The 70050-nt window shown below is 41.1% G+C and overlaps 7 protein-coding genes and 1 non-coding gene across 13 annotated transcripts; 4 read left to right on the top strand and 4 right to left on the bottom strand.

Annotated features, from left to right (window-relative positions):
• Positions 1-20196: 20196 nt before the first annotated feature.
• comtd1 (catechol-O-methyltransferase domain containing 1) lies at positions 20197-22328 on the top strand. Its single transcript, XM_071529381.1, has 7 exons — positions 20197-20251; positions 20343-20461; positions 20865-20970; positions 21144-21262; positions 21754-21808; positions 21898-22031; positions 22176-22328. The coding sequence occupies exons 1-7, from the start codon at positions 20197-20199 to the stop codon at positions 22326-22328; spliced, it is 741 nt and encodes a 246-aa protein (XP_071385482.1).
• Positions 22329-25249: 2921 nt separating this feature from the next.
• LOC139652336 (neurofilament light polypeptide) lies at positions 25250-28183 on the top strand. The gene is made up of 3 exons (XM_071529371.1): positions 25250-26101; positions 26235-26359; positions 26521-28183. The coding sequence occupies exons 1-3, from the start codon at positions 25250-25252 to the stop codon at positions 28181-28183; spliced, it is 2640 nt and encodes an 879-aa protein (XP_071385472.1).
• A 956-nt stretch (positions 28184-29139) lies between these two features.
• On the bottom strand, positions 29140-34749 carry vdac2 (voltage-dependent anion channel 2). Its single transcript, XM_071529369.1, has 9 exons — positions 34618-34749; positions 33016-33087; positions 32808-32857; positions 32409-32561; positions 32223-32275; positions 31025-31252; positions 30743-30893; positions 30573-30630; positions 29140-30151 (listed from the first exon to the last, which is right to left on the bottom strand). Exons 2-9 carry the CDS (start codon positions 33080-33082, stop codon positions 30060-30062), a joined length of 852 nt encoding a protein of 283 aa, XP_071385470.1. The 5' UTR covers positions 33083-33087; positions 34618-34749; the 3' UTR covers positions 29140-30059.
• A 1509-nt stretch (positions 34750-36258) lies between these two features.
• On the bottom strand, positions 36259-40667 carry LOC139652341 (polymeric immunoglobulin receptor-like). Its single transcript, XM_071529380.1, has 10 exons — positions 40572-40667; positions 39918-40241; positions 39245-39571; positions 38885-38918; positions 38523-38620; positions 38383-38417; positions 37703-37759; positions 37043-37114; positions 36878-36946; positions 36259-36710 (listed from the first exon to the last, which is right to left on the bottom strand). Exons 1-10 carry the CDS (start codon positions 40618-40620, stop codon positions 36654-36656), a joined length of 1122 nt encoding a protein of 373 aa, XP_071385481.1. The 5' UTR covers positions 40621-40667; the 3' UTR covers positions 36259-36653.
• Positions 40668-43092: 2425 nt separating this feature from the next.
• Positions 43093-50773, bottom strand: LOC139652332 (polymeric immunoglobulin receptor-like). Its single transcript, XM_071529367.1, has 7 exons — positions 50728-50773; positions 50082-50405; positions 49525-49923; positions 49141-49221; positions 46363-46397; positions 45124-45192; positions 43093-43125 (listed from the first exon to the last, which is right to left on the bottom strand). Exons 1-7 carry the CDS (start codon positions 50771-50773, stop codon positions 43093-43095), a joined length of 987 nt encoding a protein of 328 aa, XP_071385468.1.
• Positions 50774-52271: 1498 nt separating this feature from the next.
• On the top strand, positions 52272-58228 carry LOC139652339 (DNA polymerase eta-like). Of its 6 annotated transcripts, XM_071529376.1 has the most exons (12): positions 52272-52491; positions 53088-53222; positions 53842-54068; positions 54548-54726; positions 54841-54944; positions 55075-55194; positions 55627-55750; positions 56010-56075; positions 56262-56434; positions 56540-56771; positions 56889-57020; positions 57120-58228. In XM_071529376.1, exons 1-12 carry the CDS (start codon positions 52355-52357, stop codon positions 57642-57644), a joined length of 2154 nt encoding a protein of 717 aa, XP_071385477.1. In that variant the 5' UTR covers positions 52272-52354; the 3' UTR covers positions 57645-58228. The 6 variants fall into 6 exon arrangements, with proteins under 6 accessions (XP_071385477.1, XP_071385475.1, XP_071385476.1 ...); XM_071529374.1 differs by having other exon boundaries at positions 56540-57117; positions 57232-58228; XM_071529375.1 differs by having other exon boundaries at positions 56540-57172; positions 57311-58228.
• A 1207-nt stretch (positions 58229-59435) lies between these two features.
• Positions 59436-69484, bottom strand: LOC139652333 (GTP-binding protein 2). Its single transcript, XM_071529368.1, has 10 exons — positions 69325-69484; positions 68957-69065; positions 68631-68828; positions 68096-68270; positions 63750-63969; positions 63407-63542; positions 63238-63296; positions 62969-63140; positions 61907-62071; positions 59436-61678 (listed from the first exon to the last, which is right to left on the bottom strand). The coding sequence occupies exons 1-10, from the start codon at positions 69456-69458 to the stop codon at positions 61496-61498; spliced, it is 1551 nt and encodes a 516-aa protein (XP_071385469.1). The 5' UTR covers positions 69459-69484; the 3' UTR covers positions 59436-61495.
• On the top strand, positions 66934-67016 carry trnal-cag (transfer RNA leucine (anticodon CAG)). Its single transcript has one exon. It is a non-coding gene; the product is annotated as a tRNA-Leu (tRNA).
• Positions 69485-70050: the final 566 nt, after the last annotated feature.

Raw genomic sequence — 70050 nt, 5'->3', positions numbered from 1 at the left:
GATGTTTCTTGGTAAGGCAAGAGGATGACGCTGAAGAATTTGCTCGGGGCTGCCTTCTGAGCATCACACAGAACGCAACAGAGGTGCCCCGACTCCCTGACTCAGATCCAATGGAAAATTATGAGGTAACACTTTACAATAAAGTACACAAAAACGTGCGTAGTTACCAAGGAACGAGTAAGGAACAAATGAGGAACAAACTGCTAGTTAACGAATAGTTAACAGGAAGTTCCTGAATGAGTCTGAATCAAGCACTATATAGTAGATAATGACAAGTTACATAAGAACAGACTATTAGATACCATGTTAATGAACCAGTATCTAATAATTAGTTCCTGGATATCTGTGAATGCACATAATGACCACTTACTTAATGTATCGTTCCTGATTAGCTCTGAATAAGGTACTAAATGGCATGTAAACAATAACAAATCATTACTTCCTTATCACCCCCATATTAGTTACTATTTTTGTGTCCCCTCAAGTAAAGTAAAGCATCATACTAAGTTGTTACTAGGGAATGCATTATTTCTTCATGATTATCTTACCATTAGTTACCATTTCTGTGTCCTCTCAAGTAAAATAGAGCATCATACCGAGTTGTTACTAGGAATGCATCATTAGCTACTTCATGATTATCTTACCATTAGTTACCATTTTTGTGTCCCCTCAAGTAAAGTAGTGCATCACCCTACCTAACTAACAAATAACTACTGGAGTTGTTCATGGGTATGCATCATTACTTCATGATTATCTTACCATTAGTTACCATTTTTTGTGTCCTCAAGTAAATTTGAGCATCATCTTATTAACAGAATAAAGCACCAACTGGTCCTCACCAAAATAATGCAGTTTAATGCTGTAAATTGTGAGCTAGCTAAATTTTGAACTATTTGGTTACTAAGTCATTACTTTATAATACCAATTGTCAAGTCTAATTGAGAACAGACAAGTACATGACTAATACACAGTATATAGATGAACATTTTTATGCAATGTAATATCAAATGTAATAGAAATCGTACCTACACAAATTTTAAAAAACAAAATAACACCCATTTTACATACAACAGAAATAAAAAAAAAATACTAACAAAGTGTATTGAGTCTTAGCCTTTTTAAACACACAACATGTACACATGTTCCATCATTCAAATGTAAAAACAGCCATAAACTTGCAAAATACTGAACAGTTCCGGAGTTAAAATGTCTGCAGTAGATACACAGATGTCAAAATCTTGACCTACTTAAAACGACAGCAGCAACTGGTCAAAGACCAACACCTAGTTGTGACATGAGTGACAACTTATTTCAGTTGTAAGTAGCCTCCGCCAGGTTTCCACTGCTTTGGTCCTTTCTGAAAAACTTCTCGCCTCAGCCACTTGCCATAAGTCGGTTTATACAGATGGTACACATAAAAATGTCCGCTGCTCTGACCATCCAGGAATGCTGATTTTAATGGGAATGACCGCTCTATCCATTCAAGTTCTGTGGGCTCATCTCATCGTAGCTTTGCATCCAGCTGGTCTACTTCCTCCATGTCCTTTCCCTCATGGTCCTCAACAATCTGCTCCACAATGATCCTCATCTGCACTCAGCTGCTCTTGTCGGTCTCCATCCACCTCTGCAATACAAAGACATGTATACACACAGTACATACAGTGTAAATTGATGTGTCACAGTATTCACTTTGAAACACTTACTGAATTACTTTAGCTTAGGCTCTAGACTGGATAGAATATTCCTTTATATATGCCTTCCATATTCCTAGCAAACACTGATTGTCATACTGTGTATGTGGTCATCCCTAAAATGGATTAATAAACGCCTCAGACGTCAGTCAGAGTAGTGAATGCATCACATCCATGAATACATGAGTTGGGCTTTTAACAGTTGACTAAAACAGTAGTGAAATAATTTCCGACTCAGAAATATGAAAAAACACACACAGAGTAGTTGACATTCTACTCATAGGTTTTCTATTGCAGACACAATTAGGTTTTATTGATAGTATGTTTTATAGATTGCAGTGGCATACAGAGACAGTGTCACTAAGGTTTCTGCCAAATTCTGTTACCCAAGGCTTGCTTTCAGGGAAGCTTTGGTACTTTTGACACTTGATATTTGGATTTTACAGCATACCCTGCATCTGTGTGTGTGTGTGTGTGTGTGTGTGTGTCTATGTTATGTGCCTGTTCGTTGTGCTCTGCTGTACTAAAGATACTGTGGATCTCCACAGCAGCTATTTCTGGCACCATGTGACACTGACGATGTTGACAGCAATCGCCTTCCCACATCACAGCCACTGCAAAGGTCAGGGGAAATGAGAGGGATGTGTAAGAAAGGCCTGTCCTCCTGCTTTAGCCTCCTGGCCTCAGGCACTCCAGCTGATGAGGCCCAAACATCAGAGCAGGGTCATTATTTCAAATAGAGAACCACTTAACTTCTTTACTCCCTGTCTCTAAGGACACGGTTATGGGAAGGTAGACGAAGGAGAAGGGAGGGCACAATGTTGGGTTTTGTCCCCAAAGTATGCAGCATAAAGACTTTTTTCTTCCTCCCTTGTCTCTCAGTGAATGTAATTCCAGCACACCCTGGGTGAATTAATTAATTACAAAGCTGGCTCGGTATCAAAGGTAAATATGATTTAATTATGTTCCCTGCGTCTTTGTTAAGAAGCCAACTGTCAGGCAGTGGTAAGTGGGGCTGTGGCCCTCAGTGGCGCCTGAGGCGTGTGTGTGTGTGTGTGTGTGTGTGTGTGTGTGTGTGTGTGTATTTACATACGAAAGAGAGAAAGGAAGAAAGAGAAAATAGAGAGGGAGCAAGTACATTTGTGTATACCTTTTACTGTATGTGCTTGTGCATGTATGCATTTATGTAAGCATGCTTGTGCCAGTGTATTTGCTAGTTTGTGTGTATTACATGTGCCTATTTGACTAGTGCTCAGCTGAGTGAGAGAGACAAATATTAAAGGATAATACCAGTTTTTTAAGTCTGGACTCCAGCCATCCTGGTTCAATTCCTAACTCATGCAAATAAGTTTTCAACAGTGAAAGAAGTTAAAATGTTTGGCTAACCTTACCCTAACTTTATCCAAAGTTGTTCTATTTGCGTAACCGTAACCAAAGTTTTAGATACATAACTGTTAGCCGTTTCGCATAACCGTTAAACCTTTTCATGTGATGAACAGGTGAAAATGACATGTCAAATTTGTGCTACTGTCACCAACTGTAATCCAATTATTGGTGGAGGAACACATAATTAGTGCCCACAACATGGAGTCTGCATTTCAGAGTCTGTGCCCATTTCACAAACTGTTACGAGACTGTATTGTTTTTTTAAGTTTGTGTGAATCGTCTAGGTCGTCCCACTCCTTTACATTATTTCTGGTTTGTCTGCACACAGTCAGTGTAGTTGAATATATCAGGGCTCATTTTCCTGCCTTTAGAAGAAGATATTTAGCGCCAATCATTTTTGTAAAGTATGAAAAACATCTCCCACAGACTTGAAAATTGCCCATGCTAGATAATCCATCACAATAAACATGAAGCCTTAATTTGCCTTCATAAAAGTTGCTCTGTTTTATCATTATGAGTTGAGTGTTTTCATATCGGTGAGCGCATTACATTACATTCTGCTTATTGTCAATCACCAGACACCCACAGGAAGAAATGGAAGTCTCCGCCAGGAAAATAATCCCTCCAAAGCAGGTCGCCTTACAAACTTTATTGTCACATCCATGTCTTCATATCTGGCACGCCTTTGTAAGATGGGACAGCAGTTAATTTATGTTCTACAACCAACAAAAAAATACACATGGCATGCAGGGAAATGTAAACTAGACATAGACAGTAATAAATGGGCTATAACAGATGACACTGGTGTTCTCCTTTAACAGGTACACAGAGATAGAAGATTAGTAAAGTTTGCTGAACTGTGCCATTGACTGGAACCATGACAGCTCCAGGGTCCCAGAGAACAAGAACAAAGTCCCTAAAGTTAAATAAATACAGTCTGAACAAAACTCAGAAACACATATGCTTACACTGTGCACACACAAAGCCTCTGAATAGACTTACATACACCTGGACTGAAACGCAGACTTATATCACACCTACACATTTTTTCTTTAGTACTGTGGAACCCAAGAATTCAACAGCTGAACTCTCCTCTCCTTGATCAATCAGTCCACGGTAGGTGACACATATTGAAGACCCATCAGATGCATTTAATGGCCTTGTTTATGGGAGATGAAGAGCTTATCAACTGGCAATCACCTCCACAACCACAGGGTCAACACTTGTAGAGAATAAGGCCACACACAGGCAGAAAGGCAAGGGGAGGGTGTATTTTCTCTTCACACTAACTGTTCTTCTATTTGAATAGAGGTTAAGGCTTTCATGAGGTGAGGATAAATATTGTCACTCTTTATGGTTAAGATTTATCAGTTGATCTTGATATTTATCTAACATTGATGTTTCCATGGCACTAGGGATCACTATATCCAGACTAGGACTAATAATGGGAGACATGTTCTTAATGAAAATACATGTTAAAAAAACGTTCTGTCCACACAGCTGAATAATTGCTAAAGAAGCAGAGCCTGCGCTCAAGATAAATAGAGCTGTTACTGGGGCTTTGTCACCAGACAAAAAAAGCTGTTTATAGCGCAGAGGCCTGGGATAAACCATTTTCTGGCCAAACAAGGTAAATGAAGCATAATTGGAAGCCCATTACCAAATTGAAAAACGGGTGCTTTTTGTTTTAACTGTGTTAGAATCGAACTGAGGGCGCTTCTCTTACTCTGTAAACCTGCATCAAACTGCAAGGCTCAATAATTATAATGTTCAGGATCCTTCTGAGGGGCGAAGAAAATCAATAGACTAAGGACAAAGAACCTATAGCCATCACTTAATTCTCTTATCACTGTGATTTAGGGGAAGAGGAGGATGTTAAATAACTGTAAATCTTTATCTATGACTTTGAGGGTGCTTTATGGCAGTTCTTACAGCGTCTCCCAGACAGAATGTCCATACCTTCCGCAGACCACACAATTTATAGCTTTATTACCCTTTGTCTTAAAGAGCAGGGAGACATAGCAGGGAGGAAGGAGATAACAGCCAGCCCCGCGCAGGGGAGGTTTGAAAAAAAGAATCGGATGCCATCATCGGCAGAGACGTATCTCTGTGACAGGTTTATGGTTCAGAAGCTGGGCTTCTATTTTGGGGGTGGAGGAGGAGAGAGTGTGGGTGTTCCCACCCCTCAACCCCAACTCCCCCCCCTCCCCTCCCTTCCTTCCCACCTGTGCTACCCACACATATCCCCACCCTCCAGCGCGTGAAAACCCTGCCCCTTGTGGATTGAGGGAAATTCAATTTCTGACTTATCCCTGACGATCAGATTTACTTTGCTGTTCGCATGCCGCCCCCCTCATCCCCCCCCCTCACCCAACACCCCTTTGTAGAGGTCACAGGGAGGACTGAGAAGGGGGGAGGGCTAAAGCGAGGGAGGGCAGACAGAAAGAGGGAGGCGGAGTGCTTTTTCACCACAGAGTCATGAGTTCCTCTGGACTGGGCAGATGCTTCCTCATATTTTCTGGCTGCGCTGACAAGCGGCTTATTGTTTCCCTTGATAAGGGTACAGTGTTCCCGGTAATGGGAATTAGAGGGAGGCGTAAGTCACCGAGACACAGGGTGAGACTGAATCAATAGATAATGGGAGATTTCTCATGGATGCTAAAGGCATGGTTATTATCTGGGCCGTTAAAAAGAGCAAGGGCCCTTATTTGTCTTCAAGCAACACTCATGGGTAGTGTGAAGACCAGAAACCCTCAGTGAGAAGGGTTCCATAATGTTGCCAGATAAATGACCCTGAGACCACGTTCTAATCTGTGTCAAATCAAGACAACTGACTGTCTGTTGCTTAATGCATGACACCACGTTGGATTGTTGTGACTGTGTGACTTGAATGGAAAGAGCTCTCGTGTTTTAGACTATCGTTCATGAAGCATCTTGATTTGGATTCTGTTTCCCAGTGACCCCAAGTCCTAGATGGGCCTTAATAGCAGACCTTGCTCAAATGGTATTCGCAAATACTTTGTACACAGGAAAGTATTTGATAGTCAGTTTGGTTTGACAACTGAATGTCAACTTACCTGACAGTGTCTGAATTGTCCTGATAGACTAAACCCATTTGGTACACCAAGAGGTTAAAAGAAAATGTAAAGTTATTTGCAAACACTGTTTGACCCAGTTATGTATAACAGTACAGTATTTACTGTCTCCCCAAACAATGCTGGGATCAAAGAGGCGTTAGTTTGCATTCTACAGGTTGATAATTTATTGCCAACAGCTGCTCAGACAAATAGTGGCCAGTGGCCAAAACCTGACGCTGAACAGCAGTAGACAGGAAGTCAGCTAAACAATGGTGTTCTCACGTGATAAACACCACAGGTCGGATGGCTAGATGACTTCAAAACCAACAGCAAAAGAGTAAATTCCTTCCCCTTCTCAAAATGCAGGTATACTGTGCAATCTGTATTATGCAATTTCTGATTTAATATACTACTTTATCCCCCCAAATCCCCCAAAGTCTCTTCACCATCTGGTTGGGGTGCGGGATCATCCAGCTATCGCGGCGCCCCTGAAGCAGGGGTTAAGTATCTTGCTCAAGGATACTTCAGCAGGAACGGCCACATGGGGGATCGAACCACGAGGCCATGATGTCACCTTCCATGTGCCTAATGTTCCAAGTAACACAAAACCCACGTTATGCCGGTGATGCAGACCAGCGGAAAAAGAAAAGCATGAAAGAAGAAAAAGCACATCCCTTCTATCAGAAAGTGATTCATGGCTGTATGTTCAGAGTCTTGTCCTATAGCCCATGCAATGTGGTCAGTGAGCGGAGCAGCAGCATGGAGTCCGGGTGTCCTCTCCCTGACAGCTCCCCCTAGGGCCCTGGAATACATTAGCCACTCTGGTCCAGAGGGGTGCTGGGAATAATTACTCACTGCTGCCATGTGACACCCTCAATAAATTAAACTCCCCCTTTAAGTTTTAAAGGCAAATGCATATTGTGGCCATCACTTAGAGTCTGCCCTGTCCGTGTGCTTGGATAATTTGTTGTAACAATGTGTTAGCACAACTTAGTAAGTAGACCCAGCAGCTGACTACAGATGAGTGAGCAATGCGCCAATAAAGTGGGAGGGAAAAGAGAAACTCTGGAGATAAATTAGAGTATTAAAGGCTGTGTATGTGTCTTCACAATTAATAAATTCCACTCCATCAAGCAGTAATCTAATTATGAATTATGCATTAATCTGCCATGAATCATTTGTGGACTTTATTAGCTAAATTGGGGGAAAGAATCCAGGCACATCATTGAGATTTAAATGAATATTTTTTCTTTGTGAAAAGCACTGAAAGAGTTACTGACCTAACACAAACTGATTGTGAGAACCCTGTAGCTAATGGCTTTAAAAGAAAATGTAATTATGATTTAATAATTGACAAATTAAGCCTAGGGAGCTTAAATTTTTTTTGGCAATGGCCATGAGCCATAAAATCAGTTTTTCAAACAGCTGCATGTCTAAAAGAGGTAATTACATTCTCAGTAAACACATATAAAACTTAAGCAAACACGCCCAGCAGACGGCTGCGGATTAGGGGTGAGATGGAGATGTCATTCCATCCTCACAACGGCACAGCTGGAAGATAAATCAAGAAAAATACAGCTGGCAATAGGTCCTTTCAATAAAAAGTCTCAAAATAAATGTTCACTGTGCAGAAGTTACTAGTTGTCCAGCATTCAGAACCCAAAGACAAACTGTCCACATACACTGCAAAAAAATGCCAATCTCAAATGTAATTTCATGTCATAATGAGTTTAGATAAATGGGTTATGAATAGAGATAATTTTACTTGTTTAAAATATAATTCCACTTGTTTAAGGATGTTTCTTGAAACAAATAGCAATAACTTGAAATAAGTCAATCACTCTACTTGTTTCAAGATAATGTGGACATGTAATGATATATTGGCATTGGCTAACATCCAAGCCAGGTTTCGAGGGTAGAAAGACACTGTTACCTCAAGAAGTATTTTCCCCCTCTGTCCAAGAGACGCTTGACAATTACAGTCTTATTAGGCTTCATGGAGCCAATGTTCTGTCATTACATTAAGAGACCACTGGCTTCAAGTTGAGTGAAACTTTATATTTCCCTTCTGTCTGAGCTCTTTTCAACACACACTAATGACCTCAATGAACAACAGAGAGGGGGGGGGGGGAGAGAGAGAGAGAGAGAGAGAGAGAGCAGGGCAGGAGAAACCAAACGTAATGTGTAAAATGTGTAAAATGTGTAATGTGATTAGTTGAGTCCCCAACCAAGGCCCTCAGTGAAAGGCAAAGGTAAAGATCATAAGACACATTATGAGACACCCGGTCACGATGTGAAAGAACATCTGAGTTCTCAGCTGCCGCCATTCATTTTCATAATGACAGTGAATGCAGTTGAAAGCAGTGGGATTTCTCAATGGCATTAAGCTCTCTTCTTTCAACTTTGATTAGATGACTTGCAGAAGATGAAGCGAAATCATTTAGAGAAGGAGAAGTGTGTCATGAGATAATGGCTCTACAGGTTGAACATGTTGAAGACACTGGCTCTGACTGAAGCTGATGAAACACAGCAACAACCTGAGAAATCCAGGTGTGTGTGTGTGTGTGTGTGTGTGTGTGTGTGTGTGTATACGGATGTGCATGTGCGTGTATGTGTGTGCGCACGCGTCTATGTGCACAGTTGTGTGTGTTTGCTCATGTGCAAGCAAGGATGCGGTACGTGACTTGTGTGAATGTGATATCCGATTTGTGTGCATGCTTATTTGTGTGTGTGTGTGTGCATGTGCATCTGCAAGGATTTGTGTCTGTCGGTGTGTGTGCACACATGCGCGTGTGTGCCTGCCAAAGATCTCAGTTTCTTTGTGTTTCATGTCTGGCATCTCTGTCTTAGTGACAGCGTTTCACATTGAGGTGGCATGCCTTGTCTTGGGAGACAAAACTAACAGGGCTAAATGTCTCCAATAAAGACCTTGTCCTAGCATGTTTAGTCATATGAATGTCAAAAACTGATTGCTGTTGGATAAGTAACTGTCAGATGTTGACATGATAACGCCACCATTACAAAATAATGCTTACAGTGCAAATTGTCACCCTTTGAACTCATAAGAATGCCATAAGAATGACATGAGTTGTGCTTAACTTAGATACAAAAGCAAAATCCAAGCAGCACTAAAAAGCAATATGAACTAATGTGAGGGACCAAGTAGATCATCTGGAGATTCAAGTTATAGCTCTGAAAGTACTGATTCCTTAAAAAATGTCTTTTAAAACTTTATGAATGTTCTCTGTGCCCTGACCAAAACAAAACATGATGACAGGTGCCAGTTTACGACATCCTTCTGTTTATCTCTGAGTCTCCTCAATTTCCCCTGACAATGAGAGACACAGAGAGAGAGAGAGAGAGAGAGAGGGAAAGAGAGAGAGAGAGAGAGAGAGAGAGAGAGAGAGAGAGAGAGAGAGAGAGAGAGCGCAGGGGACCAGGAGTGTGTTTAGGAGGAAGATGGCTGTCAGTAGCTGTCAATCGTCAGCTTTTTGATGCCATCGTCTTGGCACAGGCCTGTCTGTCTCACAGTGTGACTGCTATCAAAGACTCACTCACAGCAGAGACAGGCGCCAGGGTGGAAACACGAGGAGATCCACACATTCTCTCATTTACACCTGGCATATAAAGTTTGTGAAATCTGGGTCTGTGAATTTTGATGGATCCTATCATTCTCACCTGGCCTTGAAGCAATAAACATGTTGAAATGATCTGACAGTACTGAGTGCGCGCTGCACATCATCGACGAATGTTTGGAAGGAAGCCTGGCTCAGATTGCATTCTATAACATTCTTTTCCTTTTATTTTTTTCATTTTAGCACATTAGGTTACACTGCATTATGTTGCATTAATTTTATCAGTAAAGGTACCATGTGTAGGAAATGTACTGTTGTGAAATTAACTGTGATGAGGCATTTTGATGCCATGGGAAAACAACATGACCGTTACCACTACAAACAATAGTTCTAATGATCTGCTTTGTTTGCTTTCCTTTGGTCAAATTTAGCAGTTCTCAGACTTGACTACAAGTAAAAAATCCTTGTGCAATAAATGGTTGACTGGTAAGTCATGCATCAAAAGCAGATGGGAGGGAAAATATGTCGATAGAAAGCGGTTCACAGTTGCTATGTAATATATTTCCAATGGTCGATATCACGATTGATTGGGCAATGATCTATTTGAGGAAAATTCTACACTGGTTGCCTTTATTTTATTATTATTGCCTGTTACAGAACATTTTGAAGACCGAATGTCGCTGTACACTGCCTTTGTGATAACATCCATCTGTCCCCCTGTCCTTGTTTGGGTGTCTGCCACATTAGTCTGCCTTTCATCCTGTCCAAGACAGATCACTCAGATAGTGTTGGCCTGCAGTTCCCACACCACACCTCTGTATTGGTCCAGGACAGCATCAGGATGACTGTGTCCAGATGACCAGATCACCACTGGGACCTGAAGGGGAGGGAGGGATTTGTACTGCCAAAGTTGTGTTTCCATTATCCCATGGTCCTAGATCCTGCCATGGGCTGCTCACTCTGTCCGTTTGGCAGGTTAGCATACAGACACATCAGCGAACGCAGATGGGATCCCTACTCAAGCACACAACTCAATCTCTGTCTGTCTCCGCCTGTAGAAGATGTGTAGCTGCCTTCGGGAAGTCCTGTCAGCGCTTACCATTTGGCCTTGAACCTGTGCTAAACTATTGAGTTCATCATGCATAAAACATTAAAGATGTACATCCAAAAGGCTGTGGCTGTCTGTTTATTGGCACTCACAGCTCCATAAACCATTCTCATCCCTTCCGGGATGAGACACACATGCTCTACAGTACTGTTGATGTCGTTTAACACAGAATATAAACCATAAAACACAATAATAAACATAAGCGGAGCAAATAAATCGGATTCATAATAACCCTGAGGTGGGATTTATGTAAGCAAAGATAGAGTCTTTGTAGTAATTGATGGTACAAGCTCTATCAAGGCACCAGCGAGACACTAATATAGTCTTATAAACACACCAGCAGCACTCTGAAGTAGCTACATCTCTCCTCTTTGGCTGGCCTAAGTGCTTAAGTAATGTATTGCTTTCATAAGTGTGCAACTTCGTAGCACTTTCTTCGGTGGAAATATGTCTCCATCCTCTGGGCAGTGTGATTAAGAATAAAATACAAAGAGCATTACCATGGAATAAATTCAGATAACGACATAAAGCAGGAAAGAGTTAGCTGTGCCGAGCTGAGCGGGCGGAAAGGCCCCAGTGACGACGGCAGGGAGCTCTGGAGGTATCCATCACCAGCACACACTGTCCCCCTGGCACCCGGGCTAATGTATCACCTCTGGATTACAGTAATATCTGTCTGATGGATGTTTTCTGAGTGGCGCGGGCCACGTGTGCCCGAGACAGGAGCCTCAATCGCTGGGTGTAGCTGTGAGGAGATGGGGCCTCTGCTCCTGGAGGTCCATTATACGTCTATTCTCTTCCCCTTGAGCTCCAGCCCTAAATTCTATACCTCCTCCTAGTCTATTCAGCCGTCCTTCTTCCTCTCCTCTCTGTGTGTGTGTGTGTGTGTGTGTGTGTGTGTGTGTGTGCGTACATGCATGCATGCCTGCTTGCATGTGTTAGTCACAGGTCTCCACTGAGAGGCCGACTGCCATCCTGGGGCGATGCCTGGGTTCCTCCAGTCAACTTTACTGCCTTCATTTGGCCTGATGAATGGCTAGCTGCCTTATCAGTCCCTCTGCCTGCAATCTCAAGTGGTTCCCTAGAGCCTCACACTGCCTGCAGCTTCGCTCGCTCTCTCTTGCGCACGCACACACCACACTCTCTGTCTTTCTCTCTCTATCTCTCTCTCTATCTCTCTCTCTCTCTCTCTCTCTCTCATACACAGACATACATACCACACACTCACAAACACATACAAAACAAAACAGAGACATACAATTACATACAGATAATCCTATTCTGTATGTACAGTTCACACACGACATGCACATGAACAAAAACAATGCACCAATTGTAGCAGCCAAAAACTCTGCAGAGCCCAAACACACACACTTTACACAAGGCACACAAACATACGCACACGTCAGCTAGCAAATCCATCATCTTTATTTCTTCCCCAATGTGCTCATATTTTTCTTGTGGCTGCACCGTGCTCACAAAAATATTTATTTTTGCTGATATATTTTTTTTCTGAGAGAAACACAAAAGAAATCACACCTCTCTTTCTCCCTGGCTCATGCCAAAATAATCAATGCTTTCCAGAGAGGGACTTGTGGCGCGACATGCGTGGAGGGAAGGCAGAAGGATGCAGACATAGCTCCAGGGCTCTGGTTGTAGATAATAAGTGAGGAGCAGTCCTTGGGTATGTTTTACAGCTATCAAGACTCATCATATTTGACATGCATTCTGGTGTTTACACAGTCTCCTCCGTAAAATCCTCTCCAGCTATAGAAGGGAACAGGGTGCAGGGAGCACACACAACGCAGCACGTACACATTCTGCACACAGAAGTGCTTAGAAAAGAGAAGCCAGTTGTTGTCTTTGCTTTCTCTCTCTCTTTTCTCCATGTCCCATCTCTTATCCACGGCACAATTGGCGGCGTTAGCACCTGTCAGCTGACTGACTTCTTGTTCCCGGTGGCTTATGAAAAAATCATGGCTGCTGGGCTTCAGAGGCTGCTTTCCCATCAATATGAATTCACCATGGTCTTCATGCAACATTAGGCCAGGCCCTGTTTTCATACAGCAAGCCACACGCTCCTTCGTCTCTAATACACAAGAGGAAATGAAAAGAGTAAATAGTCCTTTTAGAATGTTACATTCGATCATGGGTGGAACCAAGTCTCTTATGAGAGGGACCAATATGCTTGGCTCTCAAAAGCACATTGCTTTCCATCCCCAGGTATTACGGCACCGTGCTCTGTGTTCCTTATTAGTGTGTCCTCTTCTACTGTAAATGAAACAATGCAATATTCAGCACAACCGTGCCAGGGTTGCCCTCCATTGTTTTAATCCAAATGCGTCCAGAGACATAGTTTGGTTCACATAATTTCTTTTTGTCTTAGCACCACAGCAGTGCGGCAGTATGGCAGGTTCATGTGCGAGGATTAGGCTTGTAGGGAACTGAATAGCTCAAATGAACTGGAGCAACTCAAACAACTGGATGGACAATTGCAACTCACTGTTTATTTATATTTTTTGAATTATCATATGCACATTTTTCATTATATTTTTTGAATTGTCATATTCAAATTTTTATTCATTTGAAGAATAAAAAAAAATCAACTTAATTATTAGTTGAAGAATAAATAGGGAAAATACTGTTGTCTGTCCCTTTAATCCCTCTAAATACATGCAACAGTCAAACAATGGAATACGGTCAAAGTTGCTCTGCTGAAACATTGGTTTCAACCAGCTAATGATATAATGACTTTGTAAAACAAAGCGTTTTGCCTTCATTTTACATCTGCTTGGCTGGACCTGCTGCAGACCCTCTCCTTTTCTCTCCCTCTCTATCTCTCTTAGCCTTTAAAACACGCTGAAAGTCAATTATCTACACCACTTCTCCCTGACATCATCGCACTAATACAAGCTGCTCTTGACCTTATGTTTGTGTGTCTTGAGCGGATGGGAGTGCGGTGCCTCTCCCTGATTGGATTAACTTCAGATGTGGTGTGTGTCCGGGTCTATTACACTGGCTGTACTGTGATATCTAACCCCCGAGCCCGTCCCCTCCCCTCCAGCCACCCCTCGATGTGCCACTGTCCCACCCCTCTCCTCCTTTACACCTCCCCGAAGGCCTGCTATCCCTACACGCCATCCCCCGACACCCTACATACAAACTAGCACACACGCAGCATTGTCACGGACACTCACACACACACATATCCCTCTGCTCAAACCTCCCAACAGTCATATCCCATGAGTCTCCTCCGCAGTGATGGGACGCCTGAAGAAACCCTCCATCTTTCTGTCCACACCCTCCGTCTCTCTCTGTTCCATCTGTCCGAGTCCAGAGGGGTCATCTCAGATGGAGAGCTTATAATCAACTCAATTAAGTGAGTCCAATTGCCATGGCAAATTGGTCTGGGTTATAACATTATCATTAGCTCTTCAAGTGTGGTCATAATGGGACACAGCAGTCAGATGAGAGAGAGAGCGGGAGAGGGCGGGAGGATGGAGTGGAAGACTGAGTTCCTCTATGCGGAGCTGAGCAAACTCTTGGCGAATAAGGATATGAGGGTCTTTTACTCCAAATCTTGCCGCACACAAGATAGAGATTTGTGTCTTCGTCATTCATATACGCATATAAGCCATATGGGATACAATATACTCTAAGTAGAGGAGAAAGGCAGTTCAAATATTGGTATTCAGTAGAGCTACAAAGAGAGAGCATCCCTCCTCTGTGGGGAGATACCAGACTTGACTGACAACCACTGTGAGGTGTTGGGAGCGACTCCAGAGCGTACATGCCAGCCAGGGCATTGCCAGTCAGAGAATAAGGCAGCTGGGAGACTCGCTGGCTTAAAAAACCAATGGTTCACCCACTAATTGTTCCTGAGGATGTGACATTTGTCTTTTTTTTGCAGCTTGCTCAAGGTGTCAACGCCTTTCGTATACCCAAGGTTTTTCGCTGTGGCTCACGTGCCCCGGAGCTCCCCGTTTGATCTTTTTGAGGACTGTCAACTTATTGCGTGACTCCATGGAAATTGAATTCTGTATTTATTTACATGCTAGGTTAATAGAATAGATGCCTAGGTGATTTGAAAGTCAAACAACCACACCTGCCACTCAAGCCTGTTTTTTTTGCCAAAGCAGATCCTCTGTTTTGTTCTGTGGGGGTTGAATATACAAAGAGAGGATGATAATGAATTGAATTGGCTTATCCTCAACATTCCCCTCCAAAATACACCATTCTTTAATACAGCTGGCAATAAATCCAGATTTCCATGATTGAAAAGCAGAGTTTTTGGAAATATTTTGTTATATCCTAATCTACATTCTGCAACTGTCTGAGTGGCCTAGATATACTGAGGTTCTTTGTGTGTGTGTGTGTGTGTGTGTGTGTGCGCGCGCGCGCATGTGAGCATTGAGAAACACTTGAGTTTGGTCTTGCACAGCTGCACAGTGGCCCAGTTTAAGTAAATCAACGTCAATGCATCTCCAATTGTGTGTGTGTGTGTGTGTGTGTGTGTGTGTGTGTGTATGTGTGTGTGTGTGTTGGTGCGTGCGCACGCGTGAAAGCGTATTCGAGAAGCTTTAAACAGACTTGTCATGTTGGGAGACGTTGCTGTCAAACGGAGGACAAATCTGAGGGTGTCAATTGAATGCCAAGAAATGTCTGTCAATCGTCTTGACATTGGTCTCTCCATTGTGATTAGCATCACTTAACATTCATGCATGCAGACCTATCTGACTGCTGAGCTGGTGCCAAAGCTGACTGCTGTTAATACAATGCATCACAAGCAGCCTCCCTACGATAAACACAAGGGTGATGTAACAGCCATGTGGCATTACAGGCGTGTCAATATGTGAAGCCCTATGTACTTTGTGATGGTGTCACAGGTCAATTCAACAAGGGCATAGCGATATTACTTCCCAGACTGGGGAGAGAAGGCCCGGCTCTCTTGGTGCCATGATGCCGATGCTTGCCTGGGGAAGACTGTGGATTAGCTAAACAACACTGCCACTTGCTGGTCACAGACAGGTACTGAACAACAGGGGAAAACACAGCTGAAATGCATCTATTTGACCTGGCAGGGATAAAGGCTAACTTATTTGCCTGGGACATTGACCTGATTAATTGATTTCAGGATGTTTGTACTTGTCTTTATAATGAATGTTTGAATACAAGATGCAGACCATCAAGGACAGAAGTTTAGATGGGCTAGACTTTAAAGCTGCTACCACACACACGCCTACATTTCTTCTCTGCACCATTTGCAAAATATAAAAGCCTCTTTCAGATGTACTGTGTGCGTTCCCTCCCACTACACTAAATGCATCAAAACAGGAACCTCTTGAATTATTTTGTTTCATATTAGCAGTTGTACGTGTCAGTTTTGTTTTCTTGTTTCTCTACCACATAGTTTTTTTTTTTTACCTCAGAGAGAGTATGTGAATGTGTATCATTGTGGCGCTCTGACAGTCACGGCCGGGAGGAGGAAGAGTGGTGTGCTCGCTGCAGATGGCAGCACACATTTTTTCATTCCTTAAACAGACACAAAAAGCAGCTGAGGGACCAGGGCCTGTCTGTAGAATGTGCCGGGGAAGAGTAGGTACTTGGCACAAGTAGCAGAAACAATTAGCGTCACATAAGCAGAGGCCCGAAGCAGCGGGAGAGAGAGAGAGAGAGAGAGAGAGAGGGAGAGAGAGAGAGAGGATAGTGGAAAAACACGGCATCTCATTTTCACTGAGAGGACCTAAGCCGAGCTGTGCGCACACTCTGAGGCATCCCCTTCCTTTCCTCGTCACAACTCAAAAAATTTTTTCAGAGACAGTTCATGTCACGGCTCATTTAATTGATGCGTTCTTGTAGGCAGTGTGTTTTTGTTTGTATCTGTGCATTCTTAATTAGGGAATTGACAGAGGAAGCTGCGTGTCCTTGGAGAGACCTCCCGTCCCACTCGCATCCCCAAAATTCCTTTTTGAACATTCCTGGCTAACGTCTTCCCTGCTCCGTTTTTGCAGAAGCAGTTATGAGATGAGATGATCTAAACAAGTGTGGCTCATGAAACACTTTTTTTTTTAGAACCAGTCATGCTATGCAAAACATTGCTGACTGAACTTTACCTGCTTCACATTGCAAATACAAATACGCTTAAGAAAAAAAATAAAAAGTTTTTTTTTTTTCAACTGTGAACAATACCAAGCCAAGAAATTAACACCATATGAGAGAAGGAATTTGAAATAGAATATTTCCTTTAAATTGCATGTAGATATTAACTGATCTGCTGGATCCATCAAGGGCTGGGAGAAAGCCCATGACAACACGAGGGCCCGCTAACAGTAGATTGATGGAGGAGGGGGATGAAGTGAAGGTTGAGATTGGTGAGAGGGAGAAGAGGCTGGAGGCCTTGGAGCGTCTCAGCGGCCAGCTGGAGGAAGCAGCGTGATCATCGTCAGGGAGAAACAAACATCTCCCTCAGACTCAGATCCATCCAAGAGAAGATGCATTTCAGGATGGAATCTCAGGTGGAGATTCACAGGCAGCTGCCAACAAGCTGAAGGAACTTTACAAACTCATCCAGTTCAACCAGCGAAGAATAATTATTCCAGAGCACAATCTGAGAGTATCCTCTGCCTTGGGGAAGTAGATTATTAATCATAATTAATCATAAATGCTCATTGGTTAGGTATATATTATGTATTCATTTTATAACAACAAATACTGCAATATACTGCATTAAAGGATCAATCACCAACAAACAGAAGTATTAAAGCAAGTATCTTGGTCATATATATGCTCCCACTAGCTCAGTAATTCATAGATTTCTTGTCATTGTTATGCTGATTATCCACAGCTCCACAGTATTTGTCTGTAAAAAAACAAGTGGCCTTGATACAGATTGTGTAGCATAGATGGTTGGCTCAAAACTTAATGATGATAAATCTGATGTTATTATATATTTAACTGGCCGGTTTTAAAATTCACATTAATCTTGGTAACCTGGCAATGAATGTCAACCAGGCAGCCATAAATGGAAATGACCATGAGTCATTTTGGTCTGAACATGAGTCAGCGAGTTGTTCAATCCTATTCCTACCATTTGGAAAATATCTAATATTGAGTAATATTTTTATCCTTTTTTCACTTGGACAAAGTTCATGGTTTCTTCAAATTTCATGCTTTTATTTAATGCTGTATTGACTATGATAACTCTGTGTATTTGCCCCAATCACAAAGTTCATTTTAATCTTCAAGAACTTGATAATATAGCAGGAGAGATTATATAACTCTCATTATAACTTAGAAAAAATACCCAGTTTTTGATTGCTTTTAAAGCAATTTCTGTAAGTTCTGCTGTGATAATGCTTCTAAAATGTTTTATGGGATTACAATAGGTCTTTTTTGTAAAGGCTGACCTTCATTTGTGTATTTTGATTATGCCTGCATTTAATTTTTAATGTCAGTTCTCACAATATTGCTAATGTTGACTTCCTGATATTGCCTTACCTGCCTTGTCTTTACATATTGAAGATGACAGTGGAAGTAAATTTCTAATTTTATTGTGACATCCTCTATGGTTTTATTTATGCTTAATATGTTTTCAAAGTAATCAAATGCATAGAATAATAACAATCACCTCATGTTCTCCACTTCTAACCAGTAGTTTACTGTTAGGTCTATGTCAGAATAACTGAGGATGGTCTAATTATAATAGCTGGTGTCTCATCACAACAATTCTGCCTTGCTCTGCCACTAGGAGACAGTATTGTATACACAATGGCGTGCCAATATACTGACACTACACTACCAAGTACATAGCTCAAACTACCTCAGTGATAGACTGTAAAGTGCAGGATGACACAACATTTACTGCATCTAAGGTTAGGTTTAGGTTGGCTAACGTTTCATGTCGTGTTCTGTGTGCCGAAGGTCTCTGTCTTTTTCTCTGAAACTGTGTTTAACATTTGGCAAACTATCTAGCAAAGCTAAAGTGAGATGTTTTTAACAGATTGAAGATGATAGCCTACTGTTAGCAGTGTCCGCACAACATGTAGGATGCCAAAGCAAAAGGATAGTGTTAGAGAATATAAAAGAACTATGATATTCAAAATGAATTAATAATGTTTTCATGTAACTGGCTTATTTGTCATTTTGTTCAGTATAGCCTATGATTTGTTAGTTTTAAAAAAAATAAATGAAGCCTTTGCAGACACCTCCCCTGTGTTTATAGCATCTCTTTAAATGAATTGGGTTCTTTAATGTAGCATTGAGAATCAAGCATCACAGTATACAAACCAAATACTGTATATAAAAATATATATGTAAAATTGCAGGAAATGGTGTATTAAAAAAAATAAAAAATGTTGGGGGACGTCCCCCAGACCCCTGCACTGTTCAGATTTTGCCCCCCCACATTTACACAAAGTTAGGTGCCCATGTAGGCCAATTGTCAGCCAGCCATGTGAAGCCAGCTTCCAGAAATTTGGGATTAATTTTTGAGAGTAGTGCACTCCTTCAGTTGAGAACCATTTCCAAAATTAAGCTATTTTTATCATTTAGTAATCTGGAGAAAGTCATTCATGCTTTTATCTCCTCAATTCAGACTACTGTAACTCCTCTGACATCAAACACAAGGCCCTCTCACATCTCCAGCTTTTTGAAAGTGCAGCTGCTAGGATTTTAACTGGCACAAACAGCTGAAATCACATCACTCTTATCACTGGCTTCTCTTCACTGGTTACCTGTTTCAATTGATTTTAAGATTTTACTCATCACACTGAAAGCTGCAGCTGGATACAACTTGCCAATAGTAAGCCTTGTGATGGAATGTACATGATGAGGAAAGAACCGTCTTCTGAAATATAGAAATGTTTCAGAGCATGTATTATGTAATATGTTGAGTAATATGGGGAGGCCAGACCAACAAGTACAGATAAAACAGTTCAAATAAAGTGGGTTTGTTTGCAAAACAGATGATTGGATAGCTGATTGCTGACAGGCTGTGTACTGAATTTTAAGATTTAGGGGCTTAATTTGACCTGGCTATTTGATGACTAGTTGTGAAGATGCAGTCATCTATTGTCTTTTGTAATATTTGTCATGGTTTTGAAATATTCAGCAGCAACAAATGTCCTCTAACTTATTTTTCCAAATGAATAAACTTTCCAAAAATGTCCCTTCTTTTGCAGTATAATAGAACAATCAATAAGTTGCTCCTCCTTCTCAAAGGTTAGGCAAAACAAACACAGAATGATACAATCGGACATTCCTGCCTTCCTGCACAAATAGGACTGGCACAGTTACATTCAAGTTGTCACTGTACACACTGTTCAACCTTTGCTTTAACGAAGCCCAGAGAAGCTAACAGTATGGCTGCAGATATCAAAATGCTTTTCTGCATTGGACTCGCTTTTGTGCTGACAGGTAAGAGATTTTTTGTGTGTAATCTGGTAGGTTTAAGGGATTTCTGGTGATGGTGGTAACGGTAGTTGCTCTTCTGCTCCTCGTGGGACAGATATGGGCAAGTCTGCCTTGATTGGGAAGAGCCATAGCAAAGGTAAAGATGATCCTGTGCTGCAGTATGTAGTTAACAACTCACTGAGGGAGCATCCAGTCCTCACCAAACTCAAACTGGTAAGAGAACCGGAGAACCACCGCTGGCTAAACGAGAGCTGTTTCTAGATGAGGAACAGACAAAAACTCACACATTTACCTTACACACACAGCTCTGCTGAGGAAGGACAAATAGCCTACTCACCAAACTTTTAGAAGATGGTAGATGGTGAATGTTGTCACTGCTCTGCGAGGCCTTGGTTTACAGTGTGCATACTCAGGATCTGAGCAGTACACCTTTTGACCACTAGAGGATAGCACAGTGCCAGAGAACACTACACAGCTACATGCTGCTAATGTTGTGCTATGTTGTATAACCCTGCAGTTACACAATAAAATTAAGAGTATATTGGTATTCAGGCCTAGTATTCTCTCTAAATGCATCAGTGTGATAACATATTGTTTGATGACTTTTCCATTTCAGAAAACTCTTGAGGATCCATGGAGTATCATGCTTGTTGCCAGTGAGCAAGCCCAGCTTATGGCAAATCTTATTAAACTGATCAACGGCACTAAAGCGATTGAAATAGGTGAGATGTGATGTGAACCCCACATAACACACTGAAAAAAATGGGAGGAATGCACATACTGAATCCACTATCACAATATAGAGGACATTCCTATCTTTCGTATAATGAAATAGTATTGAAAGACAGCAAAACATGATTCAAAAGTGATTCAATTAACTCTTTTTACTGTGCAGGAATGTACACAGGGTATAACGCACTGAGCATGGCCTTGGCCATGCCAGAGGACGGACGAGTGGTAGCTTGTGAAATAGAAGACACTTATGTGAACATTGCCAAGCCATTTTTTGAAGAGGTGAGCCCACATTAGGTTCTGTAATTTGTTATACACCCTGACCCACATTCACACTGATAAAACTGTATTATTCACAATGTTTTTATTTGCTTATCCTAGTTTTAATCTCTCATCCATAATGTTACAGTTTACATTAGACTGCTGTACAATGCCCAGTTCTTGGCTCTTATACAACTTTTGAACTTGGTCTTTTGCAAGTTCAGAATGATTGATTGTTGCTGCTGTCAGAGCAAAAACCGTGCCGTATACAGCATACAGTATATCTACCATCTGTCACTAGGTCTTCTCAAAATGCTGTGGGCCGGAGAGTAAAAAGGTGTCTGCTCAGGAAAGTGTGTCAAGTAAAGATGCAAAGCCAAGCAGCAGAATCAATCCTCCTTTTGGCCTTACCTAATGTTCTCTTTAAAAGTCAATAAAAAGAGTAAAACCTCTAGGAACCATACAAATTCCCTGCATAACTCTCAATCCATATAATGTAACCTTTTCTATAGGCTGGAGTTGAAAATAAGATAGATGTCCGACTTCAAACAGCCACGAAAACACTGGGTAAGTGCTTTAACGAATCTGAATCCTGATTTCTAATGAAAATGGATTCATCACTTATGTAATTTTATTTTTTCTCCCCTTCTCATCAGATGAACTCATAGAGGCTGGAGAAGCTGGGACCTATGACTTTGTGTTCATTGATGCTGATAAATTTAATTATGACAGATACTATGAGAAGTCTCTTGAGCTCATAAGAAAAGGGGGAATCATTGCTATTGACAATGTAAGTATCATCTACACAAACCAGTGGAGCACTTTGGAAACTATTGTTGAAAACGATGTGGCATTAGATGGCATCTGGCATGTCTTAACTGTGTGTGTAATGAAAAAAGAGATGCTTGAAATCTGTCAATGTCTCTATTTCCAGGTGCTGTGGAGCGGTCGGGTTGTGGATCCTGCTCCTGAGGACCTGACCTCCAGGAGTTTGGACACACTCAATAAGAAGCTGCACAAGGACCAGAGGATTGATCTGAGTATGCTCACTGTGGGTGATGGGCTGACCCTGGCCATTAAGCGCTAAAATCACTCAAAGGACTTAGATATATTGTTCTTCATGTTGCGTTAATTTTAACAACAAATGTAAGCACGTAATATACATCCTTACATACACCTTTTTGCTGATGTCATTTAAAACAAGTCATGCCTGAGAGAGATAGATTTATAATACATTAAATGTATACAATGTGTGTGTGTATTTGAGTAATAACATGAAAATAAAACTGTCCCAAACACCAAGAGGTTCAATGTCATATTAATAATGTTATTTAATTGTATTATGCATAAGGTGTTTTGGTGTTCAGCTACAAAGCTCAAACAGTTTATGGTTTTATTTCAGCAGCTGATATGAAACCTTACAACTTCATTAACAGATAGACAATCAGCTCCTTATCACCATGTTTGCGGTCTTTACAGTGGGGACAGCACTCATAAAAGTGATAATTGAAACCATTCTTCAATTTCAATCTTCAAAATGTCACTATTTCAAATGAAATAAACGCCACTCACTATAGCTCAGAATGGCATAAACAAAACAAATAGGTTGCTTTTCTTTGTAATAGAACATGAAACATCTAATTTTGTTCATAAGTATTTAATCTATTCTCTTTGTGGCTACACTCTGCTGTGACCAAAACAGGTCACATATCAAACTAACAAAATCATTTCATTAGAATAAAGCCTAAAATGACTAAAGACTAAAGTGGAAGCAAAAACTTAGCTATTTATTATGAGGTAAGAAAGGAAATAAACAAAACAATCTTTTGTGTGTATGAATTATTTTACAACCAAGTGCTTAAATTGTTGTGATTATTGGTTTTGAAAATACAACTAATATTAAAATTAATATCTATCAGACCACGGTTGGAAATGATAAAATATTCCACTATAAATAAACTATCATAAGAAAGTCAAACTCAATTTTTTGCTCATTCATTCATACTTTTAAATTCAGTTCAGGCACCTAATGTATTTTTGCTTCAATTAGCCTTCGCTCATCCAAGTTAGTCTGTTACTAAGGTGAAATAAGGCTATTTTTTTACTTTGTTGCACCTTGATATCTAACTGAATACAAATTACATTTAAAAAATTTCAGTGACACTGAAGTTGAGAGTTGAAAACGAACTGCAGAAACTTGAGTGTAATTTTACAAGGAGCTTAAACCTGGAGGATATTAACTTACACTTCCTTGAGATGAAACTCTGAAACACTGAATGCAATCTAAATGGAAGGAGATGAGAGGAATCTGGGAAGGCAATAATGGAGCCCAGGAGACAAGGCATAGAGTCAAAATGACGGCAATGAAAAGCTGTGTCTGGCCATCTATAGGAATTTAGCCTGGCTGCTTCATCATAAACGAGATGAGATGACACAAGATCAATGGTGTACATAAAGAAAATAGACCAGATCCAGCAACCCCCCCCCCCCCCCCAGCCTCTATCACAGTTCTGCCAGGAGAGATACAGTGTAAAGTCTGAACCTTCCTCAAATTCTCAAAAAAACACGACATGAAATAGACTGAACCAATGATTTACTTGACATTTGGAACCAAAACAGAATACCTGATGCAGACTTAATTGATGTACTGATCTTGCCATGTCTTGCCCTAAGGTCAAATGAGTATTTCTGTGAAGCAGTTCAAAGGGAGCCTGAGGACAAGGAATGGATTCTGGGTTACGCCTTCTCTCTGATCTTACTAGAAGGGCTGATGACCAGATAAGAGGCTCATATACCCGGGTTCACCTGCCTTAGAGATGAAGAAAACTGCACAGCCCGGAGGGTGTCATTATGCACATCTACTTGAGCCTGAAGTGCTACAAGAACCAGAGAAATGTAGAGACATGGGGGCACATGAGGAAAGCACTTTGTTCCCCTACAACCTCAGTGTTGTGTTTATTGTTGTTGATATGATTCACCTGAACAACTGGCAGCAGGACAACTGATAATATGCATTTACACACAATATTAATGGTTTTCAAAGACCATGCAATGAAATTAAAATAAAAGAATATAATAAAAGCACTGGACAGTAACAACTAGGTCATAAAAGGTTTAATAACAATCACATTTCATATAAAATGCTACATATGTTACAACCTAAAGCAAAATAGGTTATTATTTGCTTTTATGTGCTAAAATATACATGTGCACATTATATTAATGAGACATGACTATGATGGCTAACCAAGAGAGGAGAGAGAACCGAACAGACAGAGATAAACATAACCTGTACTAGGTGTGAAGGCTGCATTGTTGGAAGCTATCCAGGCCAGTTGCTTGATTTCAAGCTTTTTCAACTGTATCCAGGCGCCAAGCTGATTCCAGCATTCCCCTCTAGTCCAAGGTGCAATGTTGTATTCTGTCCTGGCTATAGCGAATAAGAATTAAAGATTGGTATGAGTTTATGCCATATACACATAAATAAAATTAAAACCTTCCTTTGATCAAATATGCGCTTTGCTTCTTCTGGTAAAAGCAATAAACCCGGATTACTGTGAAACACCCTGAGTGGGGATTACGATTAAGGCATTCATCTTAATATAAGGCCATTTACAATAATAATTTAACAAAATACACTTCTCCTAAGATGCATAGAGCATTATTCTTGGCGCCTGTGTAGGCATTGGCATCTATAGAGGAAATTCACACCTACGTCACTGCTGTCTGCGACAAAATGTAGGTAGTGAAAGGTCTCGTTAAACCAACAGCTGATGCTGTACATTTTCAGCACCGTGGACAGCTCCATTCTGCATATCGAGCGGATAGCGACGGGTATAAGAGGCTGCATGGAGCATCCTCTACTTTGCACTGGCGGTTCACAGCAACAGAGTGAGTCAAAGCATGGCTAACAGACCAGATTTTCCGCATAGAGCCACTCAGGCTGGGTATTCCCAGTACAAACTACAGCGTTCGGGAGCAGACACCAATTTCGCGAGTTGGAGGGAAATGGGCGACCTGACGGGATCCAAGGGCATGAATTTGAGCAACCCGTTTTCTGGAAAGTTGGTGAAAATGAACGAGAAAGAATTGCTCCATGGCTTGAACGATCGTTTCGCTGGATTCATAGAGAAGGTGCGTCATTTGGAGCACCAGAATCATTTGCTGGAGAGGGAAATCGAGGGAATCAGGGAGAGAGGACGATCCTCATCCTCTTTGGAGCAGGAGTATGGACCAGAGCTCAGGGAAATGAGACAGTTGGTTCAGGACATCACACAGCAGAAGCATCAGATCGAAATAGACCATCAGAATCTGGAGGAAGAGTTGTCCAACTTAAGAAAACAATATGAGAAAGAGGCGCGTAGCAGATCAGTTGCCGAGAGCGACATAATGGTGCTCAAGAAAGAAATCAACGAGGCTTATCAGTCTAAACTACAACTGGACAAGAAAGCACAGTCTCTGGTAGATGAAATCCACTTCCTGAAGAAAAACCATGAGGCCGAAGTGTCAGAGGTGATTGCCCAGATCCAGGATGCTCAGGTCACTGACAAAGCGCACGAATTTGCCAAACCTGACCTCACTGCGGCACTTCGGGACATTCGGGCACAGCTGGAAGGTCATGCCGTGTCCGACCTCCAGCAGGCAGGAGAAAGTTTCCGATCTCAGTTCGCTAAATTAACCAAGGAAGCTGAGACCAAGAGAGAAGCGTTGCAAGCGACCCAGCAAGAGATTCAGGAGTACAGAAGGCGCCTGCAGGCCAAGAGCATCGAACTGGACTGCGCTAAAGGCACAAGGGAAGCGCTGGAGAAACAACTTCATGACGTCGAGGATCGCCACAATCAAGACATTATTCAATACCAGGTAGGACATTTCTTATAGTAGCCCAATTTAGCCTTACAGTAAAGCCATGTTGTGCCTTAGGTCTTTGTCCAGGGAAAACAGAGTTGTAAAGTTCACATGGGAATAACTTAATGTTTCACCTCTCTTGCTCCAGGACACTATCAAGCAACTGGAAAATGAGCTCATAAATGCCAAATTTGACATGTCTGGCTATCTGCGGGAGTACCAGGATCTGCTAAACGTGAAGATGGCTTTGGATGTGGAGATACTTTCTTACAGGTAGGGCATGCCAAGTTCATTTAAGTTATTACAATGCTATGTTTAAAGTAAAATGGTTTGATAATGGTTAAGCCCTGTATATGATTAAAAAAAATCCAGATGCATGAATGAGCACTGTACATTGGTCACTGCAGATAAAACCAGTTTCTTCTACCTTGCAGGAAACTCCTGGAAGGCGAAGAGACTCGGCTATCCACCATGTCTGACAGCCACATCTCTATGCCTTACATCTACCGTCAGTCTCCTGTTTACACCCTGCCTTGCCTCAGCCGGCAGGGCGGCCCCAACAGGAGAGCAGAGCCCCAGTACAAGTTTGTAGAGGAGATCATAACCGAGACCACCAGGGAAATTGAGATGTCAGAATTTGAGGAGACAGGGTCTGAGGAGACGGTGGGGGGAGAAGGTGAGCAGGGGTGTATTAAAAGCGAGGGAGGGGGCAGTGAGGAAGAGGAGGGTGCAGATAATAAAGACGGTCCAGAGGGAGAAGGTGAGCAGATCTCTGATAGTCAGCAGGATCACATAGAATCAGATGAAAATGCAGTGCATGGAGATGATGACGATGAGGATGGAGAGAGACCTAGCGAGGTAGAAGATGCCGAAAAAGGTGACGAAATTAAAGAGGAATCAGAGGAGGCAGAAGCAGGTGACAATAAAGTGGACACTGACACAGGTAAAAATACACAAAGTGAAGTCCAAGAAATTGAGGTCATTGGTGAGGAAGAAAATGAGCAACAACACCAAGTAGATAAGAACATGAAAGACGAGGGAGAAGATGCAGTGAGAATGGTAACAAGTCAGAAAGATGCCTCTTCAAAACCAGAGGATTCAAAGCCAGAGGTCCCTGTGGAGGACGAACTGCCGAAAGAATCTGAGGATGATAAAAAAGACAACACTTTGAAGGAGAGCAAGGGGGCTAATCCAAAAGATAATCTTGCCTCAGCACAAGCAAAGAAGCCTAATGATGAGACTTCTGACCAAGAGTCTAAAGATTCAGATAAAACTCAAGAGCTAAGCAGTGTAGTTAAAGTAAAAGATGAGGCTCTCGCTTTGGCTTCCGAAACAGTTGAGGGAACCACTGATTTGACTGCAGAGCCAAAAGGCAGTCTGCCCAAGGAGACGGAGAATCCATCAGAAACTAAGGGTCAAGAAACTTCAAGCATAGCACCCAAGAGTGAGGAAAAGGAAGATAGTTCAGAGCCAAAGGTAATCAATAAATCAGAAACTGTAAAAGATGCCAATGAGGATAAAGCGCCAAAAGGCAGTCAAAATGCTACACATTATGACAATAAAGAGCAGGATAAAGAGTTGTCCCTTAAAACCAATCTGAAAGACCTTCCTAAAGTGGAGGATCAAAAGCCGAACAGCGCAGATAAAACCCAAACAGTAGAATCTCCATCGCCAAAGGAAAAGATAACTGTTACTGCAGAATGCAAAGACTTACAACAGGGGGCACCAGAAAGCAGCCAAATCCAGAAAGTGGAGACATCTGAGGGGCCAGGGAAAATAAATGATCCTGAAGGTGGATCTGAGAAGGCGGAGGATGTGAAAAGCAAGGATTCTGGAGAAGCTACTGACAGCCAAACAAAGGGAATGTCTGAGGAGGCAGAGGTAGCAAAAATTAAGACATCACCACAAAAAGTTCAGGACACTTCCACCTTGAGTTTGAAAGAGAAGGCAGGTGATGGGCAAATCTCAGAGGTAGTACAGCTGAAAATAGAGAATGGCGTCTCTAATGGAGCTGGGGAGGTTAAAGATGAAAAACCTAAGCCGATAAATGTAGAAGCACAAGTTGAGTCAGGCAAAGAGAAGAAAGCTGAGACTTAAACTGACCAAGGGACGGGTGACAGCATGGGTATCACAATGTTTTGCAATAGCTTGGCCTTCAAAATTTAAATCAGCTTGTTATGTATTAAAATCAAAAGTTTGATGCGCCAGTCAACTACTGTAATATTGAATGTAAAAGATGAAAAGCAGCATTTTGCATTATCTATTTTTCTCTGCTTCACTATGTAAGACTACTGAATGTGCTGGCAAATGAATGCATTTAAAAAGAACCCATGATTCTGTGTATTTTCTTATCCATCTCACTGGGGGCTACTGTTGGGAATACAAACTTTAATTTTCTTCAGTGGACATCATGATTTGTACTAACACTACTGGAACGACTGCTTACACATACACATACTATTGCTGATTGTTTCGCTACATTACCCAACATGAGTCTACATTCAATTCTCTTGTAATCAGCCAAGAGTGCCTTTGCTTTGACATTCATAAAACCACCTTATAAGCAAATCTAGCACCCTAGTGACGCTGTATCCAAATAACCTCCATCTATCAAATATGAGACCAATTGAAAGCCTGATGACTCAGTTCGACCTTCAGCCAAACCCTCTATCACACCTGCATATCTTAGCAAGGTGCTCCTTTTTAACCCAGGAAAAATGTTAAAAGGATGCTTAGAAGGGGGGGGGGGGGACGACTATTGGTGTGAACTGTAAACACTTAAGTATGTTGAGTGCAGACAATCATATATACAAATACATATTTTAGATTTTGCATTGTTCTTTAGGCATATGCAAGATACTGATTTTGCAACCCAAACTCATTAACTAGAGCAGATGCTCTATTTGCACACTTGAGGCCAAGGTTAACAGAGCAGTGACAGAACATCATTCTTACACTACAAATGATCTCTGAGCAATCCATGTTACATGTAAAGCTATCAGTTATCAAGTAGTCATTACTGGAATAGCACTTAATCACATACTAAAAACACATTTGTGGAGTTCAAAGACTTTATTGAAAAGTTATACATACACATAAGGACCTCCAAGACTTCATGTGTGCATTGTCTCTGCCACCCAGTACAAGGTAACATTACCAAGCCAGTGCACATGTGCGACGTTAAATTACACCTCATCCAGACTATGATCCAGTTTGGCATTACTGTGAACAATAATCATGCCCCCCAGTTGTCTGTTAAGTAGAAAAACAAAAAAAGCCTGTTTGGTCGGCCAAGTATACAGGTTTCTCCCAAACTTAGACCCAATTTTAAGCCACCCAAAAACTGCCCAGTTTAAGGGAGGGTCATGTGTAGAGCTTTAACAGAACATCTCAAACCCTGACGGCCGACGCAAAACAAAACATTACAGAGCTTTAGTTTGTCCTTGTGTGCATGAAGAGGAAAGGTACAGCAGTATTTAAATAATAGCAGAAAGAGCCTAGTTTACTTAACATGGTTTGCAAATGTGTTCAGATGACAGAGGAATATCAGATGATCATAACTGTAAAATCAGAGACCAAGCTCACCCCACAAAACCATCTCTTATGTTCTCCACAAAATACAATGTGTCAGGGATTAACACAAAGAAGTCACACAGTTGACAACAGGCAGAGTGATTTGTATTGGATTTCATTGTCATGGCAGTGCTGGACAGAAACAATGACAAGATGTATAAATGATCAGCCACCGAGTGTCTCTTGAATAGATACAATTACAAAGTAAAAAGCAAAAAAAGGTAAATATACCAATGATAGTAGCACCAACTTTAAGTGGTACTTGAGAAATTACAGAGTTTGTTTGTCGTAGCCTTTGAACCAATCTCTCCAAGATATCCCCTTGCTGGTTTGAGTTGGAAATACATTTAAGGCCAGATTCTTCTGATATTCCCTAGTCTCCTGCAATTTTGAGGATAGTTTAGGCCTCCAGTTCCAACCCCAGACCCAGCTTGTGGCCTCCTGCATTGATGCTCTTTCCGTCCACCAGGGCAGACAGGGTGAGTTTCACACCTGCAAAGGCAAGAAGCAGCAAGAATCAGAATAATGTCCACCAATACAAAATTACTGTTCTGTTCTTAAACAAAGCCTGGATGTTGTCACTAACAACAAAGCTGTTTTGAGCTTAGACTGAAAACTTGTGTTATTTTTAAGTGTCTTTTGTGTGACAGCGTTACTATAAATGATATGATATTCTAGGTCAAGTCATTTCTAGAGCATTTGCTCAAGATTGAAGTACTGCACGTGTTATATTGTCAGTGTGGGAGGCCTCTAGTGTGGATCTTAGAGAACATGTACTCACTACACCATAAGAGTCTAAAATAGCAGTAATCAAATAATTGTAGAACTACTGTCAACTTCAGTGATTAACATTTCGTCAAGTGTCAAAAAAACACCAATCAGCTTTCCATTAACCAAGTGGGAACCATCTTACCTGGTCTAAGAGTCTGGGTGTAGCCAACACCAACAAGGCTAGTATTGTTCACTTTAGCCTAAAACAAAAAAACAAACATTGAATCAGTTGATGAAAATGATTTTAGGTCCACAACATTCTTTCTTTTCACTCATGTGTCCCTCTGAGAAAGCCTCTGCTGCACTACTCACGCTGAGGGAAGCATCCTTGTCCAGCTGGTATTTGGCTGCGATGCCGAAGCGTGTGCTGTTGCTGCCAGCGGTCCATGCCAGGTTGACTGCCGTCTCCAGCTTGTCGCTCACTTTCTGGTAGATGGAGCCTCCGAACTCTGCTCCGTCATTGCTTTAAAGATGAGCGAATATTAGGGAAGGGGAGGGAGATTTTAGTTGGATTTGAATTGTATTGATCAGTAGGTATCATTCTGTTACCATCAACATCAAAATGTTCTGTAACAAGAAGCTTTTCACCCTTACACATTGGTATGCAGCTGGAAGTCTCCCGTCTTGTAGCCAATGGCAAAGTTGTTCTGGGTCATCTTGGATTTGGCGGTGTCAAAGGTCATCTGGTAACCGGCGAGCCAGCCCTCGTAGCCGGCAACAGCAGCTCCATGGATAGTGGGACCAGCGAAGTCAAAGTCAACATCACAGCCCAAGTTGACATACTCACGCTTGTAGGCAGTCTTCACTTTGCCGCTCTTCTTGCTGTTGATGAAGAACATGGCCGAGGTTAACCTTAATTGAAATCCCATTCAAATCAGAAGGGCCAATTTACAGTAACTGCCGTTAACAAATTTAATGTGGCACATACAACTTCAAAGCCTTTAAAATCACACAGGTCGGGTGCTTACTTGGTACAAAATAGGTCAATATATTAACTGTCTTGCAAAATGTCCCGTCTTACTACACTAAATGAGTGATCACAGTGCTCCACATCATGGCCTACAAATCATATCACCAGCTTGCATATTTAATTTGTGAAAGACAACAAAAAAAAGTCTAAGATTTATAATCCCCTGATAATTCTGCACTTAGGTCCACTGCCAACTGACAGCTTGAACAGCAGCCAGGGCAACAAAGTATTCTGTCCACAGGCCACATCGTTGGGACACTGCAAAATTTACCAGCCACTTTCACCGTTTTACCAGCTAGCTAGCTTTGGAATAGGAGGCTGGTGTCCTGACCATGACACTGTAGCCTTGAACATGCTGTCTCAATGTAACCACGTACCCCCCATTACCCAAAATGAAAGAGGAGACTCTTCCTCTGGGCCATGTGCCATATTCCTCATATGATTTACACTTCCCAGAAAGCAAATACAATTAGGTCTGGCTGAGCATCTGGACAGGGGGAAACACAACAGGAATAAATAACTGCAATACTCCACTCAAGCAAACAAATCCGAAAAACATAAGAGCTGATAACGGTAATACTTTACAACATTCCACAGTTCCATATTGGGACTAGAGTCACATGGCCAACATCTACACTTGTCAACAGCATGTGCAGCACAGATCAGGTTGCCAATATTGGTTATGTAGGGAAGCTACATGCAGAGCAGACTATACTTGACATACCATTAAGTAAGTTGAAGAGTTTATGTAATATGCGCATGAAACTGAGACCAACTGCAGTCTCACTGCTAAATGACTAATGACATAACCAGTCGTCCTACCCGGTGTTTGGTGAGAAGGTTGTGTCAAAAGTCAGCTTCAGTCCCTTGGCAATCTGGGAAAAACAAATTAGTCAAGAAAAAAACATTGTGAAACTAATGCAGTTCTGTCATGCTCATTAGTATGTAGGCTGTTTTAGCTCAATTATATTTTAAATTTCAAATAATGTCAGATTACTTTTTTCTTACCTGATCTTCAATAGTGATCTCTGTCCCCAAGGTGTTGTCGGTGTTCCACTTCTCAGTGAAGGTCAGGCCGTATTCTGACCGCTTGTATTTAGTTTCCAAGGTGCCCGCCACTTTGCTGGTATCCGTGTTGGAGGAACCAGATGTTTTAAATTCCTGCAAAAGACACAGGTTTAGAGAAATGACATCCACATGAAAAGCTTTAAGACTCTTATCGCTGAATGAAACATCTATGAATGAATAAATGCTGTGAAGGCGCTCTCAGTGCAAGTGGAATTAAGTTTTGGCTGGGCTGTTACTATCAAAGCTCCTTGGCCTAAAGGTCACTCTTCAAAAAATGTGAACAATATCACAAAATAATTTCTAGTTTTCTATTCTTGAAGCATAAAGACATAACCTTACCACTCCACTGGCTGACTTTGTCTTGACATCGAGCTTCACCAAGCCAAATCCTGAAGACAGAGAAGTTCTGTTAAAACCAATTCAAACAAAGTCTACAATGCAAACTAGATTTGGTGGTAGACAAGCCTGTACACGAGGCAGCACCATCAATTTTACAACCACACCAAAACTACAAGGTGCTTGGTCATACTAATGTAAGAAGCCATACCATAGCCTTTGTTGAAGATGTCCTTGGCAGACTTGCCCAGATCAGCGTATGAGGGAGGCACGGCCATTTTACCTGCAACGAGAAGCAAAAAACAATGTTCCAATTTGTGCTCCTGAAACAGTCCATTTTGACCCAGCCATGTAGACAGGCAATGAAGTAGACTGAAAAAAATAAAATAATAATAATTCCATAATCAATTTGACAATTTGTACAATGAGGGGTGTGGCTGCACGCTTGAGGCTAATCTAGCAGCTGCAAGACTATCTTTCCTACGCAGATGCAGGGGCTGTGAGCGGCAAACTATCTGAATGTGGGTGTCTCTGCTTGGTTGAATAATCTAAACCAAAACTTGGACTAAAAATTCAGGACAAGCATTCAATGTGCCACTCATGCCCACATATGTACACTGGGAGGCCATAGTGTCATCTACAGATCAGCACCGCTGCAGCATTGAAAGTATCATGGGGATTCTTTGTGCACAGGCAGAGTAAATGACCAGCATTCAGGCTGTAAGGTTCTTAATCTTAGGTTTGTTTAAGATATAGTGTAGCACTGAATCCGCTCCATTTGTTCTGATGCAAGAGAAAACAAAAGATAAACTGAAAGAAAAGAAAGTTGACATGGTTCACATGGGGGTGACTCCTGTAGTAGCAGTTGGTCTTGCTGCAGTTGCTACAACAGATGGGTGAAAAGCTTGTCCTTGCATTTATGGGTTTGACATTTATGATTAACATCCCACAGCTATCCTATGCATTAAAGAATGCCCGATCCTTCCTTCTTGCACAGGCTATGGTCTGTTGCTACCAGTGAGCACTTCTAGAAGTCTATAATTTTGGCAGTACAAAACTTCATATGATCTTCAATAAATGTTGTCACACCTTTCTGACATGGGATCAGTCGTTCAATGACACCAAGCTGAGGATGTGAGCACTGACATGCAAACCTTTTGAATGTTTAACAGGACAACCGTAACGTTGGTTTCACTATGTACTTCGCCACTATCACAGATGTAGCTAGCATTTAAAAAGCAGGTGGCAATCACGGCAACAATGTACATGTCAGACAGCAGGTGGGCAAGGTTACTGTGTGAGAGAAGCCATTTTGCCGCACCGGTCAGCCTGGCCCGGGCCTGTCTCTTTTCACACGTTATTTACTCTTCTAGATGACTTGGCTGGCACAACTAGGCGTGGCAAGGCGCGTGCCAGTGCCAATTAGCGGGATGCGTTAGTTAACCGGTTAACTCGCATTATCAGCCTGCTACTTCGCTGCAGCTAACTAGGCCAAAGGGAGGTTACCTAAAAGGCTGCTAAGCCACTGCAAACTGTTACAGTAGTGAGTTGATAATATTTCTCACAGCAGCTTTGCAGCAGACATGCAGTTTTCTCAGCACCATGAAACGTGTAATATAATGTCAGTTATCTATTCTAAGTTAGCTTGGTCGTTGGCTTGACATGTGTCAGACGCAGCATGCTGTGTAGCTAGCTTAGCTAACTTGGCTAGCCTGCAAAGTACCGGTGCGAAGCAGAAAGCATGGTCAGCCACTCACGCCTGTGTGTTATGGAGTAGGTTAGCAGTGTTAGGCTGAATAAACGGGTCTCTTACCAGTATTAGATGGGGCTGGTGGTAAACTAAAGTGACTTTATTGAAGATGTTCCTCACACCGCACGGCCGAGGGAGGCTTCACCGGTTGGAGGGCGAGCTGAAGGAGACTGCACTGTAATAAAATCCAGACCTATCACATCCCGTCGTAGGACCCGGGAAAGTCACATATGTGCCTGTGTAGAAATAGTTTCAGTATATTAACTGTATTAAAATCTCAATATCAATCAGGATACGTGACATGAAGGTTATGTCAAATTGAGTGATCACAATACACCGTTTATTTTTACAGTTTATTTTATTGTGTGCATAATAATGTCCTTAAGATAGAAAACAATCATTTCCGGGTGCAGTTTTCAAAGGACAGCTAAATCTCAGGCACTGATTGTAATATTATATTAAGTCACTTTGACTGCAGAGTGGTTTAAATAATTAGAGTATTACAGTACATTATTATTATTAGGATTATTATTATTATTATGTTAATATGTTATTATTAGTAGTGGTAATACTACTAGTAGTAGTCATATGGAATATGTATATACTGTATATACAGATTTGGATAATGGGCACAAATAAAGAAAAGCAGTAAATTCTCAACACTCACACATTCATAGATACATCTATACACACGCACATATCTACACAAATACATACGTATATACATGCACGCGTGCACACACACACACACACACACACGTTAATTAATATGAGTATAATATCCACAAAAATACATGTATATAGACTTCCTTAACCATTTCAGGACTGTTTAATTTCACCATAAATGGCCACAACTCTGTAAAAATTCTAAGAGAGCAAGGCTACTGACCTCCACTGTCTATCAGCTGTGCCAGGTACTCTGTCTTCAAAGACAGAAGATACTGTTACTATGTTATTATTAGTAGTGGTAGTACTAGTAGTAGTAGTCATATGGAATATGTATATACTGTATATACATATATTTGGATAATGGGCATAAACAAAGAAAAGCATAGCAAATTCTCAACACTCACACATCCATACATCCATCCATACACACACACACACGCACATATCTACACAAATACATATATAAATGCATACACACACACACACACACACACACACACACACACAAATGTTAATTAATATGAGTACATACATGCACAGGCTACATTATGAAAGATAAATCAGTGAATACCTAACTGGGATCTCAACTGCAGTCAATGATATAGAAGTAAAAGGAGAAGTTTGACAAACAGTTTTGAAATGAGCAACTCATGATGTCATTCTGCAGTGAATAATTGCCTTGACTGAAGTGAAGGCATATTGTATGCCACTAAAACATTAAGCAAAAATAATGGATAGTCACAGGTGGTTTGATGAAGGCCTTCTTGGCTGAAATGTCATGTTTTACGTAATATTCTATAGTTAAATAAAAATTTCTTCAATTCAGAGCCACTTAGTGATTAATGGGAAAGCCTGACTTTCACTGATCTACAGGGGCACAGTAGGTACTTACCAGAATATTTGGAAAATATGAGGATGAAAATCTAAAGAACTAGACAGTAGATACATCACTGCACACCACAAGGTTGTTCTCTTAGCTTTATTCAGTTACATTCAATATAATAATAAATTCACTAAACATGCAATATGTCTGAATGTTTCATTAATAACTAGGTATGTAAACGTAACAGTGTGTAAAATGTGTTAACAAACAGAGCATGTATACACAATGTGTTTGTAAACATCATAGTAGCCTATACTAGATGAAAATAAGTCAGTAAACCCAACATAGACAGGCTAACGCTAAAAATGGCCAATACTTCCTTGGTAATGTTTGTCAGCTGTGCAGAGGGTCAAAAAGTAACAAGAAGCTGCAAAAGCCCAAAAGGGAGATATTGTCACATTTAAGTATTAATCAATAATAATTACATTGTTGGACAAGTTACTGCACAACCAAACAGTAACAAACAATAAAACCAGACTCCACCAAAAGAATCTAATGACAGACAATAAACAGACAGACAGACAGACATTTAATCAGCAATTTAGATCTATTTCTGGTGCCGAGTCACTGTGGTATAGATAACGCTCTGAACATTTGGTTCAACCTATTGGAGAGGAGAAGCGAAGACAACAATGAGGAAGGAACAACAATGAGACGAGAGAACAATTGTGCAATGATGGAGTTTTGAAAAACTTGAAGTAACATAATGAGACAGCAATATCCCCTGAACCACCTGAACATGTTAAAAACAGTGTGTCGGCTGTACAGTACCTTCGGCTGGGCCTTGGGCTTGATGGAAACGGTGCTATATGCCACATCATCATCAGACACTTTGTTCTGCTGCTTGTATAAAACAGTCACAGATATATTGTAATGATGTAAACGTACTTTTCTCAAAAAAACATAAACCATACACTTCATGATCTCAATATTTACCCTTTGTACTGTTCTGTGCTGCTTTGGAGCCACGGTGCTGTACGTCACATCGTCACTCTCGGCATGTGACCTCTGCAAGGAGAGAGAGACATGACAAAGACTGGTGTGTCATATATTTAGCTTCATTTTATGTTCATGCAGCTTCCTTTCTTGATATATTTCAAAGTAGTTTCATTAAATCGGGGCTGTGGTCAGACTGCATTGTCTTTACATTATGGTGTGTATGGACAATATGAAGTGATATTTGAGTGATTTGGGTCCGCAATTTCCTAATAATTTCCTAGAAAGTAACTAGGAAAGTTGTTGCTTTCCTAGAAAGTTCCTAGAAAAGAAGTTTCCTGATAGAACCATGATATTATGTAGTAGTTATATAGGAAACTTTCCAGGAAACTTCCTAAGAAATTAACGGTTCCTTTCTAGAAAATTATTAGGAAATTGTGGACCTGGAAAATAAAGCACTACCAAAATAATATGTGTCCTCAATCACCTCATTAATGGTCACAGTGAAGATTCTTGTTGTTGGTGTCATCAGAGATTGAAACCTTTCCTGAACTACTTGGTTGGTTTGTACTACGTAAGAGCTGTGGACTTCACATGGTTTGTGTATTTGAGTGTACTTAAACTGTGTAGTACAAATAGGTTTAACTAAGTTAGAGTTACCTGGCCTGAAGTTCTGTTAACGTGCCAAACATCGCTGTATGTTATTTCCTGTTCATCCTGTAATTAATAATCAAACCAAACATCAGAGGACCAAGAGGGCTGAAACACACAACTCTCTCTTCTGCAGCCATTCATCTTGGCACCTTGTCCATTTTGCTCCACCCAGTTTCAATGGAACATCATTTACACTAGGACAGTAAGACTACACAGTTTTTATTAGGCTACATTATCAGCATTACCATGTTTTTTTTTTTAAGTAGTGAACATGAACAGTTTAGACATAAATAATTCCCGTTTATGAAAAAGTACCATCATTTCAGCATTCAGCACTAACCCTAACCATGAATAGGTTTGTGATCACAAACAGAGTTTTTAATTCTGATAATGGTTACTGTATTCTTCCTTGAACAAAATCCCATAAATGAGATATTATATATGATGATGTATTTTAGCTAATAGCTACATTAGATATCCGTCTACAATGGCAGTCTATTGTTTGAAAAGGTTACACTTGAATCAGCACTGCCACACACACAGCAGTGCAAACATGAACAAATAATCATGTTGGCACCTTATTCTGTGGAGAATAGCTTTTTTTGTTTTTAACAAAGATGATACTGGGAAATAAAAAAAATAAAAAATAAAATAAAATAAAAATAAAATGCATGAGTGTATCTTACCTTTGTTGAGGCTGATGATTCTGCTTTGGCCTGCTCTAAAAACACAATGAACACTCATGCTACTGACTCTCCCAATGACTGTGAAACTGACAAATATTTTTGGCATAATTTGGATTAATTAAAGTTCACCATAGACTTACTACGTCTTCTCAACTTCCACCAGATGAATAAGGTCACCATTACAATAAAGATCAACAAGCTCAGAGGGACGATGAGAGTCTTCAGGTAAATGGATTGACTGAAACATAAATTGTAGGCACACAAGGCAAATTAATTAAAATAAAGCAAACACTATATTTCTCATCCTGTTCATCTGCTATCATTATCCAAGATGTCATGAGTTGTTAATGAATAATCTCATTAATCATTGAATAATCTTATAGTTATTATATAATATCCACAAAAATACATGTATAGAGATTTCCTTAACCATTGCCGGACTGTTTCATTTCACCATAAATGGCCACAATTCTGTAAAAATGCTAAGAGCAAAGCTACTGACCTCCAGTGTCTATCAGCTGTGTCAGGTACTCTGTCTGCAAAGACAGAAGAGATGTTTATACATTAAGCAGTAGGTGGCTCAGCACCAAGAGAGTGACTGTGCCGTTTATGGTGGTTGGAAGCCGTAGTATGGGCTCAATAACAAAACAGCCACATTGATCATCAGAATAATATAACATGCAAATAGCAATAATGAATCCTGATATATCACTTCTATATTAAATCAAAAACATTAAGGTATGGCTGTACCTGACATAGTACATACATTGTTAGTACTTACAAGTGTATTTGCTCATTAACAGTTCCATGCATTGGCATCTGTAGAGTTACATGTGACAATATGAAATGGTTTGAATCTTACTTGTTATGATGGGGTTCATTGTAGTTGTAGTTGAGGGTCCTTCACGAACAGTGACTCGCACTGGCATCTGTAGGTCTCCTTTAGCACACAAATACCAACCACTGCTGTCGATCTTCAGTCCACTCATAGTCACAGTGAAAATATTTGGGGCACTCGAGTTGATTGTCACTGGTGTTCCATCGATTGATCCAGACTGCTTCTCTACACATGACTTGCCCAGTCTACACCACTTCATTTGTCCAGTGTCACTATGGTGACATCTGATAGTTATATGTCCTCTATTAAATCCTGATATCTGCTGCTGGACCACATTGAGTCCAGACATACCTTGAGGGAGAACAAACAACAATCAATAGAAAATTGTGTGTAATACTCTACATTGGCAAAATAATGATGCCAATGTAACATCAAATACGGAAAATGTCCCCGATACATGTTGGTGATGATTCAAAGCAGTTTGCATTCATTCAATTTGTAGATAAATAATTTCTTCAGTCAAACCATTTCATTTAGATTCAATCTTGCAACAAATGACTGACATGTAAAGTGAATTTAATATCAATATAATTTGTCTCTGCAGCAAAATTAGACACCCCTTTGTTTTTTTTCACCAAATTGTTATAATTTCACAGAAAGGGTTTCACATGTTCTGAACTCAATAAATGGATCTTACCTCTGGAGACTGACAGGTGAAAATACTCTCTGACATCTGCCCCTCCATCAATCTCCACAGCACACCAGTAATAAGAAGTGTCCTGTACCACCAGGTCATTAATGGTCACAGTGAAGATTCTTTGCTTGGTGTCATCAGAGATAGAAAACTTTCCTGAAAGACTTGGTTGGTTTGTTTTTACCACATAAGTGCAGGAGCTCCAATAATTTCCATGACACAAGCACTTCACATGGTTTATGTAGCGAGCATCATAGAGACAAGGGATAGAGATGGAGCCTCCTGCCTTCACTGACACTTTACTCACTGTAGTTATGCTGTGAATTCCTGCAACAACAAGAATTGCAACAGTTTTGAATGGTATATATATTAGCTTACAATATTGTTCCTTCATGTCCTGTCTTTTGTAGATGTTACTATCAGTAATAACTGTTTGTTTTACAGAGTAGATTATAATGATCCTGATTTGTCTCCAAAATGTATGAATTTAACTTCATTCTTCAAACTGACATTCATAGAGTTATAATCATGTGCATTTCATTACTCATAAGTGCCATGCAATGTTCATCATTATTGTCATCATTACCATCATCATCATCACCAGCCCAAGCATATGCAAAATCCATACATAATTGTAAAATGGCTCTTGTGACTGACCTGTGAGTCCAGCGAGGGTGAGAAGAACGCTGAGAAGATGAGTAGCCATGTGAGTGAGTGAGTAAAGACAAATAACACATGTGGGCCTAAAGTATCTCAGGGACAAAGGTACTGAGAGACTGATTTCCTGCTTCCGAAATCTTTCTATATATGCAATAACTGCTGGTACAATCTCTCTTCCTCCTTAGTCACATTGTGACACGGTTGCATTGTACCGGTTAGATGACAAAGCAAATATCCATGCAGCTAGAGAGTGCATTCAGTATCAAAACTGACCGTTGTTTATAGTATTTCCCAGTGGTGGGTAGAGTACTGAAAATCTATACTCAAGTAAAAGTACAATTACTCCTGGTAATAAAGTACCTGGTTAATAAATTACTCAAAGTACAAGTTACTTTCCATTTTAATATTTTTTAGGGTGTGCGGGCCAGTGCAAAATAATGAAAAAACAGCACTTGTTGATAAACTTTCTTAGCCCTTTATAAAACAGAATATAAGTCTGTTTAACTCTAGTATTTACAGACATTATCAAAGTAACCAAACCTATTACAGCCCCAAAATGCAGTAGATACCGAATACAATACAATTAATTAAAACTCAGATTTTCTGTTCTGTAGTATTACTCCCTGTACCAAGACCTCAGTCAATCAACTAGAGAATGAAAACTTCTCTCCATTCACATTTTTCATTTGGGGATACCCATTTGTTGGAAGCTGCCTCTTGTTCTGGGTTTTGCTCCGTCATCATCGCATCGTGTTCAAAAGACAGGTGGTGCTTATTTTTCTTCCAGGCAGCTGGCAACTTGGCATCTGCAGTAGAGGTGCTCCTCGCACGCTCTCCCCCCCTACACTCAATCCCCGCATTTAGAGCAGACTAGTTGTAATGAAGGTATACATGGCAAATGTAGTGAAGTAAAAAGTAGATTACTGGCTCAAAAATATACTCGAGTAAAGAGTAGAAGTACAGTTTAAAAAAAGGAACTAAAAGTACTTGTTCCTTAAAAAAAAACTACTTTTTTACTCACGTGCGTTACTTGTGACGCGTTACTACCCACCCCTGGTATTTCCTCATACAGTGCTGGAGGGTAAGCTGTCACAACTTTACAACTTCTCCATGGTGCTTGAACCAAAATTGATCCTTGACCCTTTCAGGACTGTTTCGTTTGACCATCGTTTGCCCTTCTTTATAGAAAGCCCTTTCTAGTGTCTGGATTTGTTTTGATTTGTATCCTTCACAAGCTTAGTGTTACTATGTCTAAAGGTTTCTGATAACAATATTACAATAGGGAAAAACAGATATTCCTTAATATGAAGTTAGAAAGGGTTTTATTTGATTATACCAGTACAGCAAACATAGACAAATCTTAGGTTGGGAATTTTTGTTTGGTTTTTTTTATAGAAAAGAGCATCTAAGAGCATTTTTTAAAATTAAGTTATATGTCCAGAATTAGGATGACTTAAAAAGCTAAGGTTTCTGATCATAAAGACATTACTAGATTTTTACTTGACATGGATCAACTTCCCCTGAGTTTGTGTTTTCACTGAATCGTAACACGGCAATAATGAAAAACAGGGGATTACAACTTTTCACAAAGTAGCTGATCCCATCTGAGAATATTCAGCAAATATGCCTTTTACATACTTTTTGAGCAGACAATAAAAAATAAGCAGTTTCCTTTTTCCTAAAATAGTACACTTTTTTTTGTCCCCAACCAAAGGGGGGACTATGGATAGGTCTCCGTCCGTTCGTTCGTCTGTTAGTTAGTCACACTGTAACGTTGACTTTGTGCCGCTATGGGTTGGCATTGACAATGAATGGGGACTCAGTGGTAAAGCAATACAGTTAAAGTTATCATAGGTAACATAATAGTCTACACACGCTACACACTTGGAGACATCAGACTGGGTTGATGTGTTGAAGTGAGAGTCAATGGAGAATTTTTGGGCAAACCTCTAACCACAAGACACTGTAGTTATTCTACAGTTGTTGGACTGTTGTACTGTTAATGCACTCATCACTGCACTACCACTGTGCCGTCAGTGTTGACTACTTATATCATATTACCACTTACCTACTGTGCAATACCAGATATCACTTATCATTTAGCATTTATATTATTCATAACACTCACACTCCTGGTGTTGTATGTTATATTGTATATTGCATTATACATTGTATTGTAGTCTACATTGTGTAATGTACGGATTGTATTTATTGCGTATTGTAGTTCTTATATTTTGTACTGTATTGAGTAAAAACAGGACAATTACAGTTACTACATTTCAAGATATAAATATATATTAAATCACTCCAATGAACCATCAGTTTGAGGTTGATATACAGAGGTATGTAGTGGCTTTATCTACAGGCTTGTGCACATCAGCCATCAACTTCAACATCAACAGCCAAGAATGCCATCTGCAATGCCCAGCCTGCAGAACAAGAGGGGCGGCTCATGTGCTACCGCCTGGGTGCTGGGTCAGGTGGCCTTCAGGTCAGGGCCAGTGGCACCCTGGAGGCTCTAACCAGGGATGTACACCATCTCTGTTGTGACCTGATGGTTTTCAAGGAGCATCACAAGTTCATTAATAGTAGCCGGGCCTTCAGTGGGCTGCATAGTGCCTGGCATCTATTGGGAGGGCTGAAATGCAGCGATCCAATACTGCCTGCTCCGTGGCCAGGCGTCCATCCCCAGTGGCGAGCCAGCTTCCCGTGAATCAGGCAGGACTAGCTATCGTGACACAGTTAGACTGGGACGGTTTGTATTTCCATGAAACCTCCCAGCCCAGGCAGGGGAGACTGAGCCCCCGCTGAGCGAGAACGGTTGTCTTAACGGCGGGGGTAATGTGCAGCCTCATCTGCAGGAAGGTCATGGCAGGCCTTCTGTGCTTCTCCGCTTCTCCAGACAGATAGGGAGAGACAATCACATCCCACTCGCTTTCCTTGATTTTACTGAATCCTCCACACGTTGAACTGACAGTGAAAAATTCCCCATTCCACACCTTTGGGTCTTAATACAGCTCTGGTTATATAAAAATCTAACTGCCCCTGCCATATCAATTAACAAAAGTGTCATTAACAATAACAAACTATTTCAGATAATAGAAAATTTGAATACATTTATTTTGTGTATGAAATATCAGTCCCTGTTGCCTTTGAAGTCTGAGCTAGTGTCAGTGTGAAAAAAAAGAAAGAGATATATATATGTGTGTATAAGTCTGCACAACTTAATAATGCCCGTGATTGAGAGCCTCTAAACTGCAGTTAGATTTCCAAGTCAAGTCATGTCAAATTTATTTGTAGAGCAAATTTCATACAGAAAGCAACACAATGTGCTTCACAAGGCCAAGAGCAATACATGTATAATAAAACAAAATACGAAAATACATGTCATCATGCATAAAAACATACAAACATACACATGCACACATGCGGAGGACATAGATCATTTAAAGTGCATATAAATTCAGGTAAAACAGGAGCAGACATTTGCTCTGAAAACGCAGCATTGGTGTGTTAAGTCAAAAGACCTAGTTAAAAACAACAGTAAAAAGAAATGTTTTAAGTCTACTTTTAAAAGAACTAAGCGTTGGGGCATCTCTAATGTCACTTTGCAAGGCATTCCATCTGTTTGGAGCATAAAAACGAAATGCAGCTTCTCCTGCTTTAGAGCGCACACGGGGAACAAGGAGACCACTGGCTGATGATCTGAGGCTTCTTGTTGGTTGATATGGCACAAGCAATTCCTTAATATAATGTGGAGCAGGGCCAATCAGAGCCTTGTAGACCAGTGGTTCTCAACGTGGGGTCCGGGGACCACCAGGGGTCCTTGAGGGCATTCCAGGGGGTCCCCAGCAAATTGATGAATTGTTAAACTTCATTATTTTGTCATTTTAAAATGACTATTTTGATCATAGTTTCACTGTTATTCCTCTACCTACAGTACATATACAATAAAAAATATTCTCAGATTTGGGTCAGAGAGACAAAATCTCATCAAATGGGGGTCCGTGGCCCTAACGTGGACTAAATTAGGGGTCCTTGATATGAAAAAGGTTGAGAACCACTGTTGTAGACAAGTAGGAGGATTTTAAAATCAATTCTAACATTTACTGGAAGCAATGCAAGGATTCAAGAACAGGTGTAATGTGTGCATTTTTCTTGGTCCTGGTTAAAATTTGTGCAGCAGCATTCTGTAAGTGCCGCATCACATCAATATGACATTATCATTGTATGTGTTGCAATACTTGCAGCATTAATGTCTTCCAGCCTTTTGTGTTTTTTTAGCACTGGCCATTTTCTAGTGTGGAACCACTGTACTGTAGATCACACTGGCTTCTGCTGGTTCAGTCTAACGGAAAAAGTAGGCAAACATAAGCAAATGATGAAATCATAAAAAAGCAATAGCAAGAAAGAAAAGCAACAACAACAAAAATACCAACAGCTTTGCAGTAATTAACATATTGGAGACCGTTTAGGTAGCTAATTAAAATGCCTATGAGTTTAACTTAATGGACAATAAGCCCACAATCACATACAAAAACACTTGTACCTTTTGTGATGTCCTGTTCTTTATTTCAATGGGACTGTATGTTACACTGTCTTCAGGTGTTTGGTCCTGCTGGATGGGATATATGGACAAAGTGATGAAATGTTTTTTACTATTATTTTAACAGAAATAGTAAATAGTTGCTTGGCCTGTTGATGTGGACACAGTCTTGATGTTTACCTCCTGGGCTTTTCTATGTTGATCATGAACAACAGTACTGTACAGCACATCAGGATCACTCCCAGTCTGTGGGCCCTAGGTGAAGGACCAATTTGAAATACAACATTAATCTCACATGTGTTCTGTTCCAGTTACTTGACTTCCATTTTTTTGTGTTCCCCTTTTAATATTATTAGCCTAGTCTAGTAGTTATTTATATAGCCCTTAATCACAAGCATGTTTCAAAGTACTTGTCATGTCATATACATACTACATCATATATAAATACTACATATACACATCCTATGTCATATAGGTTACATACTTCATATACATGCTATACTACATCATATAGATCATTTTACTCGATAGCATACATATACCATACTACGCAAACACACTCATGCCTATGGGCAGTTTATAGTCTTCAATCCACCTGACCGGCATGTCTTTGGACTGTGGGACAAAACCGGAGCACCCGAAGGAAACCCACGCAAACACGGGGAGAACATGCAAACTCCACACAGAAAGGACTGGGGTGGAGATCTGAACCCACAACCCTCTTGCTGTGAGGCGACAGTACTAAACACTGAACCACCGTGTCACCATTACTGCACTAAAGTACAACATGATTTATCACTATACTGGATTACTGATTATGTATGTCAACACATTCATACCTGGCCTGGAGTTTTCATAATGTGAAGAACATTACTGTATATTATATTCTGTTCATTGTCAGCGGCCTGTTGTGAATAAGCAGAAGAGGAGAATTAAAACGTTCACAAGGAACTATACACAGGAAGCCTGTGAATAGTACACTGTTTACAGTAGGCATACAGAATATTATTCATCACGTCCAGCTATAAATCAAGGTATTATGATCAACAACTCACACTAAGTTATACAATAATTACACCATTACTTGCATGGCCAAGTTCCTTAAATGTTGTTTGCTCCGTGTGTCCTATGATCAGTCCATAAAGTATTACACTATCACAAAGAAGATATATGCAAATGATGAGGCAATGACCACACATTACCGTCAAAGGTGATACTGGGAAATGCCTGGCTCTATCTTACCCCTGTGCTGGCTGATGCTTCAGTTTTGGCCTTCTCTAAAACAAACACAAGGACATTCCATGTAATTGGCTCTCATAATGATTGTAGGATTCATCATTTTTAAAGAAAATAATTTAAAATGACACAAATAATATTTTGGTTCTGAATTTGATTCATCAGCGTTTGCCATAGACTTACTATGTATTATCATCCTCCAGCCAAACAAGGCAGCTGCTACAACCAATACCAATAAGATCAGGGGGATGAGGAGAATCTTTAGGTCAATGGAACTAGCAGAAGATAGATGCAGATGAGGTACATTTGATTAAAATTAAAGGGGCGCACTTTTTTCACAACCCTACAAAGTTATCTGAAATATGTGTGTTATCCTGGATACTCATTAAAATGCTCCTTTTTTGCACTAATGTTGAAAATTATAAGCTAGAGCACTAAAACATCACTTTTAAGTCTTGCAACAGTCATAAAATGCATCCATATTTCACCTATGGGCTGAGTGAGAGTTTGGTTGTGTAACACCCAATAATGTAATCATTTCCTGAAAATGTAATAACGCCTGAAAATGTAATAAAGTTTGCACTTAACTTGATCGGAAAAGTAATAAAACCCAATAATGTAATAACTTGACCAATAATGTAATAAAATGTCCTGACTGATATTGTAATAACATATTACCGATAATGTAATACCTTTCAATATAATAAAACCCAATAATGTAATAACTTAACCAATAATGTAATAAAATGTCCTGACTGATATTGTAATAACCTGGTCTTATTGAGTGGGTGATGGACTTCCTCCGCGACCCCCCAAAAAATGTAGGTTGGGGTTCGTGACCCCCTCCCTTTCGATTCACCCTTGAAACACACTGCAGTGACCCGCTTCACTTCGGCGCCCTGCCCTGTTGGCACTGCTGTTTACACAGGCGCGCATGGCACGGAGCTCGGCGCGTATTTAGCCTATTTTCTCTGCGCACGGGACGCAGACTGCTGCAAACACACGCGTCTCTGCTCCCTGTTTGTCCCAGGGGTTACTATCACACATGACAGCTACCAAACACACACATGACAGCTACCAGACGTACACAAACCTTGCGTTACTGACCAAAAATATACAAAACAAGTCTAAATCAATTTGGATTTAATTACAGTTTTAAATTTTATTCAAGATCCGACAGCACAACTCATTGTGAAGGAGGCGACACGACTGTTAGGGTCAATACATTCTCATATTATTAAAGTAGCTAGGGAATCTGTCGGAACCGCCGGAACCTTACGTTTTTCAGTTGACGGTGTACTTTCAGGTGGCCCACGTTCACACATCTCTTCTTGGTCCGCATCTTGAGCTGGCAGACTTTTTTTTGAGAAGCCACCGCTCCATATTCAGCCACTTTATTGCGGTAGTTAGCTAGCTTGGCCAAGCACCTGTCACTGTGCCACCCAAGTAGAGCTGGAGGAGACAACTTCTTGGCGCCCTCCAGTGTGCGCGCGCACGCATTGACACACTCATTTCACTCACTCACTCAAATCTGTTTTATAATGACTATATATTATATATATTATATATTATATCATTGGTATGGGAGATTTAATGGAAAAATCATTCTCAAAAAAGATTTATCAAATTTTTTATTTTTTATTTATTTTTTTGGACAACCATCCCGCGACCCCCCAAAATAAGGTCGCGACCCCCAGGTTGAGAACCGCTGCTCTATACTATGGAGAGTAGTTGAGGAGAAGTTACTGTAGCCTAAATGGCTGTTTCGATTAGATTGGCTTGCCCTATCATGTCATGCTGAGTTCAACATTCTGTTCTGTGGGCTATTGTAACGAAATAAACATATAAAACAAGTATGGTTAAGTTTGGCTTCTTTACTCAACGTAGCATATTCATAGAATTAAATCTGTTCCTGTCTCTACCACATAATATTGACAGGCGCTCAGCAGTTGCGTTATTTTTCCCTCGCTTGCCAAAACAATTCGGCTGTGCGTTCACAGAAATTTGACAGGACCATTCTCAATGCAAAGTGATGCTAACTTTGCCATATCAGGAAATAAATCACCAGGGGTGTAAAAAGTACCCAGAAGTTATACTTAAGTTAAAGCAGTGGTTCTCAAACTGTTTTGGTCAGACCCCCCCTTTAAAACTAGAAAATCCCCTCATCATAATCCGTGGGGGTGCAATTGAGTAAAAAAAAAAGTCAGAAAGTTTCTACTTTTTACAAATCTTCTGATGGTGTCTAATCTAAGATCCACTCTGGTCTAATGGACGATCCTTGCACAACGACCAATCAGCATGGGTATGGGCGGGTTCATTTCCCATTGATAGGGATGTTAGTTTAATGCATCTTTGCCTGATAACAATGTACCACTTGCCATCTGTTGTAAATTTCAAATTCTACATAAAGCCTACAGTTTACATTTCCAAACATGAAATATAAAAATAAACATAAAAATGTTATTACAATATCAGTCAGGACATTTTATTACATTATTGGTCAAGTTATTACATTATTGGGTTTTATTACATTTTCGATCAAGTTAAGTGCAAATTTTATTACATTTTCAGGCGTTATTACGTTTTCAGGAAATTATTACATTATTGGGTGCTACAGGTCGTAAAAAAAACTAGGTGTTTTTAAGAAATCATCTTTATGGCACGTCTGCTTTTTAGACAGTTACAGTGAAGAGGGACAGGATATACAGGGGGGGGAGAGCAAATGTGAATCAGATTTGGATCTTGTCGGGTTTGTTTAAATAAGATTGAGTAAAGGGGACTGACCTCTGGTGTTGGCCTGGCAGGTTGTCTCCACCTGCTCCAGCTGCAGTGGAGTTTGTGGGCTGAGCAGTAGATGGCTCAGCACTTGTGAGCAAGGAGGAAAGTTGGTGAGTGGTTGGAAGCGTCTCTATAAAGAGTGAGTAATGGGAAAATCCATGTTCATTCATTGTATTGGTTATCGGGCTATTTTGATCATACATTTTGAATTATCATAAACCCCAGATTTCCAAAGTAAATGACAAGGATGGATTCTATACTTCATGATTATTGGAATTATTTTAGAGTTTGACTTATGTTACATTTGTGTGTATTCGCTTAATGGCTTCATTTTTATTAGGCATCGTATAGGCAATCGTATGTGACAATATGAAATGGTTTGATTCTTACTCGTTGTGGTGGAGCTTATAGTTGCGGTGGGGCTCAATGTAGTTGTGGTGGGGCTCATTATAGTTGCGGTGGGGCTCACTGTAGTTGTAGTAGTTGAGGTTTGTTTATGAACAGTGACATGCACTGGCATCTGTAGGTTTCCTTTACGACACAAATACCAACCACTGCTCTTTATCTTCAGTTCACTCATAGTCACAATGGAAACATTAGGAACACTTGCATCGATTGTCACTCTAGCTCCATTTATATTTCCAGACTTCACACAGGTCCAGGCCACACCACCGTCCAGTCCACACCACTTCATTAGTCCAGAGGAACCAGTATAGTGGCACTTGACAGTCACGTTCCCTCCTTCAAATCCTGTTATCTCCTGTTGGTCCACATAGAGTGTGGGCTTATCTTACAAACAAAGGCATAGAGGAAGAAGCAGTATAAATAAAAACAAAACTGAAAATTCACTAATATCTGCCATTTACAGTTTTACAGACAGGTGCACTTTGATATCCATTACGCTCCTACAAATGCACTGACATGCAAGGTAGAAAAGGTGGTCTTACCTGCGGAGACATCCAGGCTAATTTTTTTTTTTACATCTGGTAGAATTTCAATCTCCACAGCACACCAGTAATAAGAAGTGTCCTGTACCACCAGGTCATTAATGGTCACAGTGAAGATTCTTTGCTTGGTGTCATCAGAGATAGAAAACTTTCCTGAAAGACTTGGTTGGTTTGTTTTTACCACATAAGTGCAGGAGCTCCAATCATTTCCATGACACAAGCACTTCACATGGTTTATGTAGCGAGCATCATAGAGACAAGGGATAGAGATGGAGCCTCCTGCCTTCACTGACACTTTACTCACTGTAGTTATGCTGTGAATTCCTGCAACAACATGAGGTACATAGTTTACAATATGGTCCCTTCATATGGCCTGCCTCATGTAGATCTCTCAATTATATCACAATCAGAAACATGTAAACTGCAGACTGTAAATTCGTTGAAACATAATGATGAGGAAAGAACAGTTCATCTTATAATATTAGAGGCTGGTTGTCATTTAAACATGTGAATCAAATTTCATTACTCAAGAATCTTTTTTTATATCACTACCTACAACATTCGTATCATTATCATCCTCATCATCACAGGTAACGGTTATGCAAGCTAAACTAATAGCATTCTCATTAAGACTTTGCTAACTTACCAATGAGTCCACAGAGGATAAGCAGAGGAATATAGGGAAAAGCCATGTCTGCTTCAATGTGAGGGAGTGAGCACTACCTCCCTCTCTAGTCACTCTTACTGCAGGCCTATCTGGTGCTGTTCCTCATTTTTAACAATGTACCCCCTGTCCTATAAGCTGCTGTTTATCTATTGGTCATACTAAATATACTTGAGTAAAATATAGTGCATTGTTATCTCTTTTGCATGACTATCTACAGTACATTCCATGAGTATTTGAATGAGTTTCATTTGCTTCCCTTTTCCAGTTAGGCATTAACCAAAGCCTATATTATTCTTGACACTTCTTATTGGTTGTTCTCATATACTGTAGGCTATATACTGTATACATAGATAGTTTTGTGCATTGTGTGTTGTGACTTGCAGAGGGTTATCTGTAAGTCTCCCTTAACACATCAATTCCCACATAGCAATAGGCTACGTGAATAGATTGTTTGGCACCATCTACTCTTACCAATATTTTATCCAATACCCCACAACAGACTTTGTACTCTGACACAAGAGTTTCCAATCATGGAAAAGATCCAGCCTGTGAGTTGGTTGACCATAACTCTCATAATTATCGATTTATTATTCACTGGTTCCATGCAGTGACTCATTTGCTCAACAGGAATGCTACGTATGAATTTCTGCTGCACAACAGGTGACAGGGAAAAGCCATTTTATAAGCTTTTGAAGTCTGCAGGAAATTGACAGTCCCGAAAGACCACAGAAAGTGGAGTATGGCCTGTAAGGTCATACATTTATGCAAAAAAACTATAAGATGTGCAGAGAAGCCTATATTCTAGAGCAAGGGTCTTTTTTCAATCCAAAGGAGGGATTTATTCTCTTGTCCAGGTACTTAAAATACATTGCTTTATCATGTAGGGGACGCTGCAGAATTTTGGGTCCCCGCCCAAAATTTAAGATATACTGAACAAGACACCCTGGGCCTTGTGGTGTTTGGTCATTTATGGGATTGAATCGGGTCATATTAAGAGTTTGGAGACCTAATCCACCACTGTGAAGTCAAAGGTGAATTTCCATAAGTGGAATGTTTTGGTTCTATTCTATTCTATTATTGTAGTCTATGTCAGGCTCCCCTTATGAATCCAGAGGGAAATGGTGGGTTACAGCAGCCCAATACCCACATTAACTGTAGGCTACTCCAATGTGTGGGAATATAAAAAAAACCCAACATACTTGACATAATGTAGGCCTATCTCATCCTGAAACTACAGGACTTTCCTTCCTCTGCTTTTGTTTACAGGTCAGATACGATACAAAGAGTATAGACCCAAGTAAGTAATAAGTAGTGTGACATTTCACTTCATGCTTTTGATTTGGTTACGGCGACCTTACCACGATATTCGAATAAGACCTTACCAAAATGGCCGACCGCTGAGGTTGTCTTCGTCGCTTTATGATGACGTTTTTACATCTCTCGAACTGCGCCAATTCCGCGAAATACGAAGCGAGACGAGCAGGATTTGGTGCAACTTATATATGACCGTGAATATTGTTTTTTTTATGTGTGCTGGACGTGAGTTCACAGCGACGACATCCAATATTTCTTGTTCACGTCGACTCCCCTCGGTCAAGACGACGTGATGGCGTACGGGAAGGAGAGAGTTGTGGCGCTGGTGGACATGGACTGTTTTTACGTGCAGGTGGAGCAGAGGCTGAACCCGGCGCTGAGAAACACTCCCTGTGTGGTGGCCCAGTACAAGACGTGGAAGGGAGGCAGGTGAGTTTCCAACACAGAGACATTAATGTGTTCACTGTATGGTCAATGCAACTGATCTCTAACTGCTGTGGACCAGCAGCAGTGCAGTTACGGAAAAGGTAAAAATAGCCCTTAATAGCGCGCGTACTTCTCCCCCATCTCTCTCTCTCTCTCTCTCTCTCTCTCTCTCTCTCTCTCTCTCTCTCTCTGCTTACTAAAGTGAATAATGTAAATGTCATCGGCAAAAAACTCAACATTAACAATGAGTGAGATGAAAGAAAAACAAGAGCTATAAAAGGAAAGTGAACGAGGTGATTGAGATAAATGACAAGAAAATGTAGGAACGGGAACAGTTTTAAGTGTTTGTGTGTGTGTGTGTGTCACTCAATCACACACACACACACACACACACACACACACACACACATAAAAAAAAAGAAGCTTACTCCAGATAGTGGCTGTTCAGCTGCACGGATCATTCAAATCAGTGTCTCTGTGTTGGCAACTCACCCGCCTTCCTCTCCCACTTTTCTCCAAAAGTTTTGCCCACAGATGTTCACCTTCTCACTATCATTTGTAAAAACCCTGTGTCCCAATCTAACATCATTCTCCATTAGTATAATAGCGGTGAGTTACGAGGCCAGGGCCCATGGTGTCACCAGGAACATGTGGGCAGACGATGCAAAGAAGCTGTGCCCGGATCTCCAGGTGGCACGAGTACGAGAGTCTCACGGCAAGGCCGACCTCACACTGTAAGTGCCTCTGCTAGGGCTGGGCGATATGGAAGGAATTATATATAGTGATAATCATAGGGACGTTTTCGGGATGTTTTATATCAATATATATTGCAATATCTGCTCATATGTGAAATCACATGTTAAATAAACCAGCTGATGTTCATTACTCTGAATTGCATGGTAATGTCGATATCGAAAATATCAAAACTAGGCAAGACAAGGCAAGTTTATTTATATAGCACATTTCATACACAACAGCAATTCAAAGTGCTTTACATAAATAAAATAAAAATAAAGACATACATAAAAAAGAAACTCAAATGATACTCCCTAAAATATGGCAGATTTAATTTTGTTAGAAATTTGAGTTTGTTTTTGCTTTAGACAACAGAATTGGGTATCACAATATTACAATATCATAATTTCATCACAATATGAAATATGATAATATTGAATTATTGCCCAGCCCTACTCTGCAGCCATTCACACTTACTGTGCTTACGCCACAAAACACTTTATTTCCTTAATAGGATGAATAATAAGGATGCTGTATTTTAACTTAAGCCATCCACTTCTTGGACCCTATTCAAAAAGTGCTCAGTTTTAGGCTAAATAACCAACCCACCTTATGTAGTTACAGGGAGGCGAGTGTGGAGGTGATTCAGGTGATGTCTCGCTTTGCTGTGATTGAGAGGGCCAGTATTGACGAGGCCTACATGGATCTGACGGCTGCGGTGCAGCAGCGGCTGAAGAACATGACTGACAAAGAGATAGAGCCTCACCTGCTGAAGACCACCTACATCCAGGGTTACCCACAATGCTCTCCTGAGCAACAAGCAGAGTACACTGCCTTGGACAAAGGTAGGCTATAACCAAACCTAAAGCTCTTTACTGCTGTGAAGATCAGCAGTGCAATGTGACAGTCAATGCTTGGTTCTGGTGTTCAGCCCTATATACTTAACTTTACTAAAGGCCTTCAGTAAAGTAAGGTCAATTTATAAGAAAGTTTATAGTACTTTATATACTAGCTTAGTTTAATGGTACAATGAATAATGTGCTGAGGAAATTGTTGACCTTCAAAAATATTGTCAGATGGCGTAATTGGATTTGAGTAGTTCAAAATCTCAGTTTGACCATTGTTAGCTGTAATTAGGCTATCCCAAAAAATAATTTCATAGTTATTCCCATAATTTGTCTCAAAACTTTGATGACGCTGACACTGGTGTTGACAAGTTGGCTGGAGCGGCAATTTTTTGCTTCGTTTTTTTGCTTAATTCCTTCAATAAAACTGCAAGAAATCCCTTAGCACATTTCCCTAACAGCTTCATGTTTGTCCCCAGAGGAGCAGAGGTCCAGGGGCCTTCAGCAGTGGCTGGCATCCGAACCTGTCTCTCTGTCGGGGGGGCAAGCCTCTGCAGAACTGCAGCTAGCTGTGGGGGCGCTGATTGTGGAGGACATGAGAGCAGCTGTGGAGAAGCACACTGGCTTCCGCTGTTCAGCAGGGATATCCCACAATAAGGTAGGATAAACTCTAATTTCTGTACTCCTGAGATAAAATTTATTATGTTAGAATATTTTGAAAAGGCAACAATTATCTTTGTCTTGGTCATAGTTAACTGTCCACTGTTTTCAGGTTTTGGCCAAACTAGCCTGTGGTCTGAACAAGCCTAATCGACAAACTGTTGTGCCTTTGGACTCCGTGGCAGAACTTTTCAACACTCTACCCATCAGCAAGATGTGAGTATAAAGTCCTACTCTGTTACAGAGAATTTCTTCCTCACAATTTACACCATCATTTCTGTTGTACAGGTGTAAAAACAAAAGTTGCTGTAAAGTAATTCTGGTATTGTTTGTTCCGCCTGTGCAGTCGTAACCTGGGGGGTAAGCTGGGTGCCTCCATCACAGAAACCCTCGGTGTAGAGAACATGGGAGAGCTGACCTGCTTCTCCCAGGCCCAGCTGGGAGAGCACTTTGGAGAAAAAACAGGGTGAGACAGGCCAGATATTGATTTCAAAGTCAAAAGTGTCATAAGATAGCTGGGTCATGTAGAGTTTGCTTAGGTTTTGTACATGTTGCGTCAGCCAATCATTAAGTAAGCCAATTATCACAATGCTTATTTGAATTCAGGCTTTGATTACAAAGTCCTAACTTAAGAGGAACTGCATGACCTTCCTACTGAATCACTGATTTACTTACTATTTTACTCCACCCACACCCTCCGCTCACAGGATGCAACACCTTGTCATTCCACATGTATGAAAGAAAACAGCTGTGGGCAGAGGTTTCTCCTATAGGGACAAGCCTGTTTGTTCAAAGCACTCTAGAAATAAACTTGACTCAAAATTCGGAATAAATTCTGGCCATTTTCTTTACCCTTGATTCCCGCCCACATTTACCATGGAATCTCACTGCTTTGCAGCCCGTGGCTGTATGACATGTGTCGGGGGATTGAGTTTGAAGCGGTGAAACCCAGACAGCTTCCCAAGTCCATCGGCTGCAGTAAAAACTTCCCTGGGAAGACATCACTTGCTACAAAAGATCAGGTACTGGCCATCAGTCTTTCTTTCCCCTGTATTACACCAGAGCATCTCTGACTAAAAAGAGGCACTACCCAATCTGTCTCATGATGATTGATTAAAGAGGATTTAACAGGTGAAGAAACACTGGAAGAATGTAATCTAGATGTGTAAGAAAGACAGTCATGAGTCACACCCTTGCAGTAACATGCAATCGTTACTTTCCATTGGTTTATTGTGAGTTGTGCCATTGGTTGATGTTGATAATTTGATGATTTCTGTGTAGGTACAGCACTGGCTTTATCAACTGGCCCTGGAGCTGGAGGAGAGACTGACCAAGGACAGAGAAACGGTGAGGAGAAGCCATGATCATACTATATTATTTGATTATTTTGGATTCTTTCGGCCCTCTCTTTTCCTTCTCTGACACAGATTGTCTTTTTCATACACAAATTCTCAGGAGTCAGTCCCTATTTTCTGCGCTTTTTCTCATGCACTTGTTCTTTAATCAAGCCTGTCATTTCTCTCTGTCTTATAGAACGGTCGGGTGGCTAAGCAGTTGACAGTTGGTGTTCGTCAGCTGGGGGACAAGAGGCCGAGCAGTTTCTCTCGTTGTTGTGCTTTAGCGCGCTACGACGCAACCAAAATATCCAGTGACAGCTTTGCCATTATCAAGAGTCTCAACACAGCAGGAAACCACCAGGCAGCATGGTAATTAGACAGTAATACAGTTAAATATTTACTGTCAATGGCTGAATGAATCCTGTGTGATCTATTACATTCTCTTTCTTGCACCATGTGTGTCTCTGTCCCCAGGAGTCCACCCCTCACCCTGCTTTACCTCTCGGCTAGCAAGTTCAGTGACGCTGCCTCAGCTGGAGGAATTGCTGGCTTCCTTTCCAGTGATGTCACTTCCACCCAGAGTCTTTTGTCCACCACTCAGTCCTCAACCCAGAAAAATGACTCCACATCTAAACAACCTGGCACCATTCAGTCTTTCTTTCAAAAGGCAGCTGAGAAACAGAGGCAGAGGATTACAAAAGAAGAGGTAGCGGTGGAGGAGGAGGAGGAGGAGGAGGAGGATGAAGATGGAGGCTCTGGAACAGTTCTCCCATCTTCCTCTTCTCACCCTCTGCCATCCTCTGCAATTGAGAGTCAATTTGAGACAGCTACCGCCTGCCCCGTCTCTTCTTCCACCCTTTGTTCTCACTCTACTTCTGTGGCCAACGGCTCAGTCAGCCCCCACACTGGCATCTCCTCTTTTTTCCACAAGAAGAGTATTGAAAGAAGCTTACAACCTCCAGCCTCAACCTTGAGCAAGCCAGAAACAGGACATACATCTGGGCCTGTCAAAATAGGAAGCTCTGAAGACACTGTGGCACTTGCCTCATTTGGTGTTGCCTCAGGCTTTCAGACAAAAGAACAGATTGAGGTAAAACAAAGGTCAAAGTCTCCATCTCACCAGTCGCTGTCTGAAGAGTTGAGGGAAGAACTGGACATTCCTCCAGAGGAAAATCACCCGTGGAGGTCAGATTCTCCTCTCCCCTGCCCCAGTCTCCCCCCTGACCCCTCTGAGCAGCGTCCTAGCCTGGCCAAAGAAGACCTGGTCAGCTGTGAACGCTGTGGCGAGGAGGTGCTGGCCTGGGAAATGCCTGAGCACAATGACTATCACTTTGCCCTGGACCTTCAGAACTCATTTTCCTCTTCATCTGTGAGCACAACTGCCATCTCTCTCTCTTCCTCCAACACCTCCTCTTCATCCGTTGTTCCTCTGCCCCCTGTCAGAATAGGAGGAGCAGGCACAGCCCAGCCGTCCCGGGGGAAGACAAAGTCCAGGGGCCAGTCAGGACCCCAGCCAAAACGGCCTCGCTCCCAGGGCGGAAGCATAGGCACGCTGGATTCTTTCTTCAAGAAGAACTGAGGACTTTCGGTACAACTGCACATTTTTACAGGAAATAAAGTACAGTATTATTTTATGATACTGCAAATGTATCACAATTATGTATGAAGAGTATCTGATTTTTTTTATTATCTTGTTAAAATTGCTGGAACAAAGGAAAGCCATATCGCTTAGACCTGCTTTAAATTGTATCTATATGTTATTGTGCTATATTTTATAAAATTGTTAGGATTAAACAGCTTCATGCATTATCTTGTTTCTTAAAAAGAAAAAGATCACTGTAATTGTTTTAAATTAATTATATAAAATGGTTACTTTTGACATTTTGAGGTATACAAGTAGTGTTATCTCTGACGTGCCACTAGATGTCACTATTTTATGTCAAATGTAGTCCAAATTAGAGCTTGTGCTGTATCAGCCCTGTTGCTTCTACATTCAAGGAAATTGGCTTTGATGATACATTGCCCACTTCTACTGTATGTATGCTCAACATGTATGTAAATTTTGCTTTGTGATCAGCCACTCAGAGATGTAGACAAATACATCATTTCTAGAGCTGCAATGATTAATTGATTAATCGATTAGTTGTCAACTATTAAATTAATCGCCAACTATTTTGATAATCGGTTTGAGTAATTTTTTAAGAAAAATAAGTCAAAATTCTCTGATTCTAGCTTCTTAAATGTGAATATTTTCTGGTTTCTTTACTCCTCTATGACAGTAAACTGAATATCTTTGGGTTGTGGACAAAACAAGACATTTGAGGACATCATCTTGGTCTTTGGGAAACACTGATCAACATTTTTTAATTATTATTTATTATTTTATAGAGCAAACAACTATTAATAATAATAATTAATGAATCAAAAAAATAATCAACAGATTAATTGACAATGAAAATAATCGTTAGTTGCAGCCCTAATCATTTCTATAAGACTGGCGAGTATACATTTGTCAAATGCAAATGGTCTGGGCATTTACTCAGCAATCAAAAATACACTATAGCAATTATGGTGAGATGTGCTTCTGTTTGTTTATGTGCATGTTAGTCAGAATGGCACTAAGAAGAGGCCATAGCTAATCTGACCGACACAGAGCACCAGCCCTACTGGTGGTGATAAGGTTTGGACACTTTAGAAAACCAGGGCTACTGCCTCTTTCACTTGGTGGATGTATTACTAAATTTCCCATAATATGTATATGAAAAGTTTAAAATTCTATCAGAAAGGCTAATTACAACACCAGGCCTCACACTGTCTTTGTAACTATATAACAAGGTGTTGCAGGTGAAGGGAAATGTTTATTCACACCAGAATTACACAAGTCTTGACTACAAAGGCATTATAAGCCTGATGCATATATAGCTTCATGACTAATGGATGGCCACAGAACATGCTTGCCTATAGCAAGAGAGCAATTGCACCATTTAGGGGTGAGTCACATACTTTTCTTTAGGCTACATTGTTTCTACATTGTTGTTTCTAGTGTGGTGCAATGCATGAGTGTTTTTGTACAGCCGAATGAGTGAAGCTGTTTCTTGTGTCTTGCATCAGCCAGGGAGCAGATTAGGAGGATCTGTAGCCTAGCAGGATAATAAAAAAGAAGGGGAAGCCTTGTACAACTCAGTTTATTGTACTGAGTCATGCTTTGTGCCATGGGAACCAGTAGACACCCAGTCAGTGGCTGATGACACAGTTACAGCAAAAAAAGAAATCAAATTTAGTCAAAGTGATATCAAAATTAAACAATCAATTGCAACAGCCATGGTAGATAATAAAACTTTTATTTATGTACACCATGATATACAAACTGGATCTGTACATAAATATATATCGTACTTCACCCAAACAATGATCAAAATATTACACTTTCAGTTAAAAGGAAAAACAGTCCTTGCATTTGTGGTTGCAAAAAAGTGAAAGTGTTGGTGTCATTAAAAGGACTAAAACAGTCTGAAAAATGTGTTCGAAAGAATTTGTTAAATTTTAAACCACTACAAATCTATAAAATAAAAGACTCCTCAGATGCATCAAATCAAGTTTAAACATCTGATATGCTCTTTTTTTCATAAAGACTATAAAATATTTTGGTTGAAATACATTCTTTTTTTTCTCCCCTCTTTGAGTGCACACAAACCGTGCATAACGATAACAGGTGCAACAAAACAGGGCACATTTCAGTTGTCCTCTCTATCACAGATGTCAGTGAGACACCAATCTCTCTGCATAAATCAACATGCAATAATATAAGACATTGATAAGGCCAACAACAGCCTTGAACAAAGTGTAGTAATTAACATTTTTTTCCCTAAGTCATCTTCTAGATATCAAAAGCTATATCAAGGAGTAGCACCAACTTAAGTAGGTTTTCTTTACTAAGTTGTAAAACTTCGGGGTGTGATGGAAGGTTACTCGAATGGTAGTTCCATTAGGCACTGTGTTAAACCCCTTCATAATTAGTGACATCAGTAACTTAAGTGACGAGACGACATTAAGTACCTCACACACGATTGCTTTAAACAGGGAAGTTTTAACATCGCTGCACCGAGAGGCAGCTTCACATACATAATGCATAATCAAACACATCTCTTTGGGAAAAACATCCTTGTCTTTTTTCCTCAAAACTCCCCAAGTTTACAACAGAAACCTCCTCTGGAGTAATTCTGCGAGAGTGGAATGCTGTCTAATAGAAGATCTACACTGACCTGAGTAACTAAAGCACTTTAAAGACAGGCAATAAGACTATTAACTGTCTCACTGCACCATCCTGAGGCATTACTTGTGATTATAAACATAATTCTCCAAAAAAAAATGAATGCCAAGGTGAATGCCAATGTGAGTTATCTTGGCAGGTTGACACACAAAAACAAGGTCAAGTTCTAACTGTGCATACCTTACGCTGCTCTCCTTCACCTTCATAAAGTGCCCTTGTCAGCAGTATAGCTCAGCAGTAGAGCAAGATGACCTTGGTCACGTCGCTTCTGAAAAGACTGATAAGCTGTGAGAACCATAAATGTTTCCCCATTCTTTCTGTCATCATCTCACATGATGAAATAGCAGAGTTTAAAAAAACAAAAATATGCTTCAGGAGTATTCAATCACAATGATAATCTGATTATAATATAAAGGCTTGTCCTTTTCAGTCAGGCACTATGCTGGTAACAGACAAAGATGCTGTGGGGTGATGAGAATGACAATGATGATGGAGGTTATACCTTGATGTCCAAACATCTCACATACTGGTAACTGCTGAGTTTGTAAACAATTGCCTGACAAACGTATATCAACACTATATTTCAGTGCGAGCGGCTCTATGCGTGCATCTTTTCCAAGTGTGTTTTAGGAGTGCAAGTGTGTGTAAACTGTGCAAGCAGCACTTCGCCGTGGGTGTGAGTCAGCAGTATGGTTCTTGATGACTGCTTTTATAGACTTGTTGCCATTCATTGATCTCTGTGCGCATTGTAATAGTGTTCTTGACACTATTTCACTTTGGTAGATGTGCTTAGTGACCAAGTTCAAGAGGTGGCTGAGGGGTTTCCTCTTATCAGTGTCATGAAAAGCAACAACCTAAAAAGCTCAGCACCAGAAAGCAGACTAAAATGCCAGCAGTTCTTTAAAAGGCTCAAGAGAGAGAATGACAGGAGCTTGGTGACAACAAGGCTTTGGAAAAGCTATACGATGAGATAAAGTGTGAGAAAACAAAAACGAAAACCTGTGAAAAGGATTTTCTGTGCAGAGATCAGGACAGAGCGGCCTTTGGAGAAAGCAGGATGTTATTTATGACGAGGAGAAAGACTTCCCTAAAGAAGCTGGTTTTGAAAGGGACGGTGTGTTCTGTTGTGGTTCTCCTGGACCCCAAACCTTTTCTGGGCTCTAGGCCTCCTCATCCTCACTGTGGGATGGCTGGTACTGGGCAACAGGCTGCAACTTCGTGACATGACCGATGCCTTTGGTCACGCCCTCTCTGAAAAGCAGCTTGGCCCCCACCTTCAGGTATTCTGGGTGCTTGATGAACTTGAAGCGAACCACCGCCTTCTCTCCTGTTCTCAGCTCCTCCTGTGGTAAAAAGACAGATGGATGTGTGACTAGGAAGAAAAGAGAAGGCATGAAGAATAAGATAATTTGCAAGAGAACCAGAGACACCGATCTGCAAGTGAATGGAAATCCAACCTGCTCTCAATCACTGATGGAAGGTTGGACAGCATTTGCATTGGGTTTGCATTAAGAACTTAGAAGAAGTAGAGGACAACTTCCCCAGACAGGAATGATTGTGGAGGAACTAACCTTGCCGTGCACAGCCACCACAGTGGCGGTCTGTCTCACGTTGCCAACATGCACAGTAACCTGGAAGCCCTTGTGGAAGGTCTTGGCATGGAACAGCAGCACAATCTCAGCCTCAAACAGCCAGCAGATGGTAGGGTCCATCTCTGGGCTCACCATCACCATGCCCTGAAAGAGGAAAACACATTGACATTGTACGCATATACTTTAAGGTTCAGTATGTAACATGCTGAAATCTAGTTTGGTTATAAGCATTTATCAATACACAGGGAGTGATGTTGCTATCCCTTGTGCCATAATCCAGGGTGAGCATTCATACAGAGGCCAAATTCAGGGTTTAACAGAATGATATGCTACCATGCAAATAAGTACCATAGCAAACATATGTAAATTTACAAGACCATAAGACAGGCAGAAACATTCACTAGCTACCTACTCTCACTCACGCTTTCAGAGTGAGTGTGGGCAAGTAATGACCTATTCCACATAAATTGTGATATTAGTACTTTGACACTCAATTGCAAAAGTTTGTTTCATGGTAGTCGTTTAGATGAACCCATTAAATAATTGTCAGGTTAACCATTTGGCATCATCTTCATCTTGTGGTCATTGCAGTACTGTGATGTCTTTTTCCTTGGATTTTCTGTTAATGAAAAGTTCATCTGTAGGTATCGGTCTTTTCTGTGTCTGTTCAGCCATGGTGGCTATCGCTGGTCATGCTAACTACTATCCAGTTATTTATTTCAAACAAACTGCTATTACTGCTGCCAGAAATGCAAAACACAACACTTCCTGTGTGGCAGAGGATTTTTCCCAGGAAAGACCGACCCGACTCCGGGAGTTCAGAACAGCAAAAGATTTCATGAATTGGGTATAGGTTGAATCACTGTTGTGTTATGTGAATCAGTGATAGAGAGTAGCAACTTATTTATTTGACATTTATTTATGTGAAAATGTTGCAGATTACTTCTTTAAGCCCTAAAACACACACTCTTGCTGACATTTTATTGAGACAGGGGAACACTGTGTTGTCTTGAAAACAAACACAAACATGAAGTGTCTGACCTTGCGTAGTAGTGACCGGTCGAAGTCTCCCAGTGCGAGTGTGGCAGCCTGACCGGCCCTGAGCACCCTGCACGCCGAGCGGTTCCTCTGGATGCTGCCGACGGTCAGCTTGTGGAACTGGCCCGAGTCCGTAGGCCCTACCACCAGCTGCTCTCCCTCACGGCAAATACCACTGTACAGCCAGAGAGAATATGAGGTTACGGCCCGTATTACCCCAGAAAATGCAAGTTGGAAAGAAGAACAAGAGATAAGCATTTCACCACACTGACCTGTATAGAGTACCTCCCACCACGGTCCCCACCTCGGGCACTGTGTAGATCTCATCCACCTGTAAAAGGATGTACACTGCTATCAATCACGTTGTCAAAAGCCTGTACCCCTGGGTGCCGGCTGACTGCTTCCGTGCGTACATGTACAGTACTTGTGTCTCAGACCCACCTGAAACTCGGTCAGCTGTTGCATAAGCTCCTCCTGCTCCTTGCTGTTGCTGAGGGGAGGGATGATGTTGAAGAAGACCTTGAGCAAGTCCAGGCTCTCTCCAGACACACTGGACAAGGTGAAGATAGGCGTGATGCTGCCAAGGAGAACGCAGTCATGTGAGCGGGATATACAGAAATATCACTGTCACCACACAGAAACACCACTTCAGTTTTGTCACATATTAAAGGTGTTCCACATTACAGGGAGAACACATACGCCAATATGTATAAAATCAGCAGGCTGATATACTTTTATAAAGGTTGCTGTGATACATGACTACAAAGCAGCATATGTTTCATACTTGGGCGACTGGGCAAACTGCTGTGCTGCCGTGACGGCGTCGTCTGTGCTGTCTACGACCAGAGGCACCTTGTTGCAGCCCGGCTGCTTCAGGACGCGCTCCAGCTGCCGCACCGTGCGGTCCACCGTGGCCCGAGTGCACAGGTCCACCTTACTGACCACGATGAATATGGGCACCTTCAGGGCCATGGCAAGCCCCAAGTGCTCCCGTGTCGTACCAGCTGGAACAGAATAAGAAATGAGAAGGGATGGGGATTAAGTTAGGCAGAGTAGGAGATAGGTGACAATGTCCATTTCATTACATGGAATCGACCTTACCCACACCACCTCACATCCCCAAACATACTCTCACATGGACGCACTCACAAACAACGTTTCTTTCAGGCAGTTAGCATGACACTCCTATCCAGAACGATTTACAATAAATAAGCAGGAAGGGATTCAGTATCTAGCTTAAAGACACTTCAGTTCAGGGACATTCTCTCTAGGCACTAGGTCACCCTGCTGCATTTTCTTGCAATCCGTCTGCACCAATTAACTGGGTCAAATTCCTTATGCACCCATTGCACTTGGCAAATGAAAGCGGTTCTGACTGATTGCGTTTTATAGGATCATTAACATATTAAATACGTCATTGGGTATGGAGAGATAACCCTGTTGTACTGACTGAGGACTAACACAATGGCTCTGCACTCACTGAATAGCAAACACCTCTGTTGAGGGTATAAAGAACTTTATATCCATGCAGCAAGGAAAAGGGCTGTAGTGACAGAAGATAACATTGCTTATCTAGACGGTTAAACTCAGTGGAGTCTGGGGGTCAGGAGACCATGTACACAAACTGATAAGACCAGGTAAAATGATCCATGACGTATGATTATGTCACCAGAGAGGCTAGCACTGTAGGAACAAATTCAGCCATATCCAAACCATCCAAGTATGTCACTAATGCCTAGCTTGTGCATGATGCCCAGTGGCTTCTCACAGGGAACGCAGAGGCCACAGCAGCAGTGTCCTCAAAGGTGCAGGCTTGCAAGGTGGGTCATGTTGCCTTGTAAACAAAGTTGGCGGCACGTGAGGGAAACAGATAGGTAGGTTATGTCTCGGTCCGGAAATAGGCCTCAAGTAGGCCTAGATCACCAAAGAGTTCAGGGACACTGACCCATAACACTCATTTACAGGCTGACAGAGACCCAAAATACATTCACCTCTCATCAGCTGAGCAGCAGATTGCTTTGCCAGCTGGGAGACATAAACATAGGCGGAGACCTTTCACTCAGGTCAGTCGGTGTGTGTGTTGTGCTACGTGCGTTCCAGGTAGAGGTCTATGGGAAATATCCTCATCCTATCTGTGCCATAAATGTTGTTATAGCATCATAGAATGATACAAGATGGTTACCCGCCCTTTGGCTTTTTGGCTCGTCACAGATACAGCCCCAGACTTGCCCTATGCATTACACAGATCAATTTCTCTGTTTCATAATTAAAGCCGTAGCTCTTGGGTTGCAGGCACCGTGTCTCCTGTCTGTGTGTTATGTAGCTAGAAGATGCTCCTCATTCTTGACCCATTTTCCCTCAGCATGTCCTTTTTTAGAACGCACCCCCCAAACACAAAAGCACATGCAGTACTAGTATAAAAATTCAAGCTAAAAAAAAACCCCAAAAAAACAACACCAAATATAAAATATGCTAAATTAAATTAAATATGCTGCAGACTGTATATGGGTATGAGACTAGACTTTATACTCTGATTTCTAGTTTGGGAGAGAACTGTTCATGTTGACAAATTGTCCTTGGTGCATAAATAACATACCGTGAACCCTGAAAAATGAGTGGTATTCCCCTTTGAAGCCTATTTAAGTGTTTCCTCTGCAGTTTTTTTTTAGGGAATCCGTTTTGTTTTGATTCCACATCTGTGCCCATTCTGATCCCCACCAGGCTGGAGTGCTAAGAAATGAATTTCCTTGTATACTTATCATGATAAAAAAACATTCATTCTAAACACTAGGACTATTTATTTTTCCTTTAGAGAAATTATTTTAATTTTTAATTTCTCCAGCGGTGGTGGTAATTTTCCTGCTGTGGTGGCATATCACTGCTGAAGGAATATAAAGAAAACACTGCCTATTTACTTTAAGGCATCGGGAGTTTCTTTCATCATTACCTACCGACTCTAATTTCTTTAGTGATAAGCTGTACCAGACGATACTGGCTTACTTCCCCTTCTGGTTGTGTATTTATTTGATTATGTGGTGAAATGTTCCTGAAAGTGAAAGTGAAGTTATGTAGTGGATATATATGACAGAGCTACACCTGCTACAACAGATGCTGAGTTCACGGATTAGCATAACTTAAACCACAGAGGGGGAACTGATCAGTCAAATCATCTGCTGCAGTGTTTGGTTGGAATGAAAGCCTGCATACTCTTGACTCTCTTTGAAGCTTGGTTGAGAACCACTGAGGTAAAGCGCAATAACGTTTGGACCGTTTTTCTTTTCCTGTTGTTATTTTTGTACTGCTTTTCGCTGTGAAGAAAAATCCCCCTTGGTGAAACGTCTACCAATATTTTGTACATAAAAACTCAGCAGTGTGTGGAATAGTGTGCAGAGTGAGGTTTAGTGAACTAAACATGGGCAAGTTTCTTGTCCTATCAACTCTTCCCAAGTGCAGGACTGCTCTTTTCCAAGTTAAGTTCATGATATAAAATGTAAGAATGGAGGTGTGGGTTTGAATTTGCAAGATCAATGAAACACAATATAGGCACCTGACCTCATCAAAAACCCAAAAACTGTCAGCCATACATTAACAGTAGCTGAATATAGGTAACCCAAATATCTAAAAAGGCCAGAGGGCTGTGAGTTGTAGTGCTAACTAAAGAGTGTTGTCTCCAAGGCTCAGGTTTAGACTACACGCCCCCTCCACACTTCCTAAAACAAGAAAAAAAAAAAAACTTCAGAGTGCTTGCCCTTGCTATATCATTCATGGCTAATGCTTCAAAAGAGACAGCGAAAACAGAGATTCCTTTATATACACAGAGGAGGATCACAAGCTACTACACAGAGGGTTTTTATCTGGGCCTGCTTGCTGCGCCACCCACCTACCCCCCCCCCCCCCCCCCCCCTCCCTCCCTCCCTCCCTCCCTCCCTCCCAGTCATCTGGCAGAGTTATTTTCACAGCACAGATAAGTCAGGATGGCCGAGCGGTCTAAGGCGCTGCGTTCAGGTCGCAGTCTCCCCTGGAGGCGTGGGTTCGAATCCCACTTCTGACAGAAACCTTTTTGCCAATTCCTAGCAACCGACCATTTGGTCCTAGTAAACCAAATAGGGCGCTATTGCGACATACATTGACAGCTTAACAACAAGTAAGGCTAATATACATACAAGCAAAGAGATCTGTCTAGCCTGTCCCACCAGTTTTCGCAGCTCATATTTCAACTATGTCCAAGGAGTCTTATACGGGCTCCTGCTCTCATTCTCACTGGCTGAAGTCAGGGCTGGTGAAACCCACATTGCACTAAGACAACACCTATTAATCCAAGGAACTGCAAAAAAGTAATATCAATAAGCAGAAGGCAAAACCCTGTAAGAATTTGGTCAAAATTTCTGTGGTGGCTGTTAAGTGCTGTCTACTTTCTGCAAAGTCAGCAGCATCGACTTACTCAGTCTTAGCTCACTGACCCAGCTGCAGGTCTCAGGTTCACCAAATCTCCATGGGACCAAACACAGAGCTACTGGTGGGTCAGGGTCAGACATGAATGGAAGGTATTTGAGATATTCTGGGACTAGTAGTGGCGGGCAGAGGGGAGGGGGAGGGGTAGGGCAGTTATGGTAGGGAGGGTGGTCTGTTACATAAGCTCAGATATCACATGTTTGTAAAGCGCTAAGTTACATCCACTGCAGGGTGGAGGTGTGGTGTACACAAACATAGGTAACAGTGTGTCAGACTGCCTCGACAAGTGTGCCGTGCTATTCCGTCTTTTACCAGCCTGTGTCCCAGTGACAGACTCACCTTCAACCTGGCTTATCTGTTGAATAGTCGAGTGACCAGATAAAGTGCACGCAGAGATAAAAATACTTTTTGGCTGACTTAAAGGGGAATGCCATCCATTTTCAACAGTAAAATATGTCTTTCTCTACCCTACGGAGAGTACTGTGAGCATAGACAAAAAGTTCCAATCAGTTCTAGAGCCAGAATTGTCAGGCTCATCTGTGTCAGGTCACATTAGCAGCAAATTGTCTCATATTTTACTACTGAAAACTGGCGGCATTCCTCTTTAAGATGGTACTGTTTATTTATCCTGCGAAATACAGATAGAGGTCTTAAAAAATGATTAGAGCTGTTACTCACCAATGCCAGTATTTGCGCTGACGACCAGCATAGCGAAATCAGGGCAATAGCTGGTGAGGCCAAAGATAGTGGTCTTCAGGTACTTGTGGTGGCCCGCCAGATCAATGAATGTGATCATTTTAGAGGCACTCTCACAAATCTCCTCTGCTGTCCGAGACTCGCTGTAATTCACAACCTGGGAAAAGATAAATAAACACTGATGTCTGATGTTGCAAAATGGGCTAAGGGACAATTGTTATTAATTTGGAAGTCTAGGTTTAGACATTAAAATGAATTGCAGATGCAGCGGTGTGATGGATAATACATTGTTACATTAATATTACATTGAATGAGACTCATTCTCTCCTCTTCAAATCTATCACTATCACCAGAACCGTTTTCTTGCCTGATCTGATTGAAGACCCTAGTAAGTCAATCCAGTAATTACCATGACATAATACATTTAACTTGTTGTGCTGCTATTTATGACAAATGCTGTAAGAGTATACGTCTAGGGCACACACTATTTGTTCTCTGGTGCTCTATCTTATCTCACCTCTCCTTTACTATTGAAGCCGAGGATCTCAAAGCTTATGCTTGAGGTGCGTCCGGTCTGGATCTCATGGAGATGTCTGAAGAGGTTGAGCCTCGCTCTCCCCCGTCCATTGTCTAGCTCGCCCTGCGTCAAAACACCCAGCAGTGTGGATTTGCCCGAGTCCACGTTACCCAGTACGGCAACCCGAAGGTCCAAGAACTGAGGGGAAATACACATAGACAAAAAGGGGTTAAAACAGTCAGACAGTTTTAAAAACGAATGAATCAGCAAAACAAAACAATAGCCACAGCCTAAAAGCAACATGGCGCCACAGTGGCTCTACTTACCTGCTGGTCGTCTGGCACCTTGCGAATGAGGACCTCAGCAATCTTACGAGGGACGTCAGAGTCATACTCCACCTCTCGCTCTCTGAGAACAGTGATGTCAGCTCCAACTCTGAGAGAATGGTTAATAAATACACCATTCAAAATCATGTAGCATCTATTCCTGTATTCATATGACCAATAAAAAAAACAATAAAGTATGGTATTTGATTTGTGTAATCACAAAATGATTACCTATCACTCAGAGCGGACCTATGCAGATTTGAGATTGACTCAAATAGTTTTTTCATGGCAAAATGTTGTTCAATACCAAACAAAGGAAGCACTGAAATGGCTCAATGTCAGACAGTGATGATACTTTCTGGCCTTACTTCTCTGCCATCCTATGGAGGGTCTTCAGCGATGCTCTCATGTCTTCCTCGGACAGTCCCACCAGCATGCCATTGTCCTCAACACCAATCTGATAGACAGCTTCGCCTCGGCCCTCCTGCAGCCGCCATTTCATTTGTGTAGCCAGATGCTCAAAGCGGTATTGCGTGGGATTCACCAGCTTCAACTAGACAAGGGGGGGAAAGACCTCAGAAATCAGTGCTGCACTCTAACCTAGTCTATGGGTAGCCGTCCATTTAAATGGGGTCTAGTCAGTGAATAACATCCTAATATATTAACTTAATAATATTAGAAAGGAGTACTGTAGGCTAGAAAGACGAGCCTCTTGTTTATGTGGTGGGAAAAGCAGCTGTCCATATCATCCTAAAAATGCTCTTGCTAATCCACTGTGGTGTTGGTTTTCCAGGGTGGATCACTTGCAACGTGCAACTTACATACTGCTGACAGCTAATTGTAATGATGATTGACCTACACCTCTGAATTAAATAGTACTGTTAGCAAGGTAGCTTCAACATAGGGCTGCAACTAACGACTATTTTCTCGATTAATCGATTAGTTGTTTGGTCTATAAAATGTCAGAAAATGGTGAAAAATGTCGATCAGTGTTTCCCAAAGCCCAAGATGACGTCCTCAAATGTCTTGTTTTGTCCACAACCCAAAGATATTCAGTTTACTGTCATAGAGGAGTAAAGAAACCAGAAAATATT

This window comes from Centroberyx affinis, unplaced genomic scaffold, assembly GCF_046629955.1.
Source record: "Centroberyx affinis isolate AG114_WGS23_722 - 3 ecotype Tasmania unplaced genomic scaffold, CSIRO-AGI_Caff_v1 ptg001781l_1, whole genome shotgun sequence".
Taxonomy (NCBI): domain Eukaryota; kingdom Metazoa; phylum Chordata; class Actinopteri; order Beryciformes; family Berycidae; genus Centroberyx; species Centroberyx affinis.
Note: the sequence above shows the minus strand (reverse complement) of the source record. Positions and strands in the feature narration are given on the sequence as shown.

Bases quoted from the DNA above. Each gene is read 5' to 3' on its own strand.
- LOC139652336 (XM_071529371.1), top strand. From the start codon at position 25,250: ATGGGCGACCTGACGGGATCCAAGGGCATGAATTTGAGCAACCCGTTT. The intron at 26,102-26,234 runs GTAGGACATTTC...CTCTTGCTCCAG, and splicing joins AAGACATTATTCAATACCAG to GACACTATCAAGCAACTGGA. The intron at 26,360-26,520 runs GTAGGGCATGCC...TCTACCTTGCAG, and splicing joins GTGGAGATACTTTCTTACAG to GAAACTCCTGGAAGGCGAAG.
- LOC139652332 (XM_071529367.1), bottom strand. From the start codon at position 50,773: ATGGCTTTTCCCTATATTCCTCTGCTTATCCTCTGTGGACTCATTG. The intron at 46,398-49,140 runs GTCAGTCCCCTT...TGTTTGTTTTAG, and splicing joins CTGCCAGGCCAACACCAGAG to AGAAGGCCAAAACTGAAGCA. The intron at 43,126-45,123 runs GTACAAGTGTTT...GAAAACCATCAG, and splicing joins AGAACAGGACATCACAAAAG to GTCACAACAGAGATGGTGTA.
- LOC139652339 (XM_071529373.1), top strand. From the start codon at position 52,355: ATGGCGTACGGGAAGGAGAGAGTTGTGGCGCTGGTGGACATGGACTGT. The intron at 52,492-53,087 runs GTGAGTTTCCAA...ATTCTCCATTAG, and splicing joins AAGACGTGGAAGGGAGGCAG to TATAATAGCGGTGAGTTACG. The intron at 54,727-54,840 runs GTAGGATAAACT...CACTGTTTTCAG, and splicing joins CAGGGATATCCCACAATAAG to GTTTTGGCCAAACTAGCCTG.
- LOC139652333 (XM_071529368.1), bottom strand. From the start codon at position 69,458: ATGAAATGGCGGCTGCAGGAGGGCCGAGGCGAAGCTGTCTATCAGATT. The intron at 68,829-68,956 runs GTAAGTAGAGCC...ATTTCCCCTCAG, and splicing joins AGGTGCCAGACGACCAGCAG to TTCTTGGACCTTCGGGTTGC. The intron at 61,679-61,906 runs GTTAGTTCCTCC...TTTTTACCACAG, and splicing joins TGGTGGCTGTGCACGGCAAG to GAGGAGCTGAGAACAGGAGA.
- comtd1 (XM_071529381.1), top strand. From the start codon at position 20,197: ATGGCTGCAGATATCAAAATGCTTTTCTGCATTGGACTCGCTTTTGTG. The intron at 20,462-20,864 runs GTAAGAGAACCG...TTTCCATTTCAG, and splicing joins TCCTCACCAAACTCAAACTG to AAAACTCTTGAGGATCCATG. The intron at 20,971-21,143 runs GTGAGATGTGAT...TTTACTGTGCAG, and splicing joins CACTAAAGCGATTGAAATAG to GAATGTACACAGGGTATAAC.
- LOC139652341 (XM_071529380.1), bottom strand. From the start codon at position 40,620: ATGGCTACTCATCTTCTCAGCGTTCTTCTCACCCTCGCTGGACTCACA. The intron at 37,760-38,382 runs GTAAGATACACT...TATTAATTACAG, and splicing joins AATCATCAGCCTCAACAAAG to GATGAACAGGAAATAACATA. The intron at 36,947-37,042 runs GTAAATATTGAG...TTATACAAGCAG, and splicing joins AGCACAGAACAGTACAAAGG to CAGAACAAAGTGTCTGATGA.
- vdac2 (XM_071529369.1), bottom strand. From the start codon at position 33,082: ATGGCCGTGCCTCCCTCATACGCTGATCTGGGCAAGTCTGCCAAGGAC. The intron at 30,894-31,024 runs GTAAGGGTGAAA...TCATCTTTAAAG, and splicing joins TTCCAGCTGCATACCAATGT to CAATGACGGAGCAGAGTTCG. The intron at 30,152-30,572 runs GTAAGATGGTTC...TTGCCTTTGCAG, and splicing joins CACCCAGACTCTTAGACCAG to GTGTGAAACTCACCCTGTCT.